This window comes from Pleurodeles waltl, chromosome 1_2 (genome assembly GCF_031143425.1).
Source record: "Pleurodeles waltl isolate 20211129_DDA chromosome 1_2, aPleWal1.hap1.20221129, whole genome shotgun sequence".
NCBI classification, from domain to species: domain Eukaryota; kingdom Metazoa; phylum Chordata; class Amphibia; order Caudata; family Salamandridae; genus Pleurodeles; species Pleurodeles waltl.
In genome coordinates, this window is record NC_090437.1 from 847105649 (window position 1) to 847177737 (window position 72089).

The window sequence follows — 72089 nt, forward strand, 5'->3', positions numbered from 1 at the left end:
TTTATATCTGTGTGCCCGATTGTGAGTTTGATGGACTGGAACAACCACCTTCCAAACTCCCAATGGGGTGGTCTCTGCCATTCTGGTGACCTCACCACCAGCCCAATTACAACTTTCCCACAGGGCTGACCAGCAGAAACCAAGGTTGGTCAGTTCAGTAGGAAAGTGATGGCAGCATTGTCGCCAGTTCATAATATTGCCGGCGGAAAAGCTGTTGTACGCAGGGGGAACCAGCATTCTTGAAATGCACAGACAGAGCACATTTCGAGGGTACTGGCCAGGGGAACTCTTGCACTGCTCAGGCCTTTTCATGGCTGGCGGAGAACAAGGTTATAATCAGCAGGGTGGTGCTGAGTTCAGTGCTGCCTTGGCTGGTTGCAACCTGCACCTCTGCCAGCCCCTCTGGATCTAGGATCCTGGTGGAGATGGCAGTAGGCTGACGGGTCTACCCTCTACAACCGCGGTGGTCCGACAGCCTCCACGGCATTGGTGGTCCGAGGACCGCCAATGTCCCATTCTAGCGCTTTATCTATGTCATACCTATGTATCTATATATCTATATTTATATCTATATCTATATTTATATCTTTATCTATATGTATATATCTACATATGTATACGGCTCTGAGGAAGACCTCTAGGTCGATACGCGTGAGCCTCGCGTTCCATAAATTTGCCAACAAACTATCCCAGAGTGCAGATTTATCTCTCAATATTTTGAGTGTGTTTTTGAATATATATACTAAAAGTTAAAGGATTACAGGAAAAAACAGCCACACACAAAACCATAGAAATTCAGCAGTTATAGTTATTTTTTTATAGTGAGTATATGTATGTATATATCTATATCTATGGGCCCAATTATGAGTTTGGCAGATACAGATGGGAACACCCGTCCGCCAAACTCCTAACAATACAAAGCAGTACACTGGAACAATTTACAGCTTTTATCACCGCTATCCATCTTACCATCAAAACTACTGGCACCAATACTAAACACAAGAGTCATCTCCCTTTTCTGGACGTGTTACTCACCATTCATGAACAAAAAATAATAACTACAAGCCTACAGTAGCTCATTTGTATCTAAACTGGACTTCTTGTCACTCACACCACACTAAACCCAGCATCATCTACAGCCAAGCACTCAGTTTAAGATCCTTCTGAACAATGAAGACACCCGTACAGACCATCTACAGGAGCCTGTTACATTATTAAAAAAGCGAGGCTACTCTCTGCATATCATTTTGCAACAACTTGACAAGTTTTTGCAGTTACCCAGGGAAGCACTTATTCAGAATACCAACAGAAGAAACAAAAGTGCCAGAATCCCGGTTGTGGTTGATTATCATCCATCAGCTCCCAATTACAGAAATATAATGCAAACATCTTTTCCCTTACTATCCACAAAATTGCAAAAGTTTTTTCCTATACCACCAGTCATTGCTTACCGTACTTTTCTCAATTTACGATCACTTATTGTGAGAGCTTAACTTAAGCAAGCTGTTACAAATGCAGGGGTTCATTGCTGTGACTCTAAAAGGTGCATCACATGTGAATACCTTTGAAAAACATCATCATTAACTAGCTTTGTTACAAGAAGGACCTATGGAATAAGACAACATCTTAAATGTTGCTCAATATGCATTATTTATGTGATTCAGCCCCTGATTATGAGTCTGGCGGTCCTAGGACTGCCGGATTCACAGTGGCAGTCGCAGCGCTGCCAAAGCGGCAGTCCGACAGCCACATTATGACTGTGGTGAAAGCGCCACGGTCCGACCGCCGGCACTGCCACTTTTTCACCGCTCTGTGGCATGGCCGTGCCGGCGGTCTTAATCCGCCAGGGGATTCTGACTTCTGTGTCCACCAGCTTTTGTATGGAGGATCCACCATGATGCGGAGGGTGGCGGAGACTGGGTGCCGGCGTCCCCATGGGCCCCCCTGCACTGCCCATGCACTTGGCATGGGCAGTGCAGGGGCCCCATGGACAACCTTGTCACGCTTTTCCCTGCCTGAATTACATACAGTAAAAAGTGTGACGGGTACTGTCGCACCCGATGCACCGCAACATTGCCGTTGGCTCGATTATAAGCCAGAGTCAATGTTATGGATAGTTTCCCAATGGGCCAACACATAATAAGGCCAGCGTGCGGAAGACCAGTGCCAACGTCGAAGCTGTAAAAAACAATATGTAGACCAAAAGGTGAATGACCTCCATGCACTATTCAGGAACCACAAATCAGCAGTAAGTAACAAGAAACTTGACCAGCCTGTAGCCAATCATTTTAACCTTGTGGACCATTTACTATCAGATTTGAAGATTTTCCCTGGGGAAGATGTCTTAAAGGAAGAACTACTGGACATCAGAGAAAACTTCTGGATATACCATTTAAAATCACTGCATCCAGGTGGACTGAACATCACTGACAATACCACTTGATTTCTGTATATCTGAAGAGTTCTCAGGGCTGCATTGATTCCACATTCCAATTGGAATCTTCACTCATGAAGCTTTTTAAAAAATCCAGCACTATCAGCTGTGCAGCTACTGAGCAAACCATCTTGTTCTACCTGAGAAAGGCAGAAGCCAAAACGTTGTAGTGGAAAGTGGAAATATATATTTGTTCTTTGGTAAGACCATCTGTTTGAGTCACTTCTTTCGTGGATATATATATATATATATAATCCCAGCAGCTGAAGTAAGTGACAAATTTTGTGAGGTTTCGTCAAATGGCACCAAAGTTATTGGCCAAACAAAAAACACGAGGTGACTGCCAGTATCAATTTGCTAAAAAAGCCAGAGGTTACAGGGACATTATAGTTAGGAAATGAAATTTTAAAAAAAGCTAAGAAATTCACTAATAAACAAAAGGTTACAGGGACGTTATAGTTATATACAGATTTTACACACACAAAACCATTGAAATTCTGCTGTTATAGTTGCCATAAGGTACCTATAACACGCGTCCTCGCCATGCACAGTTTTCTTATGAATAATTTTATTGCAAATGTTGCATTGATATTATCAATGATGTCATAGAAGATGGCGTGAGTGATGTAATGTCTGGGGTAATTTTTAGTGCATGGTGAGGGTGCGAGTTATAGTTACTTGAAATAATATCCTTTTTCCTAACTATAACGTCTCTGTAACCTTTCGCTTTTTTCAGTGAATTCCTAGTGTTTTTATAAAGTTAAGTATGATGCCCATCTTAATGCACTGAGGTGGGAGGGTTGGATGCAGGGTCTGGCTTGGTATTGTGTTGCCCCCACCCAAGCTTGCTGCTCTTGCCCCCCTCCTCCTTGCCATCAATTGTTCAGGTCCACACCCCTGCCCCTCATTACAGGCCTGTGTGGCCATTGTTCTACCACTGCCCTTCCCACTTGCCCTGAACAGTTTGCTTGCTGCACCATCCACCTCCTTTCTACCCTCTGTTGTCTGAGTTCATGCACCAGCTCCCTTCCTTCTACCCTGCATGCTCTGATGTGCTGCTATTTAGCTAGAAGTCCCTACCCACCCCTTCTGCCCTCCCTTGCCCCATCATTGCCCTTCTACTTAGTCTCTGTGCTTAGTTTGTTGCCCCTACCCTGGTTCCCGCTTACCTCTGATGTCTGTGTGCATGCTCCTGCTCCCTCCTTTTTGTGCCCATCATGTTCCAATGACCTGCCACTGCCCCTCCTATCTACTCTGGAGGCTCTGTTGAGCTGCCACTGCCTCTCCCACCTGCCCAGCATGGTCAGATGGTGGCTGCCTGTCCCTGCCACCTCCATCCTGCCTGTCCAAGTTCCATGCCTCATCCCCTCCTTCCTGTCCTCAATGGTCCATTTTGTTGACACTCCCTTCTGCCCTCCATGTTCTGCTCTACTGCAACTGCTCCTCTACCTGCCCAGTGTGGTCTGTTGTGAAGCCCCTTTCCCTGCCCTGCCTTGTCTGTGCTCAGCTCTTACCCCTAACTTCTGTCCTCCATGGTCCTTTGTGCATGCCCCTGCTCCCTCCTTCTCGGCTCTCCATCACCTTCTGCTGGCACTAACCCTCCCACTTGCCATTTATGGCTGCCACAGCCCTTCCCACCTGCCCTGTGTGGTCCGCTTGCTGACCCTGACCCCTTCCCACCTTCCCTCTGTTGCCTGTGTATATGCCAATATAGTCCAATTGTTGCTCTCCATTGTGCTTCCAGTGCCCATCCAGTCTGACCTCCATGGTCAGCTTGCTGCTCCTGACCTGATCCCTTGCCCTCTGCCCTCTGTTTTCCATGTGCAGGCCCCTGCCCCCCCTCATGCTTTGTCTGGTCCGTTGTCATTCCCCTACCCCCTCTCTCCTGCCCTTCATGGATCATTATGCTTCACCTGTCCCTCCTGTCTCTCTGGTCTGGTCAGCTTGCTACTGTTGACTCTTCCCTTCTGCTGTCTGTTGTCCATGTGCATGGCCCTGTCCCCACCCTATTGCTTTCCACAGTCCATTGTGTTGCACTGCTGTCCTGCTTGCCCTCTGTGGTGTACTGTGCTACTGCAACCCTTGACACCTGCCCTGTAAGGTCAGTTTGGGTGCCCTGCCCATCTCCCTCCTGCCCTCTGTTATCCAGGTCCGTGACGCTCTCCCATTCCTCTTGCCCTCCGTGATCCAATGTTCCATACTGGCCAACATTCTGAACTTGATAAGAGTGAGATTTAAAAAACAACACATGGGAAATTGATTTTCCCATTGACTTATATTGCAAAAGAGGGGATTTTAGGCAGGAGGCAGATAAAATTAAGCCCTTTCGGGGCTAAAAATATTGTGAGTCTCCTGCCTGAATTGGGCCAGTTGACATGTATTTTTGTACTGTCACTACCTCTAACTTCTGCCCTCAGTGGTCTGTTATATTGCCACAGCCTCTCTTGCCTGTCCTACATGGTTGATTTTTTGCTCCTGCCCGCCTTCCCCTGCCCTCCATGGTCCATTGTGCTGCCACTGCCCCTCCCGCCTACCCAGCATGGTCAGCTTATTGCCTCTGCACCCTCCTCCTGCCTGCCTTCAATTATTTGAGTCCGTGCCCCTGCCCTCAGCCTCCCCACAGTATTATAATGAACAACTAGAATGCTAATATTCAATATTTATTACAAAAGGTAGGCACACCTGATGTCATTGTGAGAGGATGGTTGTGAGTATCTGGTCCACCCTGATTTTTCGCTTTTGGATCATCTGTTTTTTTTTAACCTTTTACTGTGAGGGAACCTCCTAGTTTGGGACTCACCGACAGGAAACTTATGGTAAAATGGACTGCACAAGTTTACGGCCGGTGCCGCCCTATTAAACAAAGGCTGCTGTGACGCAGCACTGGTAGGAGGCCCAGGACTGGTTACACGTGATGATGTGTGCACATACATGTGCACCTGTCTGAGGGCTGCGTTGGGAGGATTTCTGGCGTGCGCAACCCAAAACTGCACTTAGGTAGCCAGAAGAGACTCTGTAGAGTGGGTTGTGACCTGGAGTAGCCCTATGAGATGAGTGTGCTTACTGTCTTTTAATTGTAGTGACACTCCATTATGTGTCAATGGGAAAAGATGGCTTAGGGTTCATCTAGAGTTCACAGACTCCATAGTTGCACCAATGTACACTGTAACCTGTATGAAAAGGATAATGTAGTAGGTTAGAAAAGCATATCTGTACAGCTTATTGGTCCTCTAGGGATTGCATCTTTCTCTCACTCAGCTCAAGATAAGGGGCCTAGTATTGCTCTGTCCAGCTACCCAAGCAGGGTGTTGCATCAATCAGCCAGCTGTCATTCCATTTCCAGGAAGCGGGCCTATGGGGCCCTGGAAGGAATGTCAGGGAGGAAGGGCTGAGTCTCTCAGAGCACATGTGGCAACTAACTCCCAGACAGCCCCATTTTGAGTTGTCCCAGAAGATTGCGCAGGAAGGTTGGGATGGAGCAGAGAAGTAATGTGACACATCTGGATAGGCCAGAGGTACAGCCCTGCCGGACACTTCAGCCCACACTTAAAAGGACTTGCACAGGGGAGGGTTCTCTCTCTTGGCTGTGCTTCCTTTTAGGACACTGGGACTGAAGATGGGCATCATGGACAACTGGAAAGAAGAAGCTACTGACTGTCAACTGCGGCAAGGACTCTGCCCCTGAAAGACTTCAGACCCAGCGAGACACATGCCAGGGCCAGGTAAGCTGGCCCCCTTAAACACCCTGAGGATCAGTTGGGGGAAAGACTGGGAGCTGGTGCAAGGAGAGCGCACAGCCCTGAAGAAAAGTAGGCCCCCAAATGAAAGGCTGGCAGAGTGAGTCAGTGGGTCTGGCTCTCTACTGAGTTGGGAACCTTCTAGGCCAGGAGGCTTAAAGAAAGTGCTCCTGGTAGCCAGGGCTCACCACTAGGAGCAAAATGACACCACTATAATTGAAACTGGCAAGCAGGGGCCAGAGATAGCAAGATGAGACGGTTTGTGATCTTTAACCATTCAGGAGCGAGTGACGAAGCGCATGGGGCTCCGGCGCTGCTCCAGACGCTGCCCCCAGGGTGGGCCAGAGCCTGGAGGTTGTCTCCAAGAAAAAGCAGAGTGCGGCAGAGTGTAAGTTGGAGAGGGAGGGGCCCCGGACCCCATACCGGAGCACTGTGGAGACCAGCCAGCTCGTGAAAAAAGGGGGGATGCCAACGGGCAACACCCCAACACAATGGTGAAGGGGCACCAGATCTTATCCAGGCACCCCACACAGAAGGCAAAGTCGGGGTGCTCTTATGCCCCCTGTGAAGATAGCCAAGAGGGGCCCCAGTCCCCATCCCGGGGCCCCACCCTGATGTAAAGCCAGGGAGTGCCTTCATGCTCCCCATGAAGATCCATCAAAGGAGGCGGCCCATGACCCATCCCTGGGCCCCTGGAGTACCAATAAAGCTGGGGAAGTGCTGCTGCGCTCCCCCATGTGCTCCCTCCTGCTCCCTGTGCCCATCACTGGTGAGAGATGGGAGGGCTGAGCCACTGTGCACATCTGCCCGCAAGAGCTGGCAGACTGAAGTGAGGCTGCCAGCTCCTGCGGCAGCCTGTGAGTAACACCTGCCTAGGGAGCCTGCAAGGGCAGCTGGGGGTGAGCTCCCAGAGCTGCCCTCCAACGAGGCGCATCACAGGGGGGTGTCCGAGTGGGACCAGACGCCGCCAGAGAAAGAAGAACGCGGCACAAGGCCCCCTTCCAACAGTCATCTTGATGTAATCAAAACTATAATACCTAAGCATTTCCTTTAGAAATTATAAAAGTGTCTTATTTCCATATAATTTATAGTTAGTGCTCTAAAAAACTGAAATGGAAACTTACGTTCTGAGTTCTAAAATAGGTACAAAGCACTTTTAAATTAATTGCTATCTTTATGTTTTTTTTAAGCCAGTTGACCACTTCATTATCTGTTACACTAAGAGGAGAGGATGTGGTATTATGGTTAGAACTGCAGACTTTGCAACTAGAGAACTGGGTTTGAGTTTCGATGTCAGCTCAACATCCCATGATTCTGGGCAAATCACGTAATCTCCCCATGCCTAAAACCAAAATGAATGTATCCTTATGTAATGTAAATAATGCTCATGTAATGCACTCAATACCTTCGGGTTAAAACAGAAAAAAATAAAAAAACAAGTCTTTCACACAAGTTTGTCTCTGGGCTATACTTTTGGTGATATTTGTGCTACATTTGGGCTATTTTTTCTCTGGTGGCCATATTGGGAGATTATCAAGTTCCCTAGTTTCCTTATTTACTGCAATATCCTCAGTAGAAAAGCCTTCAGTTTTCCACTTCAATTCCATCAAGGTGGTGTTCAGATGTGCCACACTTTATGGCAAAAATTAAGAATGCTAGCACTCTACTTGCTCATTAGAACACTATAGTAAAGCTGCTGATCACCAGGGAGTTACTTGGAGGCTGCTTCTGGTGTTGAAAGTGCATGCTTCGGTCTGCATCTCAGAATATTTTAATGAAATAAAAGCAAAAGCTATTTGAGAACTCACATGTCCTAATTTTTCTTTCTACAGCAATAACCATAATTTCTATGACAAAATGAACCCCCTTGTTTTGTTCCTTTCTAAATTAAATGCTTTAAGTTTTACCAGTTTGATTCAATCAAGATGACTTCAGGTGTTTCACATTTGTGTCATAAGTAAAGACTGTTAACCTCTAGTTGTTCTCTAGCAAAGTCTGGTTAGTTAATTTTTGTGGTATGGGTATTAGGTAGTGACAGTATCAGCAGCTTTTAATTACTGCATGCCAGTGGAAAGAGTTGATAGATGTTGAGCAAGCTTCTACTTGACGTGTGTGAACATTTTGTCTTAAGCCTTGCTTGCATGTTCAGGTTCAGAAAAGGAATGGTGGGGTAAGTGAGGTTAAGGCCATGATGAGAGGGTAGTATTATAGGAGGAGAATGTGGTGAGGATTATATATGAGTAGGAGAAGAATAGGGAAGAATTAAGAGGGAGAAATTGTGAAAGGAGAAGTTGTGGACACAAGGACCGGAAGATGTAGTAAAATAGGAGAGTAAGAGGGAGAGGGACAGAAATAGGAAGAGAGGAGAATGAGGAAAAAGGAGAAGAAGGATTATAAAAGTGTAGGGTAGAGGGGGAATCAGGGTCAGGAAGGGGGTATGAAATGGGAGAATAGGGAAGGGAAGGAGACTTTGAAGTAAATATTCTACACACTGCGATGCAACATGAACAGGATAGTAAAGTTAGTGCATGATAAATATTTCTAATTTTAGCAGGTCTACGCTTGCATTCCAAAATGGTATGCACATTATTTACATTTACATTGGTGAACCAGAGGATTATGTTCAGTGACAACATGTACCTTAAGAAACATGACACTGTAATTGGTATCTGGGTTTCTGTGTATTATGCTACCATATCCACAAATGTGATTATGGGAACAGCATGCCTGTTTTGATGACATGACATTTTTGGTTAAGCCTTTGTTATGAGTAACCCAGATTTGGCTCTGTTCTGTCCCCCTTTCTTCTTACTGACACTGCACGTACCAGTAGGGTGACTGAACAGAATATTAAGTTGTAAGTATCGTTATACCTAAATATTGTGTCAAGAACAAAATTATTATGTCACAGAATGTCATGTCAAGGATATTATTTTTTTAGTACGTTATATCATCTTAAGTACTAATTTTTAATATAACTATTTAAATATAGTTCTAAAAAACTACAGTTTTTCAATTCATTTAATACAGCGCTTGATAAAATATTAATGCTAGTATTGTTAGTCTAAGTGGTGTTTTTATAAAGTGAAAATTGAAAAGTAAAAATGTTTATTTTATTATTAAAATAAAATTCATAATTTAGCAATGTATAATGTTGTTGGTTTATGTAAGGGTGTATGGTGTACACTACATTAAATTTGTATTAATTTAATGTAATTGCTAATCTTGTATTTTAAAATAAGTATTCAATTCATTGATAATTATGTAAATTGTTTTGCTATGTTACATATTTAAACATAATTCATTTTAATATATATTTAATATTTAAAATGTTATAGTGGTAGGCAAATGGGGTGGAAAGTTAATTAAAATTTAAAAAACGTAATGTTAATTACATTATAATCGCTTGCTGATGATGCAATTGCTTATTATTATGTATATGTATTAGTATTCTTTTTTTAATTGTTGATTCACTTAAGGTTGTTATTTAAAATTTCATGGTACATTTATATGCTCTCATTTTTGTGAGTTATTAAGATTTTATAAGTGGCTTGTTTGCTTTGTATGGAAATGTGGTGGGAAGTTTCAAAAATATGTATCAATTGATAATATTTATGTTATTAATTTATAATTTTTTATGTTTTTTTTACATTTGCTGGCATTGAACATTATTTTAAAGAAAAAACATTCATTTTGTGTTGCATGTTTTAACAGTGATTCATTTAAAATGAATTTTTAATTTATTGTATGTTAGTTAATACTTTTTTAATTTATTTAAAAAATGTATTAAAAATGTATTTAAAAAAATAATATTTTATTTAATATGTAAGTTCAGAGTTTCAAGTGTTTACTAATTTGTAGAGAGGAAACTAAGTTATATTTCAGTTGATTTAATTTTATCACAGTTTTAATTTTATTATGTATTTCTTATTTTGTTACAGTTATGATATTCAATATTTTTCCATTATTTGATATAGTACATTTTTTATATACATTAAGTATTTCTATATTTCATAAACATTATTAGGATGCATTAAGTTATTTTTTATTCCTTCAAAACCCAACAATTTATTTGCTGTTATTTTGATTTGACTGGGAATAGTAAATGTAACCCCTATGGAGTACAAAACGTTCCCTAATGTTGTGTAGATTGGAGTACAAATAATACATCTAACCACTATTAAGTTCAACAGTTCATTGACGAGAGTGGGAAGGGTAAATTCTGCAATCCAACATTTTCTCCACTGTTGCTTGGACTGGAGTGGGAAGAGTAAATTGAACTCCCCCTGCTATCCAAATCCTTCTCTACTGTTGCTTAGGATGGAGTGGGAATAGTAAATCTGACCCCTCTCAAGTCCACACCATTTCCTACTGTTGCATAGATTGAAGTAGGAATAGTAAATGTAACCACTCAGCAGTTCAAGACTTCCCCATTGCCTGTTGACACTGGGGTGTGAATAATAAATATACCCTCTCTGGTCTCTAACACCTTCCCTAATGTTGCATATATTGGGGTGCTAATAGTAAATCGAATTCCTCTGTAGTCCTACACTTTCCATACTGTTGATTACACTGGAGTGGGAATAGTGAATATAATGTCTCCAAAGTCCAACGCTTTCTCTACTGTTGCTTTGATTGGAGTGTGAATGATAAATTTAACCCCTCTGAGTCCACCACTTTTGCTACTGTTGCTTAGAATGGAGAGAGAATAACAAATGTAACCCCCTTTGGAGTCCAGCACTTACTATACTGTTTTATAGGATGAAGTGGGAATAGCAAATTTAGATATTGCAAGGTGTCAATTTGTTTTCTATATTTCAATTCTTTTAATAATTGTGTTTTTTTTCTATTTTTACATTTTCTATTTTTAGGAAAATCTTTTAATTTAATTTGTTTACAAACATATTTGTTTAATTATGAGTATATTGTTAAATGGTTTTTAACATTGTTTTTGCTGTTCATAATATTTCCGTAATTATTTAAAACAGTAAATATCGTCATACACTTCATATAAATTAAGAACATATATTTTGTGTATTTAATTTGAAGTTTTGAATTAACCTATTTTTATTTGTTTCTGTGAATGTTTACAGTTAGAAATGTTTGTGATATATATATATATATATACATATATATATATATATATATATACATATATATATATATGTATATATATATATATATATATATGTATATGCCTTTATTGGGAGTTTGGCGAAATGGCGCAACCTTACAGGCAACGGTGGCGGAATAGTGACTGCCAGATTATGAGTCACAAAACACAAACTGCCAAAATAAAGACACAAAACCAACACAGCCCGGTCAACCCGCAGTGAATGAGTGACTGATCAACTGCCAGCCCCGCCACGCCGAGACCATTCCGACCATCATAATATGATTCAACCTCCGGCACAGCAGAACATGCACAGCGGAGATCGTATGCGGTTCGCATTGTGGCAGAACAAAAAGGCACCGCAGAAAGTAGCTAACACCACATTGGCTAGTTCAAATATTTGACACCTGATAACCATACACACATCACACACACCTGACCACGCTACCATATAACACCCCCCAACAAGCTGTTGCGGCAAACACAATAAGGCATAGCCACACCCGAGTCAAAGCACACAGTGAACACAGCAAGCAAAGATCACACAGCACACATTGCACAAAACAACACCGCAGCTCATCAGCACACACAGCCAAACACCCCCACATCACCACACACCCTTTACTTCACTCGACACGCACAACACATTCCCACCCCACAACATGTCACGCCAGAAGCACCCACGGTTCACCGACAATGAGTTGCAGATCATGGTGGATGAGATCATCAGAGTCAAGCCATAGCTCATGGGTGTCCAGGTACATCAAACATCAAAAGCCAAAAAGACGGAGTTATGGCAAAGGATCGTGGACAGGGCCAACGCAGTCAGCATATACCCACACACAAGGGAGGACATCAGAAAGAGGTGGAACAACCTCAGGGGGAAAGGTCCGTCCCATGGCATCCAGGCAGAGGATAGCCAGTGAAAAGACTGGTGGTGGTCCCCCACCACCTCCGCTCCAGCTGACAACCTGGGAGGAGAAGGTCCTGGGTATCATGTATCCTGAGGGCCTGACTGGCATCAGTGGAGGGCTTGACACTGGTAAGTCAGCAATATCCCCACAACCACCAACCACCCAAGCCCAGCATGCCACCCCACCACTCTCCAACCTACTGCAACCCACCCCACTTACCCCACCCCAAACATCCCGCATTCCTCCTCTGCATGCCACACCACCCCACTCCCACCATCCCTACTCACACACCTCGAATACACGGATGTCAACCACAATGTGAATAACCGCAGCTCCCACAATCCAATCCAAACCAATGTCTGCGATGCAGCAGCTGTGATTGATATCAATGGGAAACAAGTCGAACCACTGCATGCTTTTACAAGAGGGACACAACAACAACAGTCACACAACTAACATCTACTGTATCCATCCACAGGTACTACTTCCACTGACACCCTGCAGAGGCTTCCAGGCTCAGACAGCCCACCCCAGGATGAAGGCCCCACTAGATGTCTGGATGAGGACGACTTGCCTAGGCCATATGGGGCCACTGTGCAGTCCACCAATGGCGCACCCACCATGGACACACCGGAAGACCCTACACATGTGGCAATAACACCACAGCCATACCCAGAACCCCAAACCTGTGCCCCAGGGACCCATCAATCAGAGTTGCGCCCCGTAGTACAGCGGCCCGAGTCAAGGGGACCCACCTCAGACAATGACAACCCGCTGCTACTGGGAGTGGGCACACTGTGCCAGGGGCACAGGCACAGAGGAACAGGGGTAGTGGGAGAGGAACTGTGACACAAGGGTCGGGACAGCCACACCAACTGACTGCCCAGGAGGGCCTCAACCAAGTCCCAGCACACCCATGACACAGTGGCCCAGAACCTCACCATCATGCAGGACACGCAACGGGTGCAGGGGCAATACCATCCGGAGGCCATGCAACAGTGGCAGGCCCACAATACCACCATGGCCTCCATTGTAGGGGTGCTCAAGGACCTGACCACTGTCATGTGTGAGTCCACCACTCACCAGCAGGCCCCTACCACTGGTCACATCTCATCAGAGCCCTGCATGTCAGTTGCAGCCAGTGCCATGAAGGCCCCGCCACAGGTCTCGCAGGACACGGGCACCCCTACCCCTGTAGCTGGGAAACTCCCACGCAAGTGAGGACGTCCAAGTAGACATCCAGCTGGACATTATGCTCAGACCACGACCACCACCAGGAAGAGACCCTCTCCTGAACATTCTCCCTTGTGTGTGACACCCTGTCTACATTCCACTCTCATATCTCCGTCTACCCATGGCCAGCAGATTGTACCTACAGCTGGCCATAACATTCTGATGATCTCTGCTGCCATGACCCCAATCATCACCCCTCACACTGGTACATCACAAATAAACTGCAACTGAGCACAGTCCATGTCTACATGTTTATTTGTCATGAGAATGTATGTAGGTTGATCGTGGAGCAGGCTGAACATATGTGTCAATGGAGGCAACAGCCCAGGCAGGGACCATAGAACACCACTACATTGTCCTGAAAGGAGAGCAAGACAGGGACAATAATCACTGTAGGAGTCAGGGATGCCAACTCCACACAAATCCACTGTAGGAACAGGTATCCAGGACAGATATGCCACCCAGGTCCACAACCATATGGCCAGTACCAACACACATTCACAACACATACTAACCCATTCGTCCCACCCTCACATCGCCGAGCGCCAGACCTGGCCCCATACCCACTGCCACCAACAACAATGTTGTGCTGCCACCCAATGTCGACTCCCAGGATGTATGCTGCACAGATGCAACAACCCTGTGCAACAACCCTGTGTGGCACACACATAGCACCTGCAGTGGCAACTCATGGAACATCCCACATACACATTGGTGACACTAGTGCACCAGCACAACACCTGCCTGACCATAGGCCTGACCTATATACTATGACTACCTCAGTCATGGGCACATGTGACACCCCCCAACCCATCCAGAGTCAGATCTGCAACCATTACCGTCAGTGGTCACAGACAACAGGAGGCATCAGGTACAAGGCAAACAGTTGTAGAGGACACATATCACCCAGTTTGCACATACCTACATCTTAGCCATAGCAATGTAAAATCAGCTGCCCCCTGGAGTCAGCTGCATCCTCATCATCACTCCCCATGTCCCCTTCATCAGCCACTAGCACAGCTACACCCGCCTCTGCATCCAGCAATAGATTGTGCAGCATGCAGCAGGCCACAATGATCTGGCACACCTTCTGTGGGTTGTAGAGCAGGGCACCCAGACATGTAAACACCGCAACCTGGCCTTCAGCAGACCAAAGCATCTCTCAATGACCCGTCTGGTACAACTTTGGGCCTCATTGTAACGGTCCTGTGCAGCTGAGGTTGGATGCCTCACGGGTGTCAGGAGCCAGGGCAGGTTGTGATAGCCAGAGTCTCCTGTGTGCATAGAGGGAAGAGGCAGATCAGGACCGAGGGGACAATAGGGCAGGGACACAAGGTTGCAGTGAGCTAAGGGGCACACAAGTGCATGGGTACATACTGATGAGCCAGGCCCGGTCCCTCCGGAGTGGTGCCATCACGTGTGGAATGCTCCTGTTTGGCAGGATGTAAGAATCATGCACAGAGCCTGGGTACTTGGCCGTCACCTGGGAGATGTACTGGTTCCCGAGACAAACCACCTGCACATTGACCAAATGAAAGTTGTTGTGGTTTCTGTACACCTGTTCATTCCTCCTGGGTGGCACCAGGGCAATGTGGGTGCTGTCAACAGCACCTATGACATGGGGAACGTGTGCCACAGCGTAGAATGTAGCCTTGACAGTGGGCAAATCTCCACATGGGGGGAACCGGATGTAGCTGCCCATATGTTTAATCAGAGCACACAATACATTCATCAGGACATTGCTGAACATGGGCTGTGACATTCCACTTGCGAGGCCCACTGTGACCTGGAAGGAGCGTAAGGCAAGGTAGTGGAGGAACGACAACACCTGGACTGAGGGAGGGTTGGCAATGGGATTGCGTATGGCAGGAACAGATCCGGCTCCAACTGGGCCACTAGTTCCATTATGGTCACACAGTTCAGGCGATAGGTCTTGATGATGTGACACTCCTCCAGTGTGGCAAGGTCTACTAGGGGCTGTACACTGGTGCATTCCTCATCCTCAACCGTTCATAGTACCTGGGAACAGGGTAGAGGTGTTAACATGTCGTGCAGCATAGACGTATGGCGCACTAAGTTTCACACACATCTCACATTCCAAATGTGAAATGGTTGCCGCCTGTCTGCATGCATGGGACAGGTGGAAGTGAGATCATCCCGCCGGCCTTACACATCATGGCAGTAGGCGGCCACGACGGCGTGCTACTCACCATTGGCACACACTGTTGCCAATGGGAGGCATGAGCCAATGGTGATTGGCGCCGGCGGTGACGTCCATGGCGGCCGTGACCGCCATTTCATGTGCTCATGCTCACTTGACTCCTGAACGTCGTGCACTGAAGACCTCAACTGCACGTGCTGCTGTGTACTGACTCTGGTAGCCAAGATGCCACGTCCATCAGGAGACAGGGCCTCAGCCTTCACCCAGGAGGAGTTGGAGTGGCTTGTGGATGGGGTCCTGCCCCTGCAGAAACAGTTGTGTGGGGCACCAAAGCAGCAGGTGAGTCCATTGTCATTGTCCTGTATGTGAGTTGTGGGAATGGGGGCCTTGGTATGTGGCACTGTGAATGGAGCATGGACATGGGTGAGGGGCTGAAGGCTATGTTGGCCGACAACGTGTGGGTGTGGAAGTGTGATGTGTGCTGTCCTCTACTATCCCAGGAATGCCACTCTACATGACTGTGCTCTTCTGTCTGTGTCACCCATGCAGGTTAGCGCCCATCAAAAGAAGGGGATTTGGCGTGCCATCGCCATGCAAGAGCAGACCCTGGGGGTCCATGCCCGATGGAGCACTCACTGCAGAAAGCGGTGGGAGGACCTGAGATATTAGGCCCGGAAGACCGCGGAGGCCCAGCTGGGGATGTCTTCCCAACAAGGGAGAGGTACCCATTGGACCCTGACATCCTTAATGGCCCGCATTTTGGTGGTGGCCTACCCTTAAGTAGATGGGTGTTTGAGGGCAGCACAGCAGGCGCATGGGAGTAAGTACTCACTGTCACTTGTGACATGTGTTGACATGGTGGCTCTGGGTGGGCACCATTGGGTAGCTGTGGCGTGGATGCTAAGTACACTGTTGTCCACCATGGGTTGTGTCCATCTGGGCAGGATTGACATCACAGGTGTAAGTAATGCCATGCAGTCAGTGGTAGCGGGGCAGACTCCTTCAATGTAAAACTGTGTGGCCACCTACTTGCTAGACCTGCAGGCCATATGACAACTGGATCTACGGAGCTGGGGTTTAAGGGCATTGTGATTGGTCCTGACCAACTACTGTGCCAGGGGTGTATCCATGACCTCAATCAGCTGGTAGGCACTGCATGTAAGATGTACTGGGTGTACAAAGTGGTGACAGTGTTCTTGACAATAGAGAAAGGGGCTTGCCAACTAGCCATGCAGGATCCTGTTGGGTGTCCAGTCCTTTGCATGCAGGTCTCAACGGCAATGGGTAGTGGGCAGGTACTGGACAGGTGTGGCAGGTATGACACTCTTCATGTAGGGATATGCCTCAGTCAGACCATCAGCGGTTGTCCTGTACATTGTTGCAGTTTACCCCATGGTGTCACCAAGTTGTAGGATGTTCAGAGGTGGGCATAATGTATAATGTCATGGCATCAATGATAATGTTCTACCCTGTGTGATGGTTGTGCTGGCATTGACCGATTGCACCCTGTCTCTCGTTCTCTCCATCTCTGTTCTCCTCTGTCTTTGTGTGCATCAGCATCATCTGGCGAAGGAGAAGGGGCACCGGTGAGTGGGGTAGCTGCAGCCCACAGTAACCAGGAGGCTGACACCAGCGGAGCCGAGGGAACCAGTGGGACAGAGGGTGAGGGAAGTGCCATGGGGGAGACCGGATCGGCCACTACATCTTCAAATTCCTCCTCCAATGGCAGCTCCCTGGCAGTGGCAGACCCATCTGGGACCACCCCAGCACCATCCATGTCCACCACCCCATATCAGCACCGCCCTCCCTGTAGCTGCCCACCCAGTTGCCCGTGCCCGCTCACCCAAGAGGGTGGGCATCTCCTTCACCACAGGCAGCTCTGCCCCTGTCCCAGTCAGCCCTGCTGCCCTCAATTAGGAGGCTATTGTCCACCTCTGTGGGGCAGACAACTATTGTGAATGCCATCCAGAGACTGGCATCCCAGATGCAACAGTGCAATGCATTCCTGGAAAGCATTCACAGTGCCTTGTCTGGCCTACAAATATTGTTTTTAGACTCTGGCCTCCTCGTTGACGGCAGCCAGTGTCCCTTCTTCTTCCGTCCCCCCTCCAGCTACCTGTTCCCGATCCCACATCCCTCTCCCCTCACCCATCCAAGGCACACCTACTCACCCACATGCATCCACGTCAACAGACACGATACGCATGGACAAACATAGGCACCACAGACGCCACCACCGCCATGCACACACTCAGCACACACATGCAGGCATGTCAACATCCACACCCTGCATGACTCCCCATCCACTTCCCCCTCACACTCAACACAACACTCACACCTGCAGTCAGCATCACATCAGTCACTGTTCTTGCCACACGTGCCCTCACTGCCACCACTGACCCAGTCCCTGTTCCCCCCAAGCGCCCTGCAAACCTTCCTCTGCCCCAGCCTTCCGCATCCCACTTTGCCACTGCCCCTCCACCACCTGCCACTTCCTCCCCTGTCACGTCCACTGCTCCTGCTGCCAAGCCCAAGCCCACTCCCTCCTCTTCCCAGGCAAAGCCCACTCCTTCCACTTCCAAGGCCAAGCCCATACCTACCTCCCTTGCTAAGCCCCCAATCCAAGGGCAAGCCCAACTGCCCCTTGCCCAGCCCCTCCATCCAAGGGAAAACCCAGGGACCCCCAATCTAAGGGTACCCCTAAGGGGCCCCCACCCAGGCCCAGACAGAAGGACCCTCCCTCCAAGCCCAAGGGTCCCCCCAAGCCCCACCCCTCACTCCTGAGGTGCCTGCATTCCCCATTGATGCCCCTGCCCTGTGGAGGTCTGCACTTTGCAGCCAGGAGTCAAGTTGGGGCATCATCTTGTACCCAGTGGGCTCAAGGCACTTTGGATTTTGGACTGGCCCTTGGGCCTGTATGTACGTTTGTTATTGCACATTTTTGCAATATATGGTTCTCATGCAACACTACACCTTTGGTGTCGTTGTTACCTACATAGTCCTGGCTTTCATTCACCATGGTTGTGTGGTGGTAGTGGGTATTGGGGTGTGTGTGTGTGTTGGTACGGGTGCTTCTTTGCATGTGTGTGTGGGCATGGCTTCCTGTGTCGTGTGTGTGTTGTGTGTGTGTGTACTAACGTCGTTACCTCCAGTGTGTGCTAGGCTGGTATACTTACGTGTGATGTCGTGGTTGATGTCATTAGTCCAGGAGTTGCAGGGCCAGGCAGAGGATTGGAAGGAGTTGCAAATCACATGCTGTGGCACCTACAGATGTGCCTGTGTTCCTGAAGGTGGGGGTTCCCTTTATATTGTACGTTTCTGCCAGGCTTCTGGTGGCTGTGGTTCCGCCCTGGAATTCCTGGGGGTGTGCAACCTCGTAATATGGTCCTAGAAAGCTGCCTGGCCACCAGGCTGGAGATGGCTGTGTTCTGCAGGTACCTTTCCAGGACTTGTAATGTGGCGGTCTTCACCGCTGGGCCCCCAGCGGTGCAGCCGCCAACTCCACCGCTGCAGTACGCTGACCGCCAAACTTGTAATGAGGGCCATATTTTTTAACTGATAAACAAAGGTTATGGGGAAATTATAGTTAGGAAGTAGTATTTTGAAAAAAAAATGAAATTCACTACAAATCTAAAGGTTACAGGGATGGTATAATTAGGATCATGATTCCCACACACAAAACCATAGTAATTCAGAAGTTGTAGATGATTTTTATATTGAGCAAATATATATGTATATATCTATATTTATATCTGTGTGCCCGATTGTGAGTTTGATGGACTAGAACAACCACCTTCCAAACTCCCAACGGGGTGGTCTCTGCCATTCTGGCGACCTCCCCACCAGCCCAATTACAACTTTCCCACAGGGCTGACCAGCAGAAACCAAGGTTTCTGTTGGTCAGTTCAGTAGGAAAGTGATGGCAGCATTGTCGCCAGTTCATAATATTGCCGGACAGTCAGTGCACATTTCGAGGGTACTGGCCAGGGGAACTCTTGCACTGCTCAGGCCTTTTCATGGCTGGCGGAGAACAAGGTTATAATCAGCAGGGTGGTGCTGAGTTCAGTGCTGGCTTGGCTGGTTGCAACCTGCACCTCTGCCAGCCCCTCTGGATCTAGGATCCTGGTGGAGATGGCAGTAGGTCTACCCTCTACAACCGCGGTGGTCCGACAGCCTCCACGGCATTGGTGGTCCGAGGACCGCCAATGTCCTATTCTACCGCTTTATCTATGTCATACCTATGCATCTATATATCTATATTTATATCTATATCTATATTTATATTTATATCTTTATCTATATGTATATATCTACATATGTATACGGCTCTGAGGAAGACCTCTAGGTCGATACGTGTGAGCCTCGCGTTCCATAAATTTGCCAAAAAACTATCCCAGAGTGCAGATTTATCTCTCAATATTTTGAGTGTGTTTTTGAATATATATACTAAAAGTTGAAGGATTACAGGAAAAAACAGCAACACACAAAACCAGAGAAATTAAGCAGTTATAGTTATTTTTTTATAGTGAGTATATATATGTATATATCTATATCTATGGGCCCAATCATGAGTTTGGCAGATGGGAACACCCGTCCACCAAACTCCTAACAATACAAAGCAGTACACTGGAACAATTTACAGCTTTTATCACCGCTATCCATCTTACCATCAAAACTACTGGCACCAATACTAAACACAAGAGTCATCTCCCTTTTCTGGACATGTTACTCACCATTCATGAACAAAAAATAATAACTACAAGCCTACAGTAGCTCATTTGTATCTAAACTGGACTTCTTGTCACTTACACCACACTAAACCCAGCATCATCTACAGCCAAGCACTCAGTTTAAGACCCTTCTGAACAATGAAGACACCTGTACAGACCATCTACAGGAGCCTGTTACATTATTAAAAAAGCTAGGCTACCCTCTGCATATCATTTTGCAACAACTTGTCAAGTTTTTGCAGTTACCCAGGGAAGCACTTATTCGGAATACCAACAGAAAAAACAAAAGTGCCAGAATCCCGTTTGTGGTTGACTATCATCCATCAGCTCCCAATTACAGAAATATAATGCAAACATCTTTTCCCTTACTATCCACAAAATTGCAGAAGTTTTTTCCTATACCACCAGTCATTGCTTACCGCACTTTTCTCAATTTACGATCACTTATTGTGAGAGCTTAACTTAAGCAAGCTGTTACAAATGCAGGGGTTCATTGCTGTGACTCTAAAAGGTGCATCACATGTGAATACCTTTGACAAACATCATCATTAACTAGCTTTGTTACAAGAAGGACCTATGGAATAAGACAACATCTTAAATGTTCCTCAACATGCATTATTTATGTGATTCAGCCCCTGATTATGACTCTAGCATTCCTAGGACTGCCGGATTCACAGTGGCGGTCGCAGCGCCGCCAAAGCAGCAGTCCGACAGCCACATTATGACTGTGGTAAAAGCGCCACGGTCCGACCGCCGGCACTGCCACTTTTTCACCGCTCGGTGGCCTGGCCGTGCCGGTGGTCTTAATCCGCCAGGGGATTCTGACTTCTGTGTCCACCAGCTTTTGTATGGCGGATCCACCATGATGCGAAGGGTGGCGGAGACTGGGTGCCGGCGTCCCCATGGGTCCCCCTGCACTGCCCATGCACTTGGCATGGGCAGTGCAGGGGCCCCATGGACAACCTTGTCACGCTTTTCCCTGCCTGAATTACATACAGTAAAAAGTGTGACGGGTACTGTCGCACCCGATGCACCGCAACATTGCCGTTGGCTCGATTATAAGCCAGAGTCAATGTTATGGATAGTTTCCCACTGGGCCAACACATAATAAGGCCATCGTGCGGAAGACCAGTGCCAACGTCGAAGCTGTAAAAAACAATATGTAGACCAAAAGGTGAATGACCTCCATGCACTATTCAGGAACCACAAATCAGCAGTAAGTAACAAGAAACTTGACCAGCCTGTAGCCAATCATTTTAACCTTGTGGACCATTTACTATCAGATTTGAAGATTTTCCCTGTGGAACATGTCTTAAAGGAAGAACTACTGGACATCAGAGAAAACATCTGGATATACCATTTAAAATCACTGCATCCAGATGGACTGAACATCACTGACAATACCGCTTGATTTCTGTATATCTGAAGAGTTCTCAGGGCTGCATTGATTCCACATTCCAATTGGAATCTTCACTCATGAAGCTTTTTAAAAAATCCAGCACTGTCAGCTGTGCAGCTACTGAGCAAACCATCTTGTACTACCTGAGAAAGGCAGAAGCCGAAATGTTGTAGTGGAAAGTGGAAATATATATTTGTTCTTTGGTAAGACCATCTGTTTGAGAAACTTCTTTCGTGGATATATATATATAATCCCAGCAGCTGAAGTAAGTGACAAATTTTGTGAGGTTTCGTCAAATAGCACCAAAGTTATTGGCCAAACAAAAAACACGAGGTGACTGCCAGTATCAATTTACTAAAAAAGCCAAAGGTTACAGGGACATTATAGTTAGGAAATGAAATTTAAAAAAAAGCTTAGACATTCACTAATAAACAAAAGGTTACAGGGACGTTATAGTTATATACAGATTTTACACACACAAAACCATTGAAATTCTGCTGTTATAGTTGCCATAAGGTACCTATAACACGCGTCCTCACCATGCACAGTTTTCTTATGAATAATTTTATTGCAAATGTTGCATTGATATTATCAATGATGTCATAGAAGATGGCGTGAGTGATGTAATGTCTGGGGTAATTTTTAGTGCATGGTGAGGGTGCGAGTTATAGTTACTTGAAATAATATCCTTTTTCCTAACTATAACGTCTCTGTAACCTTTCACTTTTTTCATTGAATTCCTAGTGTTTTTATAAAGTTAAGTATGATGCCCATCTTAATGCACTGAGGTGGGAGGGTTGGATGCAGGGTCTGGCTTGGTATTGTGTTGCCCCCACCCAAGCTTGCTGCTCTTGCCCCCCTCCTCCTTGCCATCAATTGTTCAGGTCCACACCCCTGCCCCTCATTACAGGCCTGTGTGGCCATTGTTCTACCACTGCCCTTCCCACTTGCCCTGAACAGTTTGCTTGCTGCACCATCCACCTCCTTTCTACCCTCTGTTGTCTGAGTTCATGCACCAGCTCCCTTCCTTCTACCCTGCATGGTCTGATGTGCTGCTATTTAGCTAGAAGTCCCTACCCACCCCTTCTGCCCTCCCTTGCCCCATCATTGCCCTTCTACTTAGTCTCTGTGCTTAGTTTGTTGCCCCTACCCTGGTTCCCGCTTACCTCTGATGTCTGTGTGCATGCTCCTGCTCCCTCCTTTTTGTGCCCATCATGTTCCAATGACCTGCCACTGCCCCTCCTATCTACTCTGGAGGCTCTGTCGAGCTGCCACTACCTCTCCCACCTGCCCAGCATGATCAGATGGTGGCTGCCTGTCCCTGCCACCTCCATCCTGCCTGTCCAAGTTCCATGCCTCATCCCCTCCTTCCTGTCCTCAATGGTCCATTTTGTTGACACTCCCTTCTGCCCTCCATGTTCTGCTCTACTGCAACTGCTCCTCCACCTGCCCAGAGTGGTCTGTTGTGAAGCCCCTTTCCCTGCCCTGCCTTGTCTGTGCTCAGCTCCTACCCCTACCTTCTGTCCTCCATGGTCCTTTGTGCATGCCCCTGCTCCCTCCTTCTTGGCTCTCCATCACCTTGTGCTGGCACTAACCCTCCCACTTGCCATTTATGGCTGCCACAGCCCTTCCCACCTGCCCTGTGTGGTCCGCTTGCTGACCCTGACCCCCTCCCACCTTCCCTCTGTTGCCTGTGTATATGCCAATATAGTCCAATTGTTGCTCTCCATTGTGCTTCCAGTGCCCATCCAGTCTGACCTCCATGGTCAGCTTGCTGCTCCTGACCTGATCCCTTGCCCTCTGCCCTCTGTTTTCTATGTGCAGGCCCCTGCCCCCCCCTCATGCTTTGTCTGGTCCGTTGTCATGCCCCTCCCCCCTCCCTCCTGCCCTTCATGGTTCATTATGCTTCAGCTGTCCCTCCTGTCTCTCTGGTCTGGTCAGCTTGCTGCTGTTGACTCTTCCCTTCTGCTGTCTGTTGTCCATGTGCATGGCCCTGTCCCCACCCTATTGCTTTCCACAGCCCATTGTGTTGCACTGCTGTCCTGCTTGTGGTGTACTGTGCTGCTGCAACCCTTGACACTTGCCCTGTAAGGTCAGTTTGGGTGCCCTGCCCATCTCCCTCCTGCCCTCTGTTATCCAGGTCCGTGTCGCTATCCCATTCTTCTTGCCCTCCGTGATCCAATGTTCCATACTGGCCAACATTCTGAACTTGATAAGAGTGAGATTTAAAAAACAACACATGGGAAATTGATTTTCCCATTGACTTATATTGCAAAAGAGGGGATTTTAGGCAGGAGGCAGATAAAATTAAGCCCTTTCGGGCCTAAAAATATTGTGAGTCTCCTGTCTGAATTGGGCCAGTTGACATGTATTTTTGTACTGTCACTACCTCTAACTTCTGCCCTCTGTGGTCTGTTATATTGCCACAGCCTCTCTTGCCTGTCCTACATGGTTGATTTTTTGCTCCTGCCCGCCTTCCCCTGCCCTCCATGGTCCATTGTGCTGCCACTGCCCTTCCCGCCTACCCAGCATGGTCAGCTTATTGCCTCTGCACCCTCCTCCTGCCTGCCTTCAATTATTCGACTCCGTGCCCCTGCCCTCAGCCTCCCCACAGTATTATAATGAACAACTAGATTGCTAATATTCAATATTTATTACAAAAGGTAGGCACACCTGACGTCATTGTGAGAGGATGGTTGTGAGTATCTGGTCCACCCTGATTTTTCGCTTTTGAATCATCTGTTTTTTTTTTACCTTTTACTGTGAGGGAACCTCCTAGTTTGGGACTCACCGACACGAAACTTATGGTAAAATGGACTGCACAAGTTTATGGCCGGTGCCGCCCTATTAAACAAAGGCTGCTGTGACGCAGCACTGGTAGGAGGCCCAGGACTGGTTACACGTGATGATGTGTGCACATGCATGTGCACCTGTCTGAGGGCTGCGCTGGGAAGATTTCTGGCTTGCGCAACCCAAAACTGCACTTAGGTAGCCAGAAGAGACTCTGTAGAGTGGGTGGTGACCTGGAGTAGCCCTATGAGATGAGTGTGCTTACTGTCTTTTAATTGTAGTGACACTCCATTAAGTGTCAATGGGAAAAGATGGCTTAGGGTTCATCTAGAGTTCACAGACTCCATAGTTGCACCAATGTACACTGTAACCTGTATGAAAAGGATAATGTAGTAGGTTAGAAAAGCATATCTGTACAGCTTATGGGTCCTCTAGGGATTGCATCTTTCTCTCACTCAGCTCAAGATAAGGGGCCTAGTATTGCTCTGTCCAGCTACCCAAGCAGGGTGTTGCATCAATCAGCCAGCTGTCATTCCATTTCCAGGAAGCGGGCCTATGAGGCCCTGGAAGGAATGTCAGGGAGGAAGGGCTGATTCTCTCAGAGCACATGTGGCAACTAACTCCCAGACAGCCCCATTTTGAGTTGTCCCAGAAGATTGCGCAGGAAGGTTGGGACGGAGCAGAGAAGTAATGTGACACATCTGGATAGGCCAGAGGTACAGTCCTGCCGGACACTTCAGCCCACACTTAAAAGGACTTGCACAGGGGAGGGTTCTCTCTCTTTCCTTTTAGGACACTGGGACTGAAGATGGGCATCATGGACAACTGGAAAGAAGAAGCTACTGACTGTCCACTGCGGCAAGGACTCTGCCCCTGAAAGACTTCAGACCCAGCGAGACACATGCCAGGGCCAGGTAAGCTGGCCCCCTTAAACACCCTGAGGATCAGTTGGGGGAAAGACTGGGAGCTGGTGCAAGGAGAGCGCACAGCCCTGAAGAAAAGTAGGCCCCCAAATGAAAGGCTGGCAGAATGAGTCAGTGGGACTGGCTTTCTACTGAGTTGGGAACCTTCTAGGCCAGGAGGCTTAAAGAAAGTGCTCCTGGTAGCCAGGGCTCACCACTAGGAGCAAAATGACACCACGATAATTGAAACTGGCAAGCAGGGGCCAGAGATATCAAGTTGAGACGGTTTGTGATCTTTAACCTTTCAGGAGCGAGTGACGAAGCGCATGGGGCTCCGGCGCTGCTCCAGACGCTGCCCCCAGGGTGGGCCAGAGCCTGGAGGTTGTCTCCAAGAAAAAGCAGAGTGCGGCAGAGTGTAATTGCACTCCCCCATTGGAGAGGGAGGGGCCCCGGACCCCATACCGGAGCACTGTGGAGGCCAGCCAGCTCATGAAAAAAGGGGGGATGCCAACGGGCAACCCCCCAACACAATGGTGAAGGGGCACCAGTTCTTATCCAGGCTGCTGCGCTTCCCCATGAGCTCCCTCCTGCTCCCTGTGCCCATCTCTGGTGAGAGACGGGAGGGCTGAGCCACTGTGCACATCGCCCGCAAGAGCTGGCAGACTGAAGTGAGGCTGCCAGCTCCTGCTGCAGCCTGTGAGTAACACCTGCCTAGGGAGCCTGCAAGGGCAGCTGGGGGTGAGCTCCCAGTGCTGCCCTCCAACGAGGCGCATCACAGGGGGGTGTCCGAGTGGGACCAGACGCCGCCAGAGAAAGAAGAACGCCAGTTGACCACTTCATTATCTGTTACACTAAGAGTAGAGGATGTGGTATTACGGCTAGAACTGCAGACTTTGCAATTAGAGAACCGGGTTTGAGTTTCGATGTCAGCTCAACATCCCATGATTCTGGGCAAATCACGTAATCTCCCCATGCCTAAAACCAAAATGAATGTGTCCTTGTGTAATGTAAATAATGCTCATGTAATGCACTCAATACCTTCGGGTTAAAATAGAAAAAAAAAAAAACAAGTCTTTCACACAAGTTTGTCTCTGGGCTATACTTTTGGTGATATTTGTGCTACATTTGGGCTCTTTTTTCTCTGGTGGCCATATTGGGAGATTATCAAATTCCCTAGTTTCCTAATTTACTGCAATATCCTCAGTAGAAAAGCCTTCAGTTTTCCACTTCAATTCCATCAAGGTGGTGTTCAGATGTGCCACACTTTATGGCAAAAATTAAGAATGCTAGCACTCTACTTGCTCATTAGAACACTATAGTAAAGCTGCTGATCACCAGGGAGTTACTTTGGAGGCTGCTTCTGGTGTTGAAAGTGCATGCTTCGATCTGCATCTCAGAATATTTTAATGAAATAAAAGCAAAAGCTATTTGAGAACTCACATGTCCTAATTTTTCTTTCTACAGCAATAACCATAATTTCTATGACAAAATGAACCCCCTTGTTTTGTTTCTTTCTAAATTAAATGCTTAAAGTTTTACCAGTTTGATTCAATCAAGATGACTTCAGGTGTTTCACACTTGTGTCATAAGTAAGATTGTTAACCTCTAGTTGTTCTCTAGCAAAGTCTGGAAGGCTATGGTAGGCTGTGGTAAAAAAACAACAGAATCAACTGACAAGCTAGTCCTGTTGGGACTATGTTTAACTGAAAATATCAGACTTCATTCTCTTTTGGCTGAGTAAAATAGTGTGAATTTACAGAAAATATGCTGTCGTTTTAGCTTCTAGCGCACCTTCTATGGGAAAATCACGAGAAAACAGTTTTCTATCAAGCATGAATCATGAAATCCCAATAGAAGGCTTTTTCAGAGGGTAAAATCCCCTGAGAACACACCACAATCCCTAAAATTAGAATGGTACCAATGATGTTTGTGTACCAGAGTCCTATAACGGCTTCCACAGCATGATAAATATGTGAATATATATATTCACTTAAAAAAAGAAAGGTTACAGGGACGTTATAGTTAGATTCTGAATTTAGTTACTCACACAAAACCAAGGAAATTTTGTAGTAATAGTGAGAGTTCTTACAAGTAACGATAACTCAGAGCTGAAGGTACCTATAAATTACACCCCCACCATTCACAGTTGTTTCTTCAATAATTTAACTTCTAATGTTTCATTGATATTTTTATTAACGTTATAAATGTTGTCATGAGTGCTGTAATGTCTGGGGTAATTAGCACTGCATGCAGAGGTCGCAAGTTATAGTTACCTTAGGCTCTGAGTTATAGTTACTTGAAATAACACTAATGATAACTGCTGAATTTCTATGGTTTTGTGCTAGTAAATTCAGAACCTAACTGTAAAGTCCCTGTAACCTTTGTTGTTTTAAGTGAATATGTCCATGCATGGTGGGGGTTTATCGCAAGGAAACAGATGAGAACTCCCAATTTAAGCCCTAGGGAGGTGGTGGTCCCTGGGGTGCTGGGGGCAGCAGCCCCCCAGCATAATATTCATTTAAGCTCCTGGGAGGTGGCAGCACCAGGGGCATAGATAAGCCATAGGGTGGGGGCCCCATGTGCCCCCTCCTTATTTTTGACATTCCCCCAGGTCCTGCCCAAGCTTTTTTTTTTTTACATTTTTGCCAGATCCATGTATCTGCTGCAACTCTTGCCGAACATTAAAAAAAGAAAAGGTGATTTGTTTCCCTGGGGAGTCCCTCTAGGACCCTAGCACCAGGGCTAACAGGTCATGGCTTCCCTACCCTGACCCCTTTTCTCATTTTTTCTCATTTTGTATGGGACTCAGCTGAAGCTGAGTCCAAAGAAAACTGCCAACACTTCCTTGTTAAAGTGTTGGCAGCCAATCAGATCGCAGTACAAGATCAGGAGGGTTTGTGAAGCCTTTGTGTCCCTATACATACAATTGTGAATTTTCTTTAATATCTCAAAAACTACTGAACAAATTTACACCAAATCACAATAAGATTGCTTTCTGGACCAAGAGCTAGCTTTCTGCCAAATTTAGAGAAAATCGGTCCAGTGGTTCAGTAACTATTCCTGTTCAAATTCCTCTTAGGAATTAAAATGGAGAAAACATGTTTTTGGGACCCCTCTTTTTCTCGACCCCCCACTTGACGGATCACCCCAAAACTTCCCAGACAGGAGCTGACGTGAGCTTTGTATTTTTGGGGAAAATGTCATGAAGATTAGTCAACTGGTGCCAAAGTTATAGGCAAATAAAAAAACAATTTTTCTATAGAAACTAGGTTCTAACTATAACTACGTAGTAGCGACCACTACTAGGTAGTTATAGTTACGACCTTGTTTCCATAGGAAAAGCATTTTTCTGTTTTGCTAATAACTTTGGTGCTGCTTGATGAATTTTTATGAAATGTTCACAACAAAATCGATAAGCTGTTCAGCTACTGTCTTTAAAGTTTCGTGGTGATCTTTCAAGCATGTGCCGTGAAAAAGAGGAGGGCCCCAAAATGCAATTTCCCCATTCGTTTTTCCATAGGATCTTTAGACATGCCCACAGCCCAAACCGCTGAACAGAATTACACCAAATGTGGCCGGAAGCTAGATCTTGGTACGCAGATTATGCATTTGTGTTTTAGTTTAAATCTGTTGAGTAGTTTTGGAGTGATTTAAGCTAAAATATATATATAGATCTCTAGGGACGCGGATTCTTCGCAGGTCGATCCGCCGACCCACACACCACAGAAAGAATCTCATTGCTGACTGCAACTTGACAGAGAAGTTACGGCTGTCATTTTAGTTAATCAAGGAAATGGTCCCCGGGGCTAACTTGTTGGTTGAATGTGGATAAAGGGGTCAGGGTAGAGATTTCCTAACCCCATAAGGAGCATATAAGTAGAGAAAAGCTATAAATGGAGTTGTAAAAAAAGTGAAAATCATTTTTTGACGGTTTTGCAGATCCGTGGATCTAGCCACTCTGACACCCAGACACACACTCTCACTCCCACTCTCACACTCAGACAGGTACTTTCACACCTACTCTCACACCCAGACATACACTTTCACACCCACTCTCACACTCAGAGTGATGAAGAGGAGGATGATGAGGATGCAGCAGACTCCAGGGCAGAGCTGATTTGACATTACTTCGGCTGATATTTAGGTAGTTGCAAACTGTGTGGTATGTGTCCTCTACAACTGTTTGTCTGTGACCACTGACGGCGATGGTTGTAGATCTGACTCTGGGTGGGTTGGGGGTGTCACATATGCCCCTGACTGAGGTAGTCACAGTGCACTGGTCAGGCCTATGGTCAGGCAGGTGTTGTGCTGGTGCATTAGTGCCATCAATGTGTAAGCTGAATGTTCCCTGAGTTGCCACTGCAGGTGCTATGTGTGTGCCACACAGGGTTGTTGCATCTGTGCAACATCCATCCTGGGAGTCGACATTGGGTGGCAGTGCAACATTGTTCTTGGTGGCAGTGGGTATGGGGCCAGGGCTGGTGCTGGGCGATGTGAAGGTGGGATCATTGGGTTGGTATGCTGTGTGTGTGTGTTACTACTGGCCATATGGTTGTGGCATATCTGACCTGGATACCTATTCCTACAATGCGATTGTGGGGCGTTGGCATCTGTAAATCCTACAGTGATTGATGTCCCTGTCTTGCTATCCTTTCAGTACAATGTTGTGGTGTTCTGTGCTCCCTGCATTGGCTATTGCCTCCATTGACACATATGTCCAGCCACTGCCTGGTCTACGATTGACCTCCCACCATTTTGCCCCCCCCCGCTGTCACCCTCCCGTAAATGTCCTAGGTGATGGGTTGACACTTGTACATGTATTGTCAGTTCCATACACTCCAATGGCAAATAAACATGTAGACATGGACTGTGCTCAGTTGTAGTTTATTTGTGATACACAAGTGTGAGCGGTGATGATTGGGGTCATGGCGGTTGTGATCATCAGAATGTTAAGGCCAGCTGTAGGTAGTTCAGGTCCAGTCTGCTGGCCATGGGTAGATGGAGATATGGGAGTAGACAGTCAACAGGGTGTCACACACAAGGGACAATGTTCAGGAGAGGGTTACTTCCTGGTGGTGGTCTTGGTCTGGGCATCATGTCCAGCTGGATGTCTACTTGGATGTCCTGGCTTGCGTGGGGGTTCCTCATCTACAGGAGTAGGGATGCTGGTGTCTTGCGAGACCTGTGGCGGGGCCTCCATACCACTGGCTGCCACTGATTGTATTGTATGTGGCCAATGGTAAGGGCCTGCTGTTGGGTGGTGGACTCACGCATGACAGTGCTCAGGTACTTGAGCACCCATACAATGGAGGCCAAGGTGGCATTGTGGGCCTGCCACTGTTGCATGGCCTCCTGATGGTATTGCCCCTGCAGCCGCTGGGTCTCCTTCACAGTGTCGAGGATCTAGACTACTGTTTCCTGGGTGTGCTGGTACACACCTGGGACTTGGTTGAGGCCCTCCTGGGCAGTCAGTTGGTGTCGCTGTCCCGTCCCTTGTGTCACAGTTCCCCTCACACTACCCCTAGCCCCCTCTACCTGTGCCCCTGGCACAGCATGCCCACTCCCAGCAGCAGCAGGGCTACCATTGTCTGGGGTGGGTGCTCTTGACTCTGACTGCTGTACTACGCGGCACAACTCAGACTGATGAGTCCCTGGGGCACAGGTTTGGGGTTCTGGGTCTAGCTGTGGTGTCTTTGCCACATGGGTAGCATCTTCCGGTGTGTTCAGAGTGCGTGTGCTGTTGGTGGACTGCCTAGTAGCCCCAGATGGCCCAGGCAAGTCGTCCTCATCCAGACATCCAGTGGGGCCTTCATCCTGGGGTTGGCTGTCTGAGCCTGGATTCCTCTGCACGGTGTCAGTGGCAGGGGCACCTGTGGATGGCTACAGTAGATGTTAGTTGTGTGACTGTTGTTGTTGTGCCCCTGTTGTGATAGCATGCAGTGGCTCTACTTGTTTCCCAGTGTTAGCAATAAATACATTGGTTTGGATTGGATTGTGGGAGCTGTGGTTAGTTGGCATTCGTGCATTTGAGGTATGTGAGTAGGGATGGTGGGAGTGGGGTAGTGTGGCATGCAGAGGAGTGTGGGGTGTTTGGGACAGGGTCAGTGGGGTGGGTTGCAGTGGGCTGGTGAGTGGTGGGGTAGCATGCTGGGCAGGGGTAGTTGGTGCGTGGGGGTATTGCTGACTTACCAGTGTTGAGCCCTCCACTGATGCCAGTGAGGCCCTTGGGATAAATCATGTCCAGGACCTTCTCCTCCCAGGTTGTCAGCTGGAGGGGGGTGGTGGGGGCCCACCACCAGTCTTGTTACTGGCTATCCTCTGCCTGGAGGCCATGGACTGGACCTTCCCCCTGAGGTCGTTCTACCTCTTTCTGATGTCCTCCCTTGTGCGTGGGTATGTGCCGACTGCGTTGACCCTGTTGATGATCCTTTGCCATAACTTCGTCTTTTTAGCTATTGATGTTTGTTGTATCTGGACACCCATGAGCTATGGCTCAACTCTGATTATCTTGTCCACCATGACCTGCAACTCATTTCCGGTGAACCGTGGGTGCTTCTGGCATGACATGTTGTATGGTAGGAATGTGGTGTGCATGTCGAGTGGAGTACGGGGCATGTGGGGATATGGGGGTGTATGGCTGTGTGTGCTGGTGAGCTGCGGTGTTGCTTTGTGCAATGTGTGTCGTGTGATCTTTGCTGTGTTTCGTGTATGCTTGGTCTTGGGTGTGGCTGTGGGTGCTTGTATTGTCGCAATAGCTTATTTAGAGTCAGAGGATTATATGGTGGCGTGGTAAGGTGTGCATGGTGTGTGTATGGCTATCAGGTGTGTGATCTTTGAACTAGCCAATGTGGTGTTAGCTACTTTCCACAGTGCCTTTTTGTTCCGCGGCGGTACGAACCGCCTCCGGGGCCCGCCATGCATGTTCCACTGTGCTGGAGGTTGATTCAGAATATGATGGTCTGAATGGTGTCAGCATGGCGGGCCCAGTGATTGATCAGTCTCTCATTCGCCGTGGGTTGGCCTGGCGGTGTTGGTTTAGTGTCTGTATTTTGGAGGTTTGTGTTTTGTAACTCGTAATCCGACGGTCGCTATTCTGCCACTGATGCCGCTAAGGTGGCACCATTTCACACGGCGGTCTTGCCCGAATACCACTAGACTCATGGTGAGTGCCTATGTCTCACTTAAGAATGGTCCTAGAGAAATTGTTTAGATGTAATTTGTGTACATATGATCCAGTCTTCAATTAATGAATAAGACAACTCTGTACTGTTCAAATCCAATATTTTTATCAATAGGATTCAGGAAGTTAAAAAAATGTACAACAAATACAACAAATGTCCATCTCATAAACAACAACACTGTATATAGCCCCCCACAGATCACACGATTGAATCCCAACAGAAGATCCAGGAAGGGGTTATAACCCTCCTCTTGACACAGTCCTGCATAATGTTTGCCTGGCTTTCCGTTCCAGTTCAAGCAATATCTTGGTCTTTCAATTCAGCTTGTCAAATGAGAAGGTAATATCGACATTTCGGTCTGTGGTGGCAGTCAGAGGTCCGTCAGACAATCATCAGAACTCACTGTTGTAAAATAATACCTACACATAAGGAAAATGAATTATAAAACAGTACGTGCAATCTGCCATATTGCACCATGTATACTGCCTGTTGAACCCAAGAAAACACCACAAACACAAGTGTGGATACCAGTATAAGCCACCACCTACATGACAAAGAAAGTTCAAAAATACCTTAAAAAAATAGAAATTGTGCACCATATAATACACTGTGTCAAGCTCTGAACCTGAATAGCTACATTCCGCTACATACAACAGGTTGCAAAAATAGTCTTCATAGCAACACACAAGGGGAATTCAACTTACAGCCCAAGTAAACAAATCCACAAATATTAAAATATTAAAATTGCTTAACCGTCATACAACATAAACTCTAGAACAAACGCTGCCTCCAATGCAATGTATTCATACCTTCTAAATATGGGAAGCTAGAGTCTGTCTCCATCCACATACTCTCAACACATGAGAGTAAGAATCAAACATTGCCAGCGTGTTTAAATAGGGAGGTGCAGGTCATGTGACCATTCCAGTGACTATGGCAGTCATCTTAAAATGGTAAAAATGCCTAACTAATACCCAGGGTTTAGAGACAGTTGTAATTATGGTAAGTTTACTGTTGTGGACCTCAGTAACTATCGCACTTTGCATGGGCAGTGCAGGCTACAGTATTACAGCTGGCTCGATTACAAGCCAGAGACAATGCTGTAGTCTTTTTCCCGCAAGGCCAATATGAGTTTCTGCCCGCCGACCTAGCATTAAACTCTCAATAACTCTAGCGGGAAGGTTGCCACATAGGCAGCAGCCACCTTGTCATGAGTTTGGCACACGGTCTTTCCTGTCTGCCAAACTCATAATAGGATCCTAGGTTTGGAGCAGAGCCATGGGAGCACAAGGGGGATGGATGTAAGAAGACTAGACTGTGACTTTTTAGTCGCAAATGTAGTGAGAATAATGCATTAAAATATTATTTGGTGTGGATATATTTTTGTGACTGAAAAAGGTGTAGATATGTCATTGTTTTTTAATATATTGGAAAAATGAATTTCGTACTCCTGTGTGAATCCGTGGATCTGCCATAGTGCCACAGATTTACATGGGGGGGCCACGGCTGAAAACCGCACTGGGTCCTCTGTTCTGACAAACACTCCTACCGAATTTGGCTATCTGTTATAGAGTGTTGAAAAGGGTTAGCTAGAGAAGCCAATAATAAGTGGTAAAACATAAGTTTAACACGAAAGAGAAAGTGTGGTTGGTTTTCTTTAGTAACCTTGAAAGCAAAGTCAAAAAGGTTGCCATTTATGGTTGCCTTGTATGCGAGTGGAATACCATTCTTATGCTTTGTTCTTGTGCATTTTTCAGTGATAAGAAATTCTAACTGATACTGAAAGACAAGCATAAACTCCAACAAACACACTTAACAGGCATGTGTAGTGAAATGCAGTTTATTTTTAAAATGTATTAGTATAAGTAAAGGAATGAGTGCATATTAGGTGAATGACAGTGAGCAGCATGTTGATAAAATGCCAAAACAAATTTAATTAAAAGATTTGTGATTAATATAAATAAATTATACAACTCATCCAAGAAATAACTAAATGATTTAGTTGGATTTAGAAGAGATACTTGATGAGTGTTTCTTTTTTCTTTCAGTATAATAAACTGACCTATGAGCTATATTGTAGCTAGGATACAGAGTACAGTGATTAGTTAATAAGAGATAAAACACATTCTACTGAGTTTAAAAACTTAGATGTATTTATCACACTGATATGCATATTTATATATACAATGTCCAACTAATAGTGAGAGTCACATATGTGTTTAGAAAGGAAAGAGGTTCTCTCACACCCACTGTTTGAAATAAGCAGTAAGGTTATCCCCTGTCCACGCAAAGACCCTCACTCTAGTCAGGGCAAAGGAGAAACACACCCGGTTAACCCCTGCTCACCACCTTGGTAGCTTGGCACGAGCAGGAAGGCTTAACCCAGAGACAATGTGTAAAGTATTTGTACCAACACACACAGTAATATAGTGAGAACAGTATAGAATGACTCAACACCAGGTAAGACGAATAGCCAATATTTATTTGAGCAAAACAAGACCAAAATGAGAAAACTCCAACATACAAAAGCAAAGTTATACATTTTTAAAAGAGTAAACTTCAATATAGCCCTTAGAAACACAAATGCTTCGAATTGGTGCTATCACAGAGTTGTGATGGAGTTTTTCCCACAATCTAATGCTAATGGTGCCGGTCACAGAGTCACATAGACCCCCAGGTACAGTACCTTGTGAAAATGAGTAAACAAGCCGGTGCACGGAGTTGGGGGTCGTGCCATCGCTGGATCTGATGCTGCGGAGCGAAGGAGCAGAGGCACCACGAGGAGGCATAGGGTCCTTACTGTGGAGTGGTGGAGATGAAGCGCGTGGGTGTGAAGCGTTGAATCCGAGCACTTTTGGTGGCGTTGATATCTGGCGGTCACAGCGTGGTGTGGCGAAGTCTGGTGTCACGGACGCCTGGGTCACGACCCTTCAGGACTCACGGAGTTGGGTACTTCGGTGAGGCTGCTTCTCCTTTCAGGGGCCCAGGGACTGGGTTGGGCACCACTTGGCAGGGCAGGAGTCTCAGTAGAGAGTCCAGGTACTGGCAGAGGAAGACTTTGATGGCCCTGAGGCTTCAGAACAGGGGGCAAACTCAGTCCAAGCCCTTGGCAATACCTCTCAAGAAGGAATATACTACAAAGTCCAGTCTTTTTCCCCTTTCTCAGGCAGAAGCAGCAACTGCAGGATAGCCCAACAAACCACAGTCACGGGCAGGGGCATCACTTCTCCTTCAGTTCTTCAGCTCTTCTACTGGCAGAGGTTCCTCTTGAATTGTTGAAGTGATCTAAAGTCTGGGGTTTTGGGTCCAATACTTATGCCACTTTTTGCCTTTGAAGTTGCCCAACTTGAAAGAAAAGTCTCTGTTGTAGACAGGATCCTGTCTTGCCCAGGCCTGGCCCCAGATGCACAACAGGGGGGTGGAGACTGCTTTGTGTGAGGGCAGGCACAGCCCTTTCAGGTGTAAGTGACCACTCCTCCCTCCAGCCTAACCCAGATGGCCCATCTGGATATGCAGGTTACACCCCAGCACTCTTTGTGACACTGTCTTGAGGAAATGCACAATTAGCCCAACTGTCTGTCTGACCCAGACAAGGAATCCATGAACAGGCAGAGTCACAGAATGGTTTAAGCAAGAAAATGCATATTTTCTAAAAGTGGCATTTTCAAACTAACAATCTAAAAACCAACTTCACTAAAAGGTGTATTTTTACATTGTTAGTTCAGAGATCCCAAACCCCAAATGTGTATCTGCTCTCAAAGGGAATCTGCACTTTAAGGATATTTAAAGGCAGTCCCCATGTTAACCTATGAGAGAGATAGGCCTTGTAACAGTGAAAAACAAATTTGGCAGTATTTCACTGTTAGGACATATGAAACACATCAGTACATGTCCCACCTTTAACATATGCTGCACCCTGCCCATGGGGCTACCTAGGTCCTACCTTAGGTGTGCCTTGCAAGTATAAAAAGGGAAGGTTTGGGCTTGCAAGTGGGTACACTTGCCAAGTTGAATTGGTAGCTTAAAACTGCCCACACAGACACTGCAGTGACAGGTCTTAGCCATGTTTACAGGGCTACCCATGCGGGTGGCACAATCAGTGCTGCAGGCTCACTAGTAGCATTTGATTTATAGATCCCAGGCACCTCTAATGCACTTTACTAGGGATTTACTAGTAAATAAAATATGCCAATTATGGAACAGCCATTTACACATACAATTTCACATAGGGAACACTTGGACTTTAGCACTGGGCAGCAGAGGTAAAGGGCCCACAGTAACAAAAACAGCAAAAACAGAGTACAGCACACAGCAACAAACTGGGAAGTAGAGGCAAAAAGTTAGGGGACACCACACCAAGGAGTCCAGGTGTAACACTAACTTAGACACAGACATGACTGAGGAATACTACTGAAAACCCTAAGTGTGAAGGTTTATTATCAGCTTCAATTGGTATCAGAAAACGTGAATAAGAAGACTTAAAGAGTCCTCTTACTACAGAAAATGCAATACTCAGCTAGGCTACCCACAGAGGAGGGTGCTGTGCTCTTAAAAGATAAAACATCTTCTTTTGAGTTTTACTGACAAAAACCTGCAGTTGTGCAACCCTACGTTGAGTTATATATGCTGTTTCTCACCTATTCTGTTACTCATGTACATATTTAAAAAAGCATAAAGCCCCTCTCACGGTCACTTAGACACAGAAAGAGCCACTTATAGACAGTAAACATATGTGCTGCAGTATGAGACCTGGGTAGCAACTAATATAGTCATTGCAATATGTAGTCATCTACTCTCATAACATACTTCCTTATTCAGACAAGTTGGCCTTTAAATATGGTTTGGGCTACTAATGATGAGCCTAAGTGCACAGTTGTTTTCATAGCTCAGTTAGCATTAGAAAAGGTGCATAACAAAGGTTATACTCCCTTATACCACAGAAAACCCAACCCTTAGGTGAGTGTAGGTAGGCCATAGATGAGAGTGCTTTGGTATTAAAACATGTCATTCTCATATTCACTGTGTAAGATGTCAACTTACAGACTCCTATGCCCAGATATATATACAATCCAGTACACAAACTGCTAGTCATATACTATATAACAAAAGGATAGAGTCAGTCAGATACCCAGTCAAATATTGAGAGAGTTACTTATACATTTATACACACATCCAGGCAGAAGGTAGGTTTGCAGTAGTATGACACCTAGTCGGCAACTGATACAGTCACTCCAATATGTAGTCAAGTACTCTGATAACCTAGTCGCTCTTTCAGACAAGTAGTCATTTAAATATTGTTTGGTCGTATTAATGTTCAACCTGAGTGTACATATCAAGGTACAGTGTAATGGATACCCTCACATACCCAAGCACACACTGATGCAAACAATGACAGCCAGGCACACACTGATGCATACACTGACACACCCAAGCAGACACGTATGCATACACGGATATACCCAGGCACACAATGAAAGAAACACTGGCACACCCAGGCACACACTGGCATATATAGTGACACACCTAAACACACACTGATGCATACACCCAGGTACACGTGATGCATATACTGGCACCTCCACATTATTCATATATTCAGTTACATGTATATTTAGAGACTGGTTGTCAGGAATAAGGCTATGCGCGGTCCAGGTCCCACCCGAAACTCCGCTGCGCAGATTTGCAGTGCTTTTTGCGCACCACTTGCATCCCCGCTTGTTCCAAAAGTGGCCATCAGCGTTGTCTGCCCTGTGGTAAAGGTCATGTAGCTGCAGGTTCAGGACATTGGTGGACAAGATGCACTTATCAGTGCTGTCCTATGAAGGGACTACAATTCCCATGTTTCTAGAGGCAGCAGCTATCTTGGGGTGTGGCAAGGCTATAAATCCCAGCCACACTCAAGCAGGTTGCTCACTATTTTGAAGACTTCGATGCAGCAGACCTCATGGGGGTTTCCTCTGAAGAAGAGCAGAATTCCTGCAGAGCAGATTGGCAGTAACTCGGAGTACCCTTGTTTCCATGGTGAATTCAGATATGAGTAGGTCGTACTCGTAGCGGTAAGGTCTTGATGAGCCCAATCTAGAAGGAAGTTATTACTTCCAAAGGTAAAGCGCCCCCTTAGCATAACGAGCAAAGCGTTTCAGGCCACATTGGTAAAGCGCCCCGGGCACGACATTCCAAGCGATTCGGTTCACAGGGGGAAAGCTCTCTTGGCTCAATATTCAAAGCGCTTTAGTTCACAGTAGTAAAGCGCACTTGCCTCGATATTCAAAGTGCTTCAGTTCACAGGAGTAAAGCGCATTTGCCTCGATATTCAAAGCGCTTCAGTTCACAGGAGTAAAGCGCACTTGCCTTGATATTCAAGGCGCTTCAGTTCACAGGAGTAAAGCACATTTGCCTCGATGTTCAAAGTGCTTCAGTTCAGAGGAGTAAAGCGCACTTGCCTTGATATTCAAAGCGCTTCAGTTCACAGGAGTAAATCCCATTTGCCTCAATATTCAAAGCACTTCAGTTCACAGGAGTAAAGCGCACTTGCCTCGATATTCAAAGCGATTCAGTTCACATCAGTAAGGCACCCTCGACCCAGCATTTAAAGCGCTTCAGTTCACAGAAAGTAAAGCTCCCTTGGCACAGTAATCAAAGCGCTTCAGTTCACAGGAGTAAAGCGCCCTTGGTTAAATAATCAAAGCACTTCAGTTTTCATGAGTAAAACTTTCAGACCTAGATGGCAATTGTAAAAATGTTTCGAAGATAAGAAAATCACAGTTTCATTGTTTTTGGAAGCATAATATGTGAGATACATATTTAAGTCTTTGATGATATGTGATATATATATTTAAGTTTTTGCGAATTTCTAGACTGAGATCAAATGTTTTATGTTTATGAATGCATAGTAGTTGCATGATTGATATTCAGAGTATGTCCATAGTACAAGGCTCTTGGCTTCTCAAGGTTCAGAGGTCTCCGTTCATTTCTTGTTTCACGATTCAAAGAAGGGGCTATGCCCAATTCATAAAGGGTCTCAATCTGATGTTACGGAGACGCCTTTATTCAAGAATCTATTGGTGAGTTACATTGTTATGAATTAGTATATGCATATTTGTTCTAACCTTTTCCTTTCAGATCTCTCTCCCTGCAGTTCCCTACCCTAATTCCCTTCCCCCCGCCTGGCTTCATCATAACTCTGTGCTATAATAGCTCTCTGAGTTGGTGACGCCAGGAGGGGGGCCTTTTTGTTCGGCAACGTGCAGATCCCCAGAAAAGGGCACCGTGACACTGGTAGAGTGAGTAAAAGAACCATTTATATAACTGTATTCTTACTTGCACATCTGCTGACACACCCATGAAATGACTGATACATTCACTCAAACATGTAGACAAGAAATTACATAACCTAGTCACCCATCCAGATTGGGATTACTTTAAATGTGGTTTAGGACTACTATTGTACAATATGAGTGTGTGAGGTTTACTGTCAACTCAACTTGGTATTGTTCTGTAGTGCTAAATGTATTATTTATTTGTTTTTCAGATATCTACTTCCAGTGAAATAAGAAGATTCATAATGCCAAACAAAACACAAGCAAGAACAAATCCGAAACAGTAGTACTACCTCGTTAAAACTGACAGTAAAAAACAAGATAAGGTGGAAAATGTGCACAGAAAGGAAACAGTCACTGGTAAAAGTACTAAGGATTTTTTTACCTAAAAATATGCTGTAAAATGCAAAATGAGGGAAAGATGTCAATCAAAAAGAAAAACTTGAAATGTACTAAGAAAGAGGAAGAAGTGCATGGTGTTAAAATTAGGAAATCTAATTAAAAACAGAGACTCGGAGACAGAAACAGTTTAAGGAATCAAGAGTAAAAATGGTTTGAAAAAGAGTAGTTTATTTTATTTTTATTTATGTTCATTTGGTCTAAAAGTTTAGACCATTAAAATAAAAATAAATAACAGTCTTACATGATGAAATTGAGCCGTTAAAATTCATAATAATAATCATACGTAATATTGATAGAACCCACTAGCCAGCAATCAGATAAATATTGATGGTGCGTTCCTTAGAAAAAGAGTAGTTCAAAATTTGTGGAAGAAGATGAAGAAGCATAAGAAAAGAAGTGCTGTTCTAAAGCAAAAGCAACATATTGACAGTATAATTGAGAAATAATTGTTTGTGAAGAGGAAACTGTTTATCTTAGTATTGAACTGAAGGAAAACATTAGATAAAACAGTGATCTGCATGAGGATAGAGCATTATGAAAAAGACGTATTAACAAAACTACTTTTTGCACAATTTGTAAAAGACAATGGATGGACACATCTAGCACAGAACCATTTTTAATGAAGAGAGTTATTTACAAGAGAATGCATTAGTGCATGCAGTTGACACTACTGGTCGTTGCTATGAAGTAAAAGACAATACTCAATAAAAAAGAAGAGATTGTTCCTATGATTGTAGAGGAAGATATACCTGAAAAGGTACAAGTAAGGCATAAACAGGCCCCTCTGTAAATATGGAAGTGTAGCAGTATTTGTGGTGTCCGTCAGGAATCAATTAATAAACTGAGAACTTTCCTAAGAAACTTTTCATGCAGAAGTTTCAAACAGAAAATCATAGTATCGCAAAGATTAGATTAATGCAAAGTTAGGAAATATACTAACTTACAAGGTTATACAGTGGCATGTCTTTCAAAGAAAGTGTGTAAAAGTACTTTTCATCACTTTAGAATGCTAGCTGTGCATTATTAAAAAATGTGAAATTTGGTAAGTCGACTTTATTATGTAAAAATCCCAGCATTTTGTTTAGGAGATTTTAATAGAGCTCTGTTACATGGTACTGTGGCAAAGGTTGAGAAGTTTTGTGAACACAATCAGCACAGTTTCTTTGGCCCGTAGAGGAGAATAGGGAAAATTAGTAGGTAGTGACTGGAGGCGTTCAGGACCTTTGGAAAATAGATAGATACGTTCAATGTACTATCTTCTGAGAAACCTGGATATGTTTATGTTTGTTGTCACTGCAATCACTACAAAATTAAATGTAGTTGTATTTTCTAAAACTGAGCTAGATAACAGAGATGAGTGGCAGGAATTGTGTGCATATCTACTTGTAGATGAAAGTTTTGAATTAGACAAAAAGCAAACAATATGTAAGCATTGTTATGACAAATTAGAGGATAATAAAATGCCAGTTAGACCAATTCATAATAGATTAGAATTTGTACCATTGCCACAAGAACTTGATCAATTAAATTAGTATGAATCAATTCAAATACAATCTGTCCATCCACTTCAAACAATCATTCAAAATGAAGCCAAAGACAAAAAAACTCTTACCAAAAGCACTACTGAAACTACACAAAGGAAGAGTTGTGTATTTACCTTTAGATTTTAAAAACAATGTTGACACTGTGGGTGTTGAGAAAGATGTTGATATTATTGGTGATGTAAGGTGTGTTGATGATGAAGAACTACAATCAAGTGGACAAATAGAAAAAGTAGATAAGCAGAAGTCGGAAGAAATATATGAGCACTACAGTATTCATCCACTTCATTCAAAAGAGGTTTTTGGGAATGCAATTGAGCTGTTTCAAATGAAACAAGCTAGAGAAGCTCTAATAGGTGTGTAGGAAAAATGTTTAGAGGCTCGCTGTTTTCCACAGCTATTTCCCACAAGAGTAGGTAGCTGCTAAGATGACCGAGCTGTACAAATACCAGCAGCTGAATACAGGTCAACAACACTATATTCAGAGGACCCTAGGTTTCGACAATGTATTCCCTATATATTTAATGTCTTATTTGAGAGTGACTTGTCAGGACTCTCTTATGCTGTGAACCATATTCTTAACACAAGAGTTAATCTGCAAAATATTTCTGCAAGGGAGTTTTCTGATAAAATACAAGGTAAGGGTGAAAATCTGGAGTACAGCTTACTTAGTTTGATGGCATATCAATGAGGGACTTATGAATACTAGTACCGTCATCATGGAGAGCTTAAATGTATGCTCCAAAACTGAGGTCCACCTGCTTGGTTTGTGACACTCAGTTTTGCAGCGTATACAGGAGATAATTTACTAGCATTTCTAAGAGAAACAAACTCTAACATTAGGGATGCCAATTTGAAGACAACAGGAGAACTCTGTTCTTTGGATCCTGCTAATGTATGTAGGTATTTCAATCACAAGTTTCTAGTGATGATTGGTTTTATATGCAATAAAACAAATCTCCTCTTGGGGAACTTACAGATTTTGTTTGGTGAAAAGAATACCAGGCAAGATGTGCTCCTCATATAAATATGCTCCTCAGGATAAAGGATGCACCAAAAATTGGGATTTAATACCGATGAGTGTGTATTGCCTTTCATAGAACACCATGTTACATGCACCATCCCAGATAAGAATAGTAACAAAACCCTATGACAGCAGGTTGTACTTTTCCAAACACATAGATGTGGGAAGTATTGCCACTGAGGAAGCAGATGTAAAGGAAACTTTTATACAATATTTTCTTTTAGATTTCCAAGGCCTATGATTTCCAGAGGATGAGTGAGCATCTTTTTGTCTGTTGTGAGGCATACACTGAGAAGAAAATCACAAAAACACATATAATCTGGAAAGATCAGAGGCCTCCAAATATTATAATCCTGTCATTCTGAAATTATGGAATGAAAATCTGGGCATACAGTTTCTTGCAGACGATTCCATTGAAGTTCCTCGCTATGCCACTTCATAAAAACAGAATCAGAAAAAAACACAGATGAAGGGGATGTGGGAGAAGATTTCTGCAGAAAAATCTCAATCCAAGAAATTATACAATTTCAGCTTGAAATGCTTTTGCAAAGGGAGATAGGTTCCTTTGAGTTCTGTGACAGGTTGAGCTCAGCTAGCTTGTACTCAAAGTCTGGAGGAATTGTTATGGTTAGTCTAGGCCTTGCCAAGCTGTGGAACAGAGCCTTGAAGTCTTTCCCAGAAATTCAGCACCTAGCAGAGTTCGCTCCAGAGAGTACAGATATTGTAAAAATAAATATGTTGCCTACCTACTACCCTAGAAGAAGTCCACACCTTGAAAATATGTGTTGATAAAAAATTCTGCAACACTATAGGTACAGAAACAATGTGCCAGTAAACATTGTTGATAGTAAATATGCTGTAGTTGGTTGTGATGTTTGTTTAGTTTGGCTTTCAAAATAATACTTAATAAACCATAGAAAACTTACTTGTCAAACTATTGAATTTGTTTTTCTATTTAGCAATTCTCCAGCCATTCAAACCTTGGTGTTGTGAAACAGAGTTTCTTGGACCCTTGACCCAAGGGTAGGTCGCTCCCCCTGCCGCTGCAGCTCCGCCAGCTCCTCCAGGTTCCTGAGTTCCTGAGACCCACCTCACAGTAAGTACCCCCCATCTCCCAGCCCCTCGCCCTGCCCCGCGCTACTCACCCTCTCTCCTGCTCCTGCTCCTGCTTCTTTTCCTCTTCCTCCTCGCTCCTCCTCTGCAATCTTCTTCTGTACTCTTCTTTTCCCCGTCTTCTCTCTTCTTCTGTGTGCTCCTCAGCCTCTCCTGTCGCCTCTCTTCTTCCTCATCTTGTTCTGTGGTCTTCTGCCGTCTGCTCTTCGTCTTCTGTATCTTCTTTGGTGATCTTCTGTTCGTCTGCTCTTCTGCTTCTTCGTCCCCTGCATCTTCCTCTGTGTTCTTTGGTTCTTCTGTGTTCTTCTCTTCTGTTCTTCTGTGTTCTTCTGCTCTTCTGCTTCTTCGCCTCCTGTATCTTCCTCTGTGTTCTTCTCTTCTGTTCTTCTGTGTTCTTCTGGTCTTCTGTGTTCTTCTGTTCTTCTGTTCTTCGGTTTTTCTCCGACTTCTGTCTCTTCCCGCCCCTGTCTCTGCCCTCTTGCTCCTGCCTCACCCCCCTCCCTCACTCGCCTCCCCCTCACTATCACCCCAATCTACCCTTTCGCTACCTGCCTCCCTCACTCCTCTACCTATCCCTCCATCTAACTCCCTCACTCACCCCCTCCTCCTATCTACCTATTTTTCTATCTCTCCACCTATTTCTCCATCTATCTATTTCCCTATCTCTCCCCCGTCCCGACACCCCCTCTGTTACCTATCTTCCTATCCTCTCACTCTACCTCTCACCCTCACCCACCTCTACCACCCCCCCTCCCCTATCTTCTCAACCCTACTCCTATCTATCTCCCTATTCTCCTAAAACTCTAACACTCACCCCCCTCCACACTTAAACCCCCCTCCCCAGCTCTTCTCACTCTACCTGTCCCCCCTCCCTCGCGCTTTCCCGCCGCGACCTCCTGCACGCCCCACCCCCCAGCTCACATTCGCCCCCTGCTGACCCCTCCCCCCCTCCTCCCTCTTATGGCGGCCGCTGCGCGACAGTGGTAGCGACCCTTGACCCAAGGGTAGGTCGCTCCCCCTGCCGCTGCAGCTCCTCCAGGTTCCTGAGACCCACCTCACAGTAAGTACCCCCCACCTCCCAGCCCCTCGCCCTGCCCCGCGCTACTCACCCTCTCTCCTGCTCCTGCTTCTTTTCCTCCTCTCTGTCTCTTCCTCCTTGCTCCTCCTCTGCAATCTTCTTCTGTACTCTTCTTTTCCCCGTCTTCTCTCTTCTTCTGTGTGCTCCTCAGCCTCTCCTGTCGCCTCTCTTCTTCCTCATCTTGTTCTGTGGTCTTCTGCCTTCTGCTCTTCGTCTTCTGTATCTTCTTTGGTGATCTTCTGTTCGTCTGCTCTTCTGCTTCTTCGTCCCCTGCATCTTCCTCTGTGTTCTTCGGTTCTTCTGTGTTCTTCTCTTCTGTTCTTCTGTGTTCTTCTGGTCTTCTGTGTTCTTCTCTTCTGTTCTTCTGTGTTCTTCTGCTCTTCTGCTTCTTCGCCTCCTGTATCTTCCTCTGTGTTCTTCTCTTCTGTTCTTCTGTGTTCTTCTGGTCTTCTGTGTTCTTCTGTTTTTCGGTCTTTCTCCGACTTCTGTCTCTTCCCGCCCCTGTCTCTGCCCTCCTGCTCCTGCCTCACCCCCCTCCCTCACTCGCCTCCCCCTCACTATCACCCCTATCTACCCTTTCGCTACCTGCCTCCCTCACTCCTCTACCTATCCCTCCATCTAACTCCCTCACTCACCCCCTCCTATCTACCTATTTTTCTATCTCTCCACCTATTTCTCCATCTATCTATTTCCCTATCTCTCCCCCCCGTCCCGACACCCCCTCTGTTACCTATCTTCCTATCCTCTCACTCTACCTCTCACCCTCACCCACCTCTACCACCCCCCCTCCCCTATCTTCTCAACCCTACTCCTATCTATCTCCCTATTCTCCTAACACTCTAACACTCACCCCCCTCCACCCTTAAACCCCCCTCCCCCAGCTCTTCTCACTCTACCTGTCCCCCCCTCCCTCGCGCTTTCCCGCCGCGACCTCCTGCACGCCCCGCCCCCCAGCTCCCATTTGCCCCCTGCTGACCCCTCCCCCCCTCCTCCCTCTTATGGCGGCCGCTGCGCGACCGTGCCGCTGGCACGCCGGATGCGGGCCAGAGGCAAGCCCGTCTGCGCCCGTCTGCGCCTGGCCCGCGCCCAGCGCCACGACCCCTGGTCCCCAGCTCTCCCGTACCCTGCTGAGCCGCTACGACCCCACCACCCTCCACGCCCTCAACCCCGGGCGCTCCAACACCTGCTTCCAAGCCCACCCCAAACGCACCCATGGACCCTTTGCCTGTAACTCCTGCAAACGCATCTTCCACCACGCAACTACCACGACCACCAGCCCACGTGCCATCAACCACCTCAAATGCATCCTGGTCAACGCTGGCTCTGTCCACAAACACGCCGTTGAACTCTGGGACCTCCTGGACTCCACAGCTCTGGACATCACCTTCATCACGGAAACCTGGATGAACGCCTCATCAGCTCCAGACATCGCCACTGCCATCCCCGAAGGCTACAAGATCTCCAGAAAAGACCGCACCAACCAAGTAGGAGGAGGTATCGCCATCGTCTTCAAAGACTCCATCAGCATCACCACCTCCACCGAAGACACCCCTCTCGCCGCTGAACATCTGCATTTTCAGATTCGCACCAACCCCAGGACCACCCTCAGAGGATCCCTCGTCTACCGTCCCCCCGGACCGCGCGCCCCTTTCAGCGACGCCATCGCCGACTTCATCTCCCCGCACGCCCTCACCTCGCCGGATTACATCCTCCTAGGCGACCTCAACTTCCATCTGGAACAGAACAACGACCCCAACACCACCGCCCTGCTCGACAACCTCGCCAACCTCGGCCTCAAGCAACTGGTGAACACCGCCACCCACATCGCCGGACACACGCTTGACCCTATCTTCTCCGCCAGCAAACACATCTTTTTCAGCCACACCTCCGCTCTACACTGGACCGACCACAGCTGTGTCCACTTCACATTCTGACGCGAGACCCGCCACCTCCGCACTCAACCCATCCCTCGTCGACAGTGGAACAAAATCCCCGAAGAGCAACTCTTCTCCGCACTCGCCGCCAACCAACCCACCCTCACCACCGACCCCAACGACGCAGCCCTCAGCCTCACGAACTGGATCTCTAACTGCGCAGACAACCTTGCTCCCCTCAAACGCACGCATCGACAGGCCAACACCAAAAAACCTCTCTGGTTCTCTGACACCCTCAAAGAATCAAAGAAAACTTGTCGCGCCCTCGAGAAGGCCTGGCGCAAGGACCACACCGCTGACAACATGACCGCCCTTAAGAACGCTACCCGCGAACATCACCACCTGATCCGCGCTGCCAAAAGGAACTTTTTCACCGACAGACTGGACAAAAACAGCCACAACAGCAGAGAACTTTTTAGCATCGTCAAGGAGTTCTCCAACCCCAACGCCAACGCAGTCACGCCCTCACAGGATTTGTGCGAATCCCTCGCCACCTTCTTCCATCGCAAGATCAGCGACCTCCACGACAGCTTCGGACACCAGACCCAACCAAGCATCACCGAACCCGCACCCCCGGCCATCACCCTCAACGACTGGACCCACATCAACACTGAAGAAACCAAATCTATCATGAACTCTATCCACTCCGGCGCCCCTTCGGACCCCTGCCCTCACTTCATCTTTAATAAAGCCGACGACATCATCGACCCGCACTTCCAGGCCGTCATCAACTCTTCTTTTTCTTCTGCTACCTTCCCCGAATGCTGGAAACAGGCCGAAGTCAACGCCCTACTAAAGAAACCTACGGCTGACCCGAGCGACCTGAAAAACTTCCGCCCCATCTCTCTCCTGCCCTTCCCAGCCAAGGTAATAGAGAAGATCGTCAAAAAACAGCTGACCACCTTCCTGGAAAACAACAACCTGCTTGACCCTTCACAAACCGGATTCCGAACCAACCACAGCACGGAAACCGCCCTCATCTCAGTCACAGACGACATCAGAACCCTGATGGACAACGGTGAAACAGTCGCCCTCATCCTCCTCGACCTCTCGGCTGCCTTCGACACCGTCTGTCACCGCACCCTAATCACCCGCCTCCGCTCCACCGGGATCCAAGGCCAGGCTCTGGACTGGATCGCCTCCTTCCTCTCAAACCGTTCCCAAAGAGTTTACCTCCCACCGTTTCACTCAGACCCCACCGAGATCATCTGCGGCGTACCTCAAGGCTCATCGCTCAGCCCGACACTCTTCAATGTCTACATGAGCCCCCTTGCCTACATTGTACGCAAGCACGACATCATCATCACCTCCTACGCCGACGACACCCAACTTATACTCTCCCTCACCAAGGACCCCGCCAGCGCCAAGACCAACCTACAAGAGGGTATGAAGGACGTCGCAGACTGGATGAGGCTCAGCCGCCTAAAGCTGAACTCTGACAAAACGGAAGTCCTCATCCTCGGCAATACCCCATCCGCTTGGGACGACTCCTGGTGGCCCACGGCCCTCGGCACCGCACCGACCCCCGCAGACCACGCCCGCAACCTCGGCTTCATCTTGGACCCTCTTCTCACCATGACCAAGCAAATCAACGCCGTGTCCTCCGCCTGCTTCCTCACCCTCTGCATGCTCCGCAAGATCTTCCTCTGGATCCCCGCAGACACTAGAAAAACCGTGACCCACGCCCTCGTCACGAGCCGCCTGGACTACGGCAACACCCTCTACGCTGGGACCACCGCCAAACTCCAAAAACGCCTGCAACGCATTCAAAACACCTCGGCCCGCCTCATCCTCGACGTACCCCGCAACAGCCACATCTCCGCACACCTGAGACACCTGCATTGGCTCCCAGTCAGCAAAAGGATCACCTTTCGACTTCTCACCCACGCACACAAAGCCCTCCACAACAAGGGACCGGAATACCTCAACCGACGCCTCAGCTTCTACGTCCCCACCCGCCTCCTCCGTTCCTCTGGCCTCGCGCTCGCTGCCGTCCCTCGCATCCGCCGCTCAACGGCGGGTGGGAGGTCTTTCACCTTCCTGGCAGCCAAGACCTGGAACTCCCTCCCCACCAGCCTCAGGACCACCCAGGACCACTCCGCATTCCGGAGACTCCTAAAAACCTGGCTTTTCGAGCAGCAGTAACCCCCCCCCTTTCCCCTAGAGCCTTGAGACCCGCACGGGTGAGTAGCGCGCTTTATAAATGTTAATGATTGATTGATTAATTGATTGACAATGTGACTGCTATGAAGACACTTTCAATGCTGTAAAAGACAGCATTGAGTGTCAAACAAAGCAGCCAGAGCTCCGGACCTCTCAGTGAAGATCCTTTTGGACTGCCAATAATCAAAAATGAAGCTGCCATAGCGATAAATGAGGTGGAAGAGGTGGAGACAGCAATGCAACAAGCAAGAGAAGAAAATGTTGCTTTAGAACAATTAGTGGACCAAATGAATGATGAGCAGAAAGGAATATATATGGAAGTCAAAGGAAAAAAAAGCTTGGATTCACACAAAAAGAGTCCATGTAAATGTTCTGGTTTTAAGCCAATTCTTTTGTATGTCAGTGGTCAAGCTGGTACTGGGAAAGGCTTTTTAATCCTATTTCTAACCACTTATCTGCAGAGCACACTAGAATCCATATTGTCATGTATAGTAACAGCTCCTACTGATTAGCTGCATACAATATCAATGGAATTACCTTGCATCGTCTGCTTATGCTACCTGTTGAACACAATAATAAACTAGAATACCAGAGGTTTTCTGGTAGAGCTTGTCACGAATCTTCAAGAGCCTTAAAGTAATAAAAACGTTTAATCATTGATGAGGTGAACATGGTCTAAAACCTAATGCTATCCTTTGTGTGTTTGAGAATGTAACAGATATTGAAGAAAGAGAATGATGTACTTTTTGGAGGAAAACATGTCATTGTTTTTGGTGATTTATTGCAATTTACCCAGTGAAAGGACAGCCTGTGTTTAAAACATGTAGAAACTCATAATTCTTAAGGAAGCATTGGAAATGTAAACATTTGGTTGAATATTCAATACAAAGAACTAATTAAAAACATAAGTCAAGCATCGGATATGCAATATGGAAATATTCTTAGGGATATTAGAGTAGGAATACTGTCAAAAGAAGGAAAGCGTTGCTTGCAAACCCAACTTACAAAGAACATATTTCTTTCCAAAGAATCTATAGCACAGATAATGTTTGAACTTATTCAACAACAGAAATCCATTGTGGGTCTAATGCCTATTCTTCAAGAACCTACCTTTCTCAAAGAGCAATTACTACAGCTAGAGAAAGAACAAATATTGGAATTGACATCACTTGCTAAAGTGGAACACCAAGGAAAGAAAATACTGTGGACTGAAAAACTACAATCAAAAGTGAATCCTTTAGAGATGTATTTTTCCAAAACTGCTAGATGAGAAAAGTTTTTACATGTTTGTAATAACTATAGGGTGATTTTGCCACTTAATTTAAATGTTGAAGACAGATTTCATTTTGATTCCAGATAGAAATGTGGTTGAAAACCTAGCAATTAAAGTTGATGATCTTAAAGGTGTCAAACAAGTAGCAAAGTCTGTTGCACGTTTCTTGCTTGTAAACAACTTGTATGTTTGCAGAAAGCAGTTTTGTATATCTTTAGCATATGTTGTAACAATCCATAGGTCTCAAGATTTAAGTGTAGATGCAGCATTTATTAACATTGGTAGCGCCTTATTCATTGAAGGTATGTCATATGTAGCATTGTCACGGATTAGAACTTTGTTTGATTTGTATCTGATAGAGTTTGATGACAGTAAAGTAAATGCTGATTTGAGGGGTGTGATAGAGTATAACTGTTTAAGAAGCATGAATGCTCCTCATTTAGGACAGTATCCAGTTCATGGAAAGCCTAGAATTATTCCGAAACTAAAGATTTCAAAAGACCATAGTGACGTTCCTGGGAGAAAGAAGAAAAAAGAGAAGAAAGAAGTATTGGAGAAAAAATACTAAAAATACTGATGAAAAAGTTGGTTAGCAGTTCTCAATCCTCTCTGGAATCAACTGCTATGCCAATCTATCTCTCAATGCACTATTCTCTTTATCTCTCCTGGTTTATGCAACTAAACGGAAAAGGATAAAAGATTGTGCTTTGCACTCTTTAGCTTGTGGGAATGCTTATAATGGGATAGAACAAAAACATATTCTGCATCTTTTATTAGACATCTTGCAGATCAGTGCACTTGATCTGTACACTTCACTCAAAATACTCAAGAAGATTTACAAGAATTCTTGATGGTACTACTTGGTATTTTAGAAGAAGAGATGGGACCTTTTTGAACTAAGTTACTCATGTCAGCATGATTGTGAAAATTGTTCCTTTTCTTCAAAACAAAAATAGATTCTGAATGACTTATCTGCTTAACTGTACCAGGCTGTAAAACTGTCAGTCTGTCAACTATTGATATAAGACAAACTGGCAAGTATATCATCCTAATGCTACAGTGATGCACCGCAAATGGAACTAATCTGGCAACACAAATTACACATTCTATAGATGGACAAATCTCTATTTCTGGTAAAACATATAGCTGTATAGCTATTTTGATTCATGAAGGAGTAAGTATTACATCTGGACACCACACCACCTACTTAAAAAATACAACTGGATGGACAGTGTGTAATGATACCAACCTTATATTCAAGCAGAGATTACCATATAAACTGCCAAATTATTATCTTCTCTTTCTTGAACCCAAGGAGGATTACTACTGAAAAAATGGAATAGCACAATTCTGGAACTTCTAATACAACAAGTTAAGACATCATACGGCTTAACAAGGGTGACATCTTCATAATGGATTTCAAATCTTGAAGTGTACTTAATCTTGCAAGAAAACAACCGATATAACACTAAATTGGAAACACAGATTACAAACTACAAACCAGGGCAAATATCTACTGCATAGAAAATTACATACTGCTAAACTTATGTTTGAAGAACAGATGGAAAAATATGAAAAGAATTACACCATGGATATACTCTACTCCTGTTTAATTTAATTAATGAGAAGATTTAATGACATCATATGGCCTACTAGGGGTGATGTGATGTCTTTATATACCTTGGGCCTTATTTATACTTTTTGGTGCAAAACTTCACTAACGCAGTTTTGCACCAAAACGTTTTGCACTGGCTGGCACCATTTTTTAGCACCAGCTGGGCACCATATTTATGGAATGGTGCAAGCCGGTGCAAAGGGTAGGCTAGCATAAAAACAAAAAGACGTTAGGCAGGTTAGAGTCAAAATAAATGACTCTAACCAGATTAGCGTCATTGTTTTACGCTAAGGGGCATATTTATACTCTGTGTGCACTGAATTAGTGTCATTTTTTTAAGTCTAATTCAGTGCAAAACTAACTCCATATTTATACTTTGGTGCTAGACCCGTCTAGCGCCAAATTTATGGAGTTAAAGTCATTTTTTGGAAGTAGAAACCTACCTTGCCTTAATGAGATGCAAGGTAGGAGTTCCCGTTTAAAAAATGACTCTATGGCCTTAATGCCATATTTATACTCCCATGCAAAAATGGTGCAAGGGAGGGAGGAGGGGTCAAAAAATGGTGCAAAGCTTGCTTTGCCCCATTTTTTAAAGCCTGGTCAGGGCAGGCGTTAGGGGACCTGTGGGCCTATTTCCATGGTGGAACACCATGGAATAAGCCCACAGGTGCCCTCCCCAGGGTCACCACCGCCCACACCAGAGGGACTGCGGAGGATAGGGGACCCCATCTCAGGTAAGTACAGGTAAGATTGCATTTTATTTTTGAAAGTGCCATAGGGGGCCCTGAAATGGGCCCCCATACATGGCACAGGGTGCAATGGCCATGTCCAGGGGACACTTGTCCTCTGTGCTGAGTGGTGGGCATGACTGTGGCATGGTAGGTTTAGCACCATAAAATGACGCTAATCTGGTTAGAGTCATTTTTTTTAATCTAACCTGCCTAAAGTCATTTTTTGGTGCTAAACCCTCTTCTTCTCACCGCCAGCCCCGTCCGACTAAAGTCATTTGTTTTTACTCTAGCCTACCCTTTGAACCGGCTTGCACCATTCCATAAATATGGTGCCGGGCTGGTGCACAGAAATGGTGCAAGCCAGTGCTAAACTTTGTGGTGCAAAACTGAGTTAGTGCAGTTTTGCATCAAAAAGTATAAATAAGGGCCAATATTTTGTAAGTTTGCCCCACTTTTGCATCAAAAAATGATGTTAATGCAGCGCAAAAAAAGTATAAATCAGGGCCTTGGTGCTAGACGGGTCTAGCACCAAAGTATAAATGTGGAGTTAGTTTTTCACCGAATTAGAGGGAAAAAAATGACTCTAATTTGGTACAATCAGAGTATAAATATGCCCCAGAGTATAAATATGCCCCTAAATATGGCGTTAAGGCCATAGAGTCATTTTTTGCACAGAAACGCCCACCTTGCATCTCATTAAGGCAAGGTAGGTCTCCACTTCCCAAAATGAGTTTAACTCCATAAATTTGACGCTAGATGGGTCTAGCACCAAAGTATAAATTTGGAGTTAGTTTTGCACCAATTTAGAGTAAAGGAAATTACGCTAATTCAGTGCAAACAGAGTGTAAATATGCCACCTTGTCACCTACAGCGATCATTGGTACACATTAATTGTATAATAAAGGTATAATATGCATTATATTATTTAACAATTATAGGTAAAACAGTTAGGTAAATATTTGTAGGGAGTGTGATGCATATTAATGTTAATTTGAAATAACACACTATGGTAGTTATTATGATCCTGGTGGGAAATACCACCCCGCCGGGGGTTGCAGTAACTACTGCCAACAGGCTGGCGGTCCAGACCGCCATATAATGAAGCACATGAGAAACAGCCAGCGGCCCATCCACTCACTGCCATTTTGGTAGCACCGCCGCTGACGGCGGAGGCCATCTTGAGCCCAGCGGAAAGGCCCTACCCGCCCACCATATAATGAAACACCACACCACCATCAGTTTCGGGGCGGGAACCACTGCCACGCAAAGCTTGGCGGAGCCGACCAGTATAAAGGGAAACACTCACCAGAGACACACAGAACACACCGATGCCGACATGGAACGAGAGTTGGAAGTAATGCCAGTGCTTCTCCTTGCCATATTTCTACACGGCTGTGACCGCCGACGAAGACAACGACGGTAAGTACCGTAGCCTAGCACACATGGGAGGAAAGTGCACAATGACACACATACCGACCCCTGCCCACACAGCAACACACACCCAACCCCTCCCACCACCCCAAGCCATACATACCCTAACAAAATGTACTTAACAGACACAAGCCAACAAATACCCGCACCAGTGCACACACGGGTGCACAGCAAACCCCCACAGTGAAACGCTGCACAACAAGTCAATATAGCACCAACAGGTCTGCTGGGCACTAAAATTTATTTTTAAGAAATAATAATAAATGTCCAAACAAGGCCATAGGCCAGTCCATATTCAAGTCCTGGAAGGGAAAATATAGCCCACACTTGACTCCCACAATGAAAAAAATCCTTCACTGAGAAGGGGCATCAATGAGGCAGCCAGGCACCTCAGTTATCAGGGGCAAGTGATGGGGACTCAGGTTTGAAAGGGGGGGTATTGGGCGTAGGTTCTGGGGTTGGAGAGGGTTTGGGCTTGCCCTTGGAAGGAGGAGGAGTGGACCTGGACCAGCGGGTGGCAGAGGGACCAGGAGCAACACGGGCCTTCTTCCTCCCTGGGGAAGGGGCACAAGAATGGGTGGGGCGGACTGGGGTGGACTTTGAAGAGGAAGGAGTGTGGTGGAGGCCAAGGGAACATTTAGGGACAAGACGGGGTAGGCCAGTAGGTTCAAACAGGTCAACACAGAAGAGGAAAAGCTTTCTAGGTGCAGCTGGAGGGGATTTGGAGACAGGTTTGGGAGTGGAGATTGAGGGAGTGGTGGTACGAGGTGTAGGTGTACTTGACTTGGATGCAGGTACCTGTTTAGTATGCTCATGTTGGATGTGTGTGGAGTGGATGAGTGTGAGCGTTTCTATGTTCTGGGAGGGGAGTGTACACAGTGGGGGAGGTGGATGTTGGTGTGTCTGCTTTGGTATGTTGTGTGTGTGCCTGCATGTGGTGGGACGTGTGGTGCTTGTGTATCTCTGTGTGCTTCTTGTGTGTTGATTTGGGTGCATGGCTGTCTGTATGTGTGCTTGGAATGGGTGAAGGGAGTGGGGTGCTGGAAGGGGTAGAGGTGATGGGGGGACGGAAAGACCAGGGACACTGGCTGCCGTCAAAGAGGAGGCCAGAGCCTGAAAAGATCTCTGTGGGCCAGACATGGCACTGTGAATGCCTTCCAGGAACAAATTGCACTGCTGCATCTCAGATGCCAGCCCCTGGATGGCATTCACAATGGCTGTCTGACCTACAGAGATGTTTCTCAGGAGGTCAATAGCCTCCTCAGTGAGGGAGGCAGGGCTGACTGGGGCAGGAGAAGAGGTGCCTGGGGCAAAGGAGACGCCCACCTTCTTGGGGCACGGGCAAGTCGGTGGGGAGCTAATGCGAGGGTGGTGATGGTATGGGGGTGGCAGAAGATGGCAAAGAATGGGTGGGCCCAGTAGGAGGAGGTGTCAGAGTTACTACCTCCAGTGGTAGTTGCCTCCCCGTGGTACTCCCCTCGCCCTTTAACCCACTTGTCCCTTTGGCGTTGGTGGACACATTCACACACATTCAAGGAGGATAAATAGCAACTCACCTGGGCCTCTGGTCACCCATACAGCTTTGCATACAGCGGTAAGACCTCATCTACCAGCTTCTCCAGCTCCTCCGTGATGAAGGCCGGGCCCCTTCCCCTGTAGCATGTGCCATCTCAAGGAACAGAGTCAGGACACAGCAGCACAGGCCTTGGAGTTCTTCCCTACTCGAGGTGCAGGAGTCAAGTGGCAAGGGCATGGCAAAATGGTTGGATATACCGCAGCAGTGTGCACCGTCACTGCCGGCGGTGATCATGATTGGTCCTGCATTCCCATTGACAACAATGTTATCCAATGATCAGGTGCACAGCGTTAAACACCACCTTCCGCCATGATGACTAATACCAGTGGAATGAGGTCACTTCCTACACTACACTACCTGTAGGGTAGGGGGATGCCATTTTGCATCCACCATGCATTCATAGTCAGGCCGGGGTCGTAGTCCACGGCTACATTCTCTCTCCCCTTTGTTGAGTACTGCTATGATTTCTGGTTCTCCTCATAGAATCATGGTGGGAAGTGTGCCTACACTGTGATGCAATAAAACATACACACCTCACCACACATTACCCTGACAGTATTACCACGTTCATTGTGTCTGTGTGGGGGACAATTGCGTTGCATGTACAACATGAATAGTGGAACTTTGTTATGGAAACGTATGTCCCAACTCAATGTGTCTCTCTTCCTCCCTCATAGGTACAGACCCATGTGACGAGGGAGGGCCCTATCTGTTTACAGACCCCTAGTAGATCTGGCCACCATAGAGGAACGTCACATCATTATCAATTACCGCCTGAATCAAGGCACAATCCTGGAACTCTGTGCAAAAATGGAGCCTGTTCTGATGCCAGCTAGCAGGAAACCCCATGCCATACCTACAACTGAGCAGGTACTATCTGTACTACATTTATGGGACACAGGCTCATTCCAAGTGACAGTGGGCAAGGCAGCTGATGTATCTCAGCCAATGTTCAGCCACATCCTGTCTAATGTTTTGAATTAATTCGTGCAACACCTGCAAAGTTATGTCCAGTTTCCCCAAAGGCTTGATCTCACCACCATCAAATCAGGATTCTATGCTTTTGCAAATATCCCCCATGTGATAGGTGCCATTGATGGTACCCACATAGCCCTCATACCCACAAGAGTAAATGAACAGGTGTTCAGAAATCATAAAAACGTTCACTCCATGAATGTCATATTGGTGTGTTCTGCTCATCAGTCCATTTCTCGTGTCAATGAAAGGTTCCCAGGATCAGTCCATTATTTCTTTGTCCTGAGAAACAGCAGTGTGCCACACATGATGGGACAACTACAGGGGGACATAGCGTGGCTTATAGGTGAATGTATATGACACTGTATTAGTTACATACCTGACAGACAGGCTGTATGCAAGTAGAAAGTGTGTGTTTTGAGCCTCTTTAACCCACTTTTCCAGGAGATTCTGGCTACCCAAACATGCAATGGCTCCTGACACCTGTGAGAAATCCCAGGACAGATGCAGAAATCCATTACAATGAGGCACATGGTCGCACTAGGAGGGTGATTGAGCGGACCATAGGACTCTTGAAGGCAAGATTTTATTGCCTACATCTCTCTGGAGGATCCCTGCGCTATGTCCCTGACAAGGTGTGTCAGATAGTGGTGGCCTGCTGCAAGCTTCACATCCTGGCTGTGAGGAAAGCTATCCCACGTTTGGAAGAGGAGGATGCTGTCCAACTACCCCTGCAACCTCAGAGGATGGATGAGAGTGATGGAGAAGAAGAGAAGGAAGACATCGACTCCACAACCCAGCTAATCTGGCTATACTTCCAGTGACTCTCAGGTACATTTTCTATTATGCAAATTGGTTTACTGCATTGTTTCAGGGTGATGTATATACTAAGTGCTGTGGTGTCCCTTACCAGTGAAGTGGCAACTTTATGAATGAAGAAACAGATGTGTGTTACAGCAATGGAATGTACAGTGTGACATACTTCAAACACTACAGTCTGTTACACCCCCTCCTACAATAAAAGCAGCATTATGATGAAAACTGGCTAATACATACACATAAACATTTGATTGCTTACATTAAATAAGGACAGATATTTTGTGTGTATAAGAGTGTATTTATTTGATGATAAAACGTACATGAGTGATGGGACAGTGGAAGGGAGTGGGCAGATGGCAAACAATATACTCAGGTACATTTCCACAGGTGTTGGTAGCACAGGGGCATAGTCCATGGGGCCATTGGAAGATGGTGAAATGGCAATGGCATGTCAACAAGGTAGCTCAGTGGCACACAAGGGAGACAGTTCAGGACAGAGTCACTTCCTGGCAGAGGACTTGGTCTTGGCTGGTGTTTCACTGGGATGTCTGAGTCTGAGGCCACGTTTGCGAGGGGGGACCTGGGCTGTAGGGGAAGGGGTGCTGGTGTCCTATGAGTCCTCTGGCAGTGTCACCAGTCTAGCTGCTGCAGACGTAGAAGGCAGGGCAGAATCCTGGCTAGTGGAAGGGGCCTGCAGGTCAGTGGAGGACTCAAGCTAGATGTTGGTCTGGCACTGCAGCACCTATGCAATGAAGGTCATGGTAGGATTGAGCTGTTTCCATTGCTCCATGGCCACCTGGCAGTGTGCTACCTGCAGCCTCTGATTCTCCTCCAATGTGGCCAGGATCTAGGCCATCTTGTCCTGGGAATGGAGGTATCCTCCCAGGACCTCAGCCATGATCTCCTGGGCAGCAGCATCCCTCCTTGGGCTACCCCCTGGGCCACTGATACTCTCCCACGGGCCCTAGCCCCCTGTGCCTGTGTCCCCTGCACAGGTCTGGCAGTCCCACTTGCATTTGGTCCTTCATCATACTGCGTGGTGGTGGGTGGAGACTCAGGCCTGTGTACATATGGACTGACAGTCCGTGGCTTGGAGGCACTGGTGTGGGGGCGTTGAACCAGAGCTGATGGTGGTGGCTGACTAGTAAGGGTGTCATTTGTGGCCTGGGTAGGGCTTCTGGAGGGTGACTGTCTGGGACTGTGGGATGGCCCGGGGATTTCCTCTGTGTCCAGACATCCCTCTGCACTCTCCTGAGTGGGGCCTTTGTCTTCAGGTGGAGGACTGGCACTCTTTGACATCTCCGTCCGGGTGGCATGGGTGGTGGTGCCTGTGTGTGAGAGAATGGAGATGTGGGTGTCCTGCACTTTCTTGTCCCTTGAAGCACTACTCACCAGTAATTGGTTGTTACAGTCCCATGTAGTAGCATGCAGGGTCCATTCGAGTTCTTTTTTGATGCATTTAGTGAGGGGGTGGTGGTGCATTCTGGGTGTTGTAGTGCTCCTGACATTACATGCATGGGTTGGTGACTGTGCACAGGGGGCTGGATAGTGATTTATATGGGGGATTGTGGGCATGCAGGAACCATGGATATGAGTGTCTGGGTGTTCTGGGCTGGGTAGGGGATGGGGGCATGGTGGTAGTGAGAGGGAGGGGGTGATACATGCATTACAGGTGTGGTGACTGTTAGGGTATTGTATTTGACTTACCCGAGTCCAGTCCTCTAGGGAGTCCAGTGAGGCCCTCTGGGTGCAGGATAGCCAAGACCCTCTCCTCCCAGTCGGTGTATTCGGGGGGAGGAGGTAGGGGACCACCGCCAGTCTTCTGTACCGGGATGTTGTATTGTGATGCCATGGAACAAACCTTTCCTCGCAGGTCGTTCCATCTCTTCCTGATGTCATCCCTTGTGCGTGGATGGTTTCCCACAGCCTTGACCTTGTTAACTATCCTCTGCCATAGCTCCATCTTCTTGGCCAAGGACGTCTGCTACATCAGAGCCCCAAATAGCAGTGGCTCGACCCTGAGTATTTTGTCCACCATGGTCCTTATCTCCCTGTCAGTGAAGTGTGGATGCTATGGTGTGTGTTGTGGGTGTTGAGCTGTAGGTGAGTTGGTGACGGTGCTGTTGTGTGGTTGGGTGTGTGGTTTGTAATGGCGGTGTGCAGTGTTTGAGTTTTGGTGGTGGTTCTGTGTGTGTGACGTGTGATGGTTACTTCAGTGTATGCGTGCTGAGGTGTTAATATCTGTTGTGCTATTGGCATTGCAAAGGATTGTGGGGTGTGTATGTGTGTGTTTTATAGTGGTATAGATGTGTGTCACGTGTGTGCTTTTCCAGTTTGCCAATGTGTGCATTTGTTGTTGGCGGTCGGTACCACCAATGGTCGTTCGACATTCACTGACCGCCGTGCTGATTTGTGCATCATAATTTGATGGGCGAGGGGTTTGTATGCGTGGCAGTGGTGGGGTGATGTGTAGTGGGTTTCCACTGTCGTTGGTCCTGGCGGTGGGTGGAGGTTGTCAATTTTTTGTCAGTCTGTCTTTTTGGCATCAGTATACGGCAGTGTGCAATCTACCGCCACTGGCAGTCTTTTGTTGTCCGCCACCACGAGGTCATCGGAGTCCTGCATGCAGATGTATGGGGATGTAAACACAAGAAACTGGTGGCAGACACTGACAGGGAAATGGCAATGACAGGACAGAGGACAGAAACAGAAGGAAATACATGCCACTGCTAATGTGTGCAAGCAATGCACATGTGCAATGCCCACCATCGACAACTAACTGTCAATACCATATCCCCTGAAGCTGTTGAACACTACTGCCATCCAGCTAACACACAGTCAAACACTCTGCAGGACACACAATCAATTTGATTTTGATTTGTTTCACTCCACAGGTGACACTGCTCATGGCAGGCACCAGGAGGTGCCAGGAAGTGCCAGTCCCACAGCAGAAGAAGGCCCCAGTGAAGACAGTACAGCGGGATGTCTGGATCTGGACGAGCAGCCTGGCCCATCGGGAACCTCTGGTCAGTCACCCTCCAGAAACCCCACCCAGTCCACCAGACAGACCCCCACTACACTGCCACCAACAACAGCTGTGGCCCAGTGGCCCCAAACCAGTGTCCCTGACTCACCTACTGTGTGCCTTCCTGTACAGGGACCGGAGTCACCACCTGTCACCAGGCAAGATGATGAAGGTCCTGGTGCAAGTGGGATTGGGTTGACTGTAACGAGGTCACAGACACGGGGGCCCAGGCCAGTGTGAGGCCATCTATGGGACAAGGGGGGAGCCAAACCAGGGTAGCGACTGGCCAGGAGGCCATTTCCCAAATCCTGTCAGCATACCAGCACACCCAGGACAGGATGGGCCAGATCCTGCCCACTTTGCAGGAGATTTAGAGGCTACAGAGTGAACACTGTCAGGAGGCCATGAAGCAATGGTAGGCCCACAATGCCACCATGGCCTCCATCAAAGGGGTGCTGCAGAACATGACTGGAGTCCTGCGTGACATCTCCACCCGCATGCAGGCCCCGTCAACAAGACACGAGACACCCCACCCCTCCACATCTGCTGCTGGTAGTGGACTGGTGGCCCTGCCAGTGGACTCACAGGACAACAGCAGCCCTTCCTCTGCTGCCCAAGAACCCCCTCACAAATGTGGCCATCCAACCAGACATACCACAGACACTGAAGCCATACCCAAACCCACTGCTAGGAAGCGATTCCTTCTTAAACTGTCTCCCTTGAGTGCCACTGACACACCTTGTTGACCATCTACTGTCCGTGCTTCATTTTCCAATGGCCCCATGGACTCCAGACATGTGCTACCAACAACTGTGAACAACAAACTGACTGTTTCATCCACCATCTGCCAACTATCTTGTATTTCCCCAACCCTTATTTTGCTCCACTGTACATTCACAACCAATGTATCTGTGCTTTATTAATAATGCATTCATGTGATGTATTACTTTTTCAATCTCAAATGTTAAAACAGTACCAGAAATTGGCCAGGGCGAATGTCTGCAGGCATGTAACATTCAAAATCTGAGAAATGGCTTTCTGCACTTGTACCAGGACTGTCCTAGTCCTCCATGTACATGGCATGGCAACAGATATGTAGATTCGTTATGAGGCAAGTACAATTTTTCCATTGAAAAAACAAATTTTGGAACATTGGCGAGCAATTAAGATCAATGATTTAAATTATCCGGTTGCACGCCACTGTGGTCAAGCGCATGGTGGACAAGTTGACAAAATGGCATTGCTAGAGTGTTATTAACATCGAGCGGAGGTGACAGGGAATGCATTCTTAGGAGAATGGAATCAGAGTATATAGTTCAACTAAATGGCAATTACCCTTGGGGTTTGAACCAGGGCGAGGAACTTTTTGTACACATGGCTTAACATAACAAAATTAGCTATTGACTGAGGGGTCTTTAAAGGTTAGGAGACATTGGGGTCCCTAATTTCTCGTGATTACAGATAGCTGGCATCAAAGTAAGTTTCAGGCACACTCCCAAGACTAACTGAAATTACATGATTTAGGTTATTTTATAAGGTTTGTTTTTTTATTTTAATGTGGCAAAATTATATCCACACAAATGGATATTAGGTTAGGAATTGATGCTCAGTCTGAAATGTAATTAATGTAATAATTTTTTGGTTTTTTGGTTGACAATAGGACATGAGGAGTACTAATTCATTAGAAATTAGGAGGATATTATATGAAATGAGTAGAGTAGGCCATTATAAATAAATTGTGAAATGATAATATATGGTGATAAATATACCTTTAGAAAGTATAATTTGGATGAGCACCCATTTATTTATATTTGTATTGAAGATTCATTGAAAAGAAAAAGAAAAAATATGTAAAAAGTATGTGGGAATTGTGTAGTAGTTCTTTGGTAATGATATTTTTTTATATGTTTAATAAACCTATCAGTATATTTTCTATGGGGGGTGGTGCCTCTGTAAAACATTTTGGCTACGAAGAAGACCGTAATGGTTGAAACGCGTTGCCATTGGTGTGAGCTATTAAACAACTATTGGAGCTGTCTGGAGTGCTAGCGTTTGAAATTCCAAAGTTTTTTTGCTCTGTTATATAATTCCAGGTCCTGCACCCATAGCCGTGCACTGATCCCGGCTGGTGAGGCCAAGAAGAAAGGCAGGAACTTTTTTTGAATATATATATGTATGTATATATGTATGTATGTGTATATCTACATCTATCTATCTATATATATAAACGAATTGACGAAGTTACAGATAAACCTGCTCCACTTTCATGGTTGCTTTTGAAAAAGAAAATAAACTTACCTGGAGCCGTGTGAGCGGAGTGGGAAGCTGACTCTGAGCTGCGGATCTAGTTTGCTCTGAGGTGAGGTAGACGCAAGATGCAAGATTGTCTCCGCGTTGGACGCGGGCCAAGTATGGTGCATTATGGAATGGGAGAAGTGAAGATGCTCTGAGAAACAGTTGCACATCGATGCAGCGGTCTTTGCGTTTGTCCAACTGCAACAAGCATAGTGTATAATAACTCCAGAGGATCTAAATATTTGCTACGTGACAATATTTGGAGAACATATTTTGGATGAAATAATATTCTCTGAAAAATTTTAACGTTGAGTTTTTCCCTGTCCTGAACACAGTAAGTGGCAATACGAGAAGGGACTATGAGACATTACATTCAGGGCGTGGGCCGTGGATATGATTTGTGCACTTTCTCATAATTCTTTCACCGTTTGATCTTGTTTCTTTCTATCTCTCTGGGACAGCAATAAATAATTACGTTCATTAGGGGGAACGCTGATTAAAAGATATAATATACTTCATGCCCCATGTATCTAATGAGGATTGGACTCACAGCGTAAAGAAATGAAGGGGAATGTCCGGAAGGATTTTCAAAGGCATTGAAAGTGTAGGTTGATTTCTCTCACATCAGTATGATTTTATTAAATTGTAATGGATTTCTAATGATGGTGAATTGGCAGAACCAATTCAAAAATCAAAACAGTGGCAGACAGACACAACAGAATGTTCTATAAAATTAATGCAGACACTTGCAACACAGACAGAGTAAAAATTAGAGAAGACTTTACAGAGAATTAAGGATATTGAAGACCAATTAGACTCTGCACAGGTTACGAAAGAAATGAAAAATATGACAGGAGAAATGGAGAAGAAATTGGAGAAATATGAAAAAGAGGTACAACTGAAAAAAGCAAAGAAATTCAATAGAGACAAAATAGACTATTCTACAGGGAGGATATACATTTGCAAAATGCTTTAACTCATTTTATTGCAAACAGAATATGGACAGATGCATTGAAAAAGGTAAAGTCCCTCAAGTATTGCAAGCTCTGATTTAAGATCGGTGGACGAATTGCCAACAGTTTAGGACCAAAATTGAATTTTTCTGGAGAAATGTGCCTGTATCATATGGAAACAAGGAAGCGAGGAAGAGTAGTACAAAACAGAACAGGCACAAGGGCAAAAGGAGATCCCAAAGGAGGCGGAAGGGGCAAAAGATGAGGAGGAGGATAAAAGATGAAAGCTTAAAAGTATGAGAAAATTTGGCAATCAATCTCTCCTCAAAAAACTTGATAATAAGCATTTTAAATTATTGAATAAGGGATTAAGTTTCTGTCTGGTGACAAATATGTATCTAGCAACTGCCATAATTTATCCATACAAGTTTTCTCGGCAACTTAAATTGACAACATTTTATGCACAAAACGTTCAGAGACAAGAAAAGATCAAACCCCAAGAGATCTCTCCCTTGAATACGTCTGATCTAGGGCCATTGAGAATCCTTTCAGCTCTAGAACAAGAATCAGAGTGAAGCTCAGAGGAACCGAACTATAAAGACTTATCTGATTTTGAGCTGTGTTAAACATTAGGATTACCAACAGATGCAACTACTTCCAGTCAATGCAGACTTGAATCACGACTTTGCCCTCAACTCCCAGCTGGTAATAAAATTGATCTATTTCAAGAGGTAATGACAGATGGACTATCAAAGATGGTCCTGGGATCATCAAAAAATATGGACACATGAATATGACACAAGAAGATTGGACAGCATTAAAATACTTAAAAGAAGACAACACAGTTGTATCAAACCATCGGACAAAGGGGGGAACATTGTGGTGTTGGACTGTATGGATTACATTAAAGAAGCCAGCAGACAACTGTAAGACAGTGAGAATTATAGTAAATTGGAAAGTAATCGCATGAAGATATACATTGCAGATTACCATCAGAAGCTACAAGTATGGCTGGATAAGGGATTATTAGAAGAGGAAGAACATAGATACCTCATAACTGAACATCCAAATATCCCTACAATATATTTTTTGCCACAAATACATAAAAACAAGTCCAACCCTCCTGGTCATCCAATTGTTAGCTCCATTGGATCACTACTTGAAAATACTTCCAGATTTGTAGATATCTTCTTGTTTCCATATGTCTCGAGCCTTCCATCATACTTAAGGGATTCCATGGATTTCTTAAATGGGAGTAACAACATACCATGGAAAGATAATTACATAATGGCAACGATTGATGTAGTTTCCCTTTACACTTCGATAAGGCATGAAGATGGTCTGGAAGCATGTTGATTCTTTTTGAGATCTAGATCCATCAGTTTTTTAGAACACACTGAGATGGTATTGGAAATGCTGCAATATTGTTTGACCCCAACATCTTCATGTTTGATGGGAAGTATTATTTACAAAAAGGAGGAACTGCCATGGGGACTTCCTTTGCGCCAACATATGCGAATCACACAATGGGATTGTGGGAGTCAGAAACAGTATGGCAAGACAAAAATCAAGAAACATTAGAACATGTAATCTTATGGGTACGTTATATTGATGACATCTTTCTTATATGGGAGGGAGAACAGGAGACTCTAGTGCAATTTATAACTTCCCTCAATAACAATCCTCAGCATCTAAAATTTACCTATGAGATCAGCAATATGGAGATCAGTTTTTTAGATATTGGGGCTTATATCAAAGATGAGAAAGTTTGTACAAGAATGCACAGAAAACCAAGTAGTGCAAATAGTTTATTATACGCAAACAGTGGACATCCAAAAGCTCCCAAATGGAGTGCTCCATATGGTGAGTTTCTAAGAGTGAAATGTAATTGCTCAGAAGATGTGGAACTGAAAACCCAAATGGATGACATGTATGAGAGGTTCTCCCACAGAGGATATCCCAGATCAGTTCTAATTGATGCTATGAAAAGGGCAATGTAATGCAAAAGGGATGAACTTTTGATACCGAAGCAAGGAATCAGGAAATAATGATGTGAGCCACATCATGCGTTTTACAGCAGCTAGCCAAAAGACAAAGAAATTGCTAGAAGACAATTGGAAATTGTTGTTACTAGATGAGATATTACATACGACATTGTCGGATCACCCACGGATTACCTATAGGAAAGAACCATCATTGGGTGACCATTTGACAAGAAGTCACATGATTCCTCAGAATAAATGAGGATCTAATTGGCTAATGCACAAACAAAAAGGCTTCTGGAAATGCGCAAAATGTACAGCATGTATGTTTGTGAAAAACACAACAACGTTTAAAGTAATTGATGGTAGAGTGATGCAAATTATGGAAAGAATAAGCTGCAATACTTATGTATTAGAATGCATCTGAGGCAAAAAATATGTAGGTAGTACAGTGAACAAACTGAAACTTCCCATGTAACAGCATCTCAGAGCAATTAACAACAAGGACCCAACATAATCAATGGCCAAGCATATTTGGGAACAACATCAGGGTGATCATAGAGGACTAAAATATTATGGCATCCAACATATAAAGCCTAGTACCAGAGGAGGAGATTACATAGACATTTATAAAGGATATCTAATACGTGTGTATTAAATCAGGGAAAGTGTGGATCAAATCAGTATTTCAGCAAAATACTTGTTATGCATTTGCACTTTATAATATAAGAACAGTACTTCCCTTGAATGAATGACAGTTTTCAAAAATATTTGATGCTTTTGCACTTTATATCAATATTAGTTACCCTTTTCCTCTACTGGCACTTTATGAACATAAGAGGCACTTGCACTTTTGGTAACCACTTGTAGACTTTACAGAATAATCTGACAAATATATATTGGTAGGATTGCTTCTTACAATAATTTTTTCATTATTGTTTCATGATCAACCAGAATAATGTGTTCCTGATGAATTTTGAAAGGTTAGAAAGTACTGAATACTGGTTGAATTAGAATAGGAGTAGGTACTTTACCAGTATAAAGATTCTCATTCAGCTATGTTGTTGGTTAATTGAAATTCAAATATATGAGTCAACTGAAAAGGCTGGTGATGGGGGTGAAAATATTAAATTGGAATATATTTGACATGCTGTTGCATACCTTGTTGTTAAGAAGTGAGCTCAAAGTACTTTATCTTTTTAGTCTAAACTATTGAAACTAGGTGTCAAACATGCACATGAGCAATCACTAATGGCTATGCTTGTTTCAAATATTCTCACCACCATCAGAGAGAAAGAGAGATGAAAAAACCGAAGGCCATCCACACAGTAGAGTAATCAGCGACTGAATAGTAACTAGATTTTAATTGGTAGAAGGGGGTGGTCACATGGTTCAAATACACTCTGGTTATGTGTAACTCTACGGCCTGTAGAAGGCTCAGGTCGAAAATGCGTCGCCATTTGTCTTGGACTTCCACTCAGCACTTTATACTTTATACATTGAAATAAATGGAATTGTTCTGGCCCCGAATTGGGGGTGCCGTCATCATTTTTACGAGTGAATCCAGGTAAGACTGGGATGTGACCGTGGAATGACTATTTAGCAATTATAGATATATAGATACATACATCCATTTTAAATGTACCAAACCATAGAAATTCACCTGATATAGGTAGAGTTACCTCATGTTCATGCCCTAAGGTAACTATAACTCTCGCCCTCCCCATGCATAGTTTTTTTGTCAAACGTTTTACAGCAAATATTACATTGATATTATCAATGATGCTATGAAAGATGACATGATTGCCATAATTCGTGGGGTAATTAGCAGTGCATGGCAATGGGGTGAGTTATAGTTACTATAGGGCACGAGTTATAGTTACATGAGGTAAGTGAATATCTGTGGTTTGGAACGTTTACAAAGTGAGCCTAAATATACTATCTCTGTAACCTTTGGTTTTTAAGTGAATTTTTATGTTTTTTTTATTCTATTACCTAACTATAACATCCCTGTAACTTTTGCTGTTTTCCAGTGAATTTCAATTTTTTTTTAACATATAGTAATTTTCTTTACTGTACATTAATCCAACCACTGCCGCACACAGCCTCTGGCTGTGCACAGCGGAGGTTGACCACAGCCCTGAGCCCAACCCCCTATAAGCACCCAACCGTGCACGTCCTTCACCCATGGACATGGGAGGTTACCCGCAAGACCTGGCCTGCAAACAGCTATGGCCTGGGAGTTGGTACCACGGGACATAGCAGGAGCCGGCCCTGGGGGTGGTGGTCCCAAGGACCATCAGAGGCGCCATGAGGGGGGCCACAAGGCTCCCCTCCAATGAGAACCTAGCCCCAGGGGGTGGTGGTGGTCCCCAGGGTGCAGGGGGCCCATAGGGACCTTTTTCTTTTTGTTAACATTTGCCCCATGGGGATGATGGTTGCTGGGGCAGTAGGGGGCCACGCGGCACCCTGTTCCAAATATAGTGTTGCCCCGGGGGGGTTGTAATCTCCTGGGCAACGGGGGGGCGCGGGTCCTCACTCTAAATATAGGGTAGCCCTGGGGGATGGTGGTGCCTGGGGCATGGGGGGGCCACAGGGCCCCCTGCTCCAAAAATAGGCCCTCATTACAACCCTGGAGGTTGTGATAAAGTGGCGGTAATACCGCCAACAAGCCAGCTGTAAAAAAAATGAAATTATGACCACAGCGGAAACTGCCAACACAGATAGCCACTTTATCACACCGACAGCCACGGCTGTAGCAACAAGCACCGTGGCGGTAACCGCCAACAGCCAGGCAGAAGACAATGTACTGCCCACTGTATTACAATAGGCCTATGTGTCACCTTTTCCGGGCCGGTACCAACGACAACAAAAGCACGGCGGAAACAGATCTCAGAATCCAAAGGACTCACCTCTGGAGACTCAGGGAAGAGCCACGCCGCCATGGAGCCCGAACTGCAGGTGTTCCCCATGCTGGTCTACCTCTTCCTACACCAGGAATACCAACGCCGGCGACGACGACCACAGTGAGTACTGCCGCCTAGCACACAAGGGAGGAGGGAGGAAAAAGAGAGTGACACACACACACGCAACATGCAACACCCCCACCCCACATACACACAAACAGATGCAACAGCATTACACATCCACCGCATACCCCTCAGGAATAATGCAAGGACAAAAGGAAAGTGATTGAAGTGAGTGTAAAAAGATAAAAATATAGAAATACATCCTCAAAATTCATAACAGTATTTACATATATACAAATGGAGGGACACTGCCCAGTCCATAATGTCCGTGGGCCACAGGGCCACATCACATAGGCCAAGGCGGCACCTTACTCCTGCATCAACACGGAGAGAACACTGCTGGGGCATCAGGTCGAAAATACACAGGCACCAGAAGAACGGGGAATGGGGGACACCTCAGCCGGAAGATGGTACAACACCACTTGTCCTGGAGGGGGATACATGCCCTGTGCGATGTCCTTGGGAGTGCAAAGCTATAGTCTCTCAAGTGGGTGGTCTGCCCACTGCTTGGTCCCGGGGAGTGAAAAGCCACAGTCTCTCTAGTGGGTGGTCTGTCCACTGCTTGGTCCTGGGGAGTGCAAAGCCACAGTCTCTCAAGTGGTTGGGTTGCCCACTGCTTGGTCCCGGGGAGTACAAGGCCACGGTCTCTCTAGTGGATGCCTTCTTCCACTGGTTCTGGAGGTGGCTTTGTGCCCAGTGTGCTTCATCCTGGCAAGGAGGGGGTGAGTGGATGGCTTCTTCCACTGGTTCTGGAGGGGGCTTTGTGCCCAGTGTGCTTCATCCTGGCAAGGAGGGGGTGAGTGGATGCCTTCTTCCACTGGTTCTAGGGGGGGGGGACTTTGTGCCCAGTGTGCTTCTTCCAGGCAAGGGGGGGTGAGTGGATGGCTTCTTCCACTGGTTCTGGAGGGGGCTTTGTGCCCAATGTGCTTCATCCTGGCAAGGAGGGGGTGAGTGGATGGCTTTTTCCACTGGTTCTGGAGGGGGCTTTGTACCCAGTGTGCTTTATCCTGGCAAGGAGGGGGTGAGTGGATGCCTTCTTCCACTGGTTCTAGAGGGGGCTTTGTGCCCTCCGATGCAGAACTTGGGGAGTGCAAGGTCACAGCCACTCACCTGGGTGTCAGACCCACACGATTTGCAGTGAGCAGGATGCATTACACACCATGGAGGCAGGACTACACACTGCCCGCCGGCAGCGACGGCTGCTCAGTGGTGGCAGTGCTGGTGCTGGTGTCAGTGCTGCCAGTGGTGGTGGAGGCTCCAGCCCTTCCCTTGTAGCCTCGGACGGCTGCCCAATGGGGCTGCTGCTGCTGGCAGTGGCGCTGGTGGTAGTGCTGGTGGCGGTGCAGGTGGCGGTGGTGGGGGGAGGCTCTAGCCCATCCCCTGCAGCCTCAGACGGCTGCCCACTGGGCTGCTACTACTGGTAGTGGTGCTGGTGGCGGTGCTGGCAGTGGTGGGGGGAGGCTCCAGCCCATCCCCTGCAGCCTTGGACGGTTGCCCACTGGGGCTGCTGCTGCTGGCAGTGGCGCTGGTGGCAGTGCTGGTGGCGGTGCAGGTGGCGGTGCTGGCAGTGGTGGGGGGTAGCTCAAGCCCATCCCCTGTGTGGTAGAGTGTAATGATAGAATGCAGCATTAGAATGTGAGGGATCTCATCTCTCTCTGGCACTGATGTAACACTGATGTCATATCTGACATCAGAGTAGAGTGTGAGAGAGAAGGGATTCCGAGGAAGCTGTTGGAGCTGACTGGTGGCTTTACCAGATCTGTATGTGGCTAAGATACTCCTATTAAAGTACCTACATTTTATACCTTCAAGATTCATCTTTATTACACTTGGCGACGAAGGTGTGCAGGAGTATCTTAACACTATATTTTTGGGACTTTACTTTATCCAGCACTTCTAATCCAGCCTTCATTTCCAGACAATTAGACTGTTAGGATTTCTACATCGAGGGAGCTGGATATTTAATTCAAGACGGTGAGAAACATCTTTCCCTTTTTGGATTGAAACGCTTTCATTTTGAAATTTTAAACGCTTTATACCTTGTGTATGTTGGATTTACAAGCGTTTCCTTTTTATGAGTGTGCGCTAAGAAACGCTCTAGCGCGTCTTTAATAGCTGCCTTTGTGTGTTTTTATAACCACCCATGAAGATTTCCTACCTTACAGTGAAGCGTGCAGAATCTGATTTTCACCCAAATCTTCTTCGTTTCTAACTTGTTTTGTTGTGGAAGATGCTTAACTCCAACATCCTCTAGAAAACAATCTGTTGGTTTATAAATTCATACAACGAAGTGAACAGGAAGGTGCTTAACTCCAATCTCCTCTAGAAAACAATCTGTTGGTTTATAAATTCATACAACGAAGTAAATAGGAATATAATCCCATTTTTGGTTGTTTTCAAGCTTTATACTAAAAGCATATTTAACACATTTTTTCAACTTTAAAATCGTTTTGGATATAAATCACAAGGAAGTATGCAAAACATCTCGCCCCCACCATTTTTCCTCACTACACCAGGGGAACCTCCTATAAAATGGTCTAAATGGAAAAAAACTTTCCTACACTATTCCAGGGTGTGTGGAACTAATCTTTCTAATGAAAGAAAAACAGCTCTCCTGATGCATTGTCGAGGATGCAAAGGACAAGAAATTTTTGAGAACTTACCTGACACTGGTGATGAGGGAACATATCTGAACAAATTTGAAATTTGTTTTAAAAAATTTTATTTGCACTATTTACCAAAAGTCAGTACCATTTTGGAAAGATATCACTTTGGCATGAGAGAGCAACAACCAGGAGAAAGTGTTGAGGATTATATTACAGCTTTGCGGAAATTTGCATTTACTTGTAAGTTTGGAGTAACCATAGAGGAACGTATAACGGATCAATTTATGCTGAGATGCTCGAGTGATAAAGTTTGTCAGGAATTGTGGAGCAAGGACGATCCTTCTTTGCAAGAGGTCATTGTATTAGCAAAGGGTGTCGAGCACACTTTGGCATGTGTAGAAGAATTAGAGAAAGGAAAGAATAATTCAGTAAATAAGATATTTGAAAAAAAAGAAGATCATAGTAAAGAAACATCTGGTGACAAAGGGGAAGATAAAGTGACTCATGCTCAATTGTTAAAATCTAAGGATTTGAAAAGTTTCCGTTGTGGGAATGCAGGTCACTTTGCTTCATATAAGAAATGTCCAGCGATCAACAGCATATATAAGTTG